Here is a 71,911-nt window from a genome sequence, read left to right on the forward strand (position 1 = left end):
TAAGAGCTCGAAATCCGCCTGGATGACGTCAGCTATTTTCAAGCAATGGTTTCATGAGTCATTTGTTCCACAGGTGAGTATTCCTTTTAAGTTTTGTCCGATATTTAAGGTTAACTTTTTGGTTTTAAGGTTGCATGGTTTTTAAAGGAGAAAGCTTTACCAATTAAAGCTCTCCTCCTAATCGACAACGCTCCTTCTCACCCAAATAAAGCTGAACTGACAACGGAGAATGAGCAAATTTCGGCAATGTTTATGCCACCAAACGTTACTCCCCTCATTCAACCGATGGATCAGAATGCAATAAAAATCCCTAAGTGGCATTACAGAAAGCTTCAATAGCAGTGACAAAGTCTGATTTGCTCGAATCGTGAAAAAAATTAACTTAAAAACAGTTATAAATCTTTTGGTTTCGGCTTGGTTTCGTGTTGGTGAAGCAACATTAGCTAAGTGCTGGAACAGTATTTTAAATTTTGCGGTAAACAATGGTGATCCCGAAGATAATGTTCCGTTGGCGGTTTTAAAATGAGGTGAACTTCCCACCTCGATGAGCAACACCATCCATCTTCTTAGTAGTTTCAATCCTGAGGTTCGTTCGTGTTCGCAGATATGCTCAAAAATATGTATGTGGCTTATTGAAAAACCTTTTTTTTATGAAAAATTTCAGATTGAATCCATGTTACCAGCCATTCATGAATGGAACGAAGATATCGAGGATGGCAATGCAGATGATGATCATCAACAAGAGGACGAATCCGATGATGACAGCGTATCAGAACAACTGGAGAAAATTAAGCCGACTGAAGCAGTTGAAATTTTCAACAAGGCGTTAATATGGGCTGGTCATGAAGACGTCGATCAAAATGATATGAGTGTGCTAAGACGGTTAAGGGAGAAAGCTGTGCTTCAAGTTTTAGAGAAACAGAAGATACAAAAAAAGATGACTGATTTCTTTAAATAAACCATCGTATGACTTAATTTTCAATTAAAATTGGGCATTCCTAAACGTGAACACTTTTGTTAACGTGAACTGCCTTGGTTTGAATTAGTTCATGTTATCGAGCGTACGCTTTATACATATATTTTTTTTGTTTTTTGTTTTTCGTAAGTACATTAGTTTTCATTATTCATTTTGTAAAATTTAAAAGATTTTTATTTAATTTAAAGCTCGATCATTTTAATATTTTTTAGCCTATAATGCACATTTTTATTACCAGTTTCGTAATTTTAATATTTTTTCATATTTTCGGAAGTATTTTCATTTGAATTCTTAATTTTTTAAATGTTAATAAATATTTTTTAATTTGAGGCTTGCTAATTTTATTGTTTTTTACTCCTTAATACACATTTTTATTATCATAGTTACTTAGTATTAATATTTTTTATATTATATTTCCATATTTTTTGTAAGAATATTTTTATTAATTATTAATTTTGTTGAGCTTGAAACAAAAGTTTCATTTTGAATCTTGGTAATTTTAATATTTTTTATTCTTTAGTTCAGAGTTTCATAATTTTAATATTTTTTATTACAACAACACAGTTTTTTTTTTAATTTTAAGTTTCATAATTTTAATATTTTTTATTCCTTCACGCACAATGTTGAATCATATATTTAGACATTTTAATATTTTTTTATTTTCTTGCAGTGTATCTGTTTTAACTATTACTTTTTTGCAATTAATGCAATTTTTAATAATAAATTTGTTATTTTTTAATATTGTTTTATTCATTCATGCACATTTTTTGCTATAATTTTTTTACTACTATTATGTATTTCTTTAATGTATTTTCACCTCCAGCACAAATTTGAATTGGATTTTATTAATTTTATATGAATAATTTTTTTTAATTCCTTGATTTCTATAGACATAATGAACCCCAGAGTTATACACTAATATTTCTTAACACTTATTTATTGCATTATTAAGCTTCGTTTTACCATTTATCTAAAAAATCATATATTTTTTGTGAGCTATTTATCAGTTTTGCAAATCTGTAACTTATTATATTAGTATATATATTATTTAAAAACCTATCCCATCCGTTAAATTAACACCGATCGCATTTTTCGCCCGCTTTATATATGAAGTTTTTCTCCAGGAAATCGCAGGCGCTTCGCGTGCATGTACAGTCAAATAAGCATCCAAAATATTACACAATTACTAGCTATTAACTACTTTGTTGTAATTTCATAAAGCTATGTCAATTATATTAAAAAATAAACACTTCTATCATGCAATTTGTAATTCATCATTTCATTCCCTACATCTTCGGGCTGTCGCTCGCTGTCAGATATTAAATGAATTTTGCATTTTTCATTCACTTCTATGTTGTTGTTTCTTAAATACAATTATTTGAAAATTTTTATAATTTTTTAGTTCCAGTTTGCTTGGAAAGTCCATAGCTGCATATATGGAACACCTTTTATTTGCATACTCCCGTACATCTGTCTAGTCTTAATCATATTAACTTTGCATTAAGCTGACACCGCGTGCGAGTTTGATTTTATTTCTACTCACACTGGTAAGCGTAAAGCTAAGGCTATAAAATAGCAATAGCGTGCAAAGAAGCTTCAAATAAAACAAATTTACTTTGTTTATAAAAATAAAATTTCCTATTTCTAAATCCTATTTCGCATATTTTTTCAAAGTTAGTAGTTCTACGTCATCGCAAACCCAGGTCAGGATGAGGGCTTTCGCTTTAAACCTGACCTCTTTAACGGAGAAGATACCAAAGCGGAGTTTTTGATATGGAAATTTGTATTTCCGTAAAAGTTTCGTGTAAGAAACTCAAGTTTGAAAAGTATTTCTCTAAATGTTTATCGGTTTTGAAGCCAGACACAAACGACTAAAGGCAATCTGCAAATGGTCTTGCCATTGCGAGGTAAAAAGTAAAACAGGTGCGTTTTACGAGTATGCAATAAACAATAATGGTTTCACTGGAGCCAACTTAGATTATAAGCACAGAACTCTATTCACTGTTTATCAATTATGGATACAAATTTCTTCTGGTCACCTTTTTTGATGCGGTTGCTTCCATCGGGAAATGCCAAATGTATTCTTATTGTCACAGCTTCTTCAAGCATCCCCGTACCAGATTCGGTCCAGTGCTTCTCTATGTTAAGCTATTGAAAATTGAAAACACATAGCACAAAAATATAAGATATTTTTATATAAGAGCCATATGCGTTATATGTATATTGAGGTTATAATATTGCGTATTTATGTCTGTTCGATTAGCTTCATCAAAAACTATATCGATGAGTTGATCAGAAAAAAAAAATGTTTCAAAAACTTCAGTGGTGTTTAAAATTATTTCACTTGCTTCGAAACACCATTTTCTTCACGTATTTTCTGATGAACCTTTGAGTCATAGAATATTTGAGATTTCATTCGACCTCAAGAGGCATACAGGCTTCAGCCAGTAAGTGCACCTACCGTTGATCTTACCTTTGAGTCTGTGGCGTCCGCTGTTGGCCAAATTTCGCTGTCGATAGTTTGAAAACTATTCTGGTTGCTGATGCAGATACAATTAAATATGAAAATACAGCAATTGCTTGTGATGTCGAAGTGGTTTAAGCCATTTTTATCGGCTGTAGTTGCTGATTCAATTGCCGGTACTTGTTTTGATGACAACGAAAGCATTGAGTGCATCAATTTCTGCAAACTTTTCCAAGACCAGGACTGCTTTCTCTTGCAGCTTCTGCAAACTCAAGTTACGTTCAATTAAGTCAGATATTTTCAAAAAAACGATTTTTTTTCGATATTTCGAAAGTATAGTATCTTAAGATTACGAGGAGTGTCCAAATGTATCGTGAATTTTTGTGTTTTTTTTTCAAAAATTATTTATTTATTCATTAATATCTATTTTGTCCTCTTCAAAGTTATCCTCACGAGATATTGTGCACTTGTGCTAACGTTTTTTCTAATCTTCGAAGCACTTCAAAAAATCATTTTTTTTTATCTTGTTCAGCTCCTTCTTCGATGTCGTCTTTATCTCGTCCATCGTAGTGTAGCGTCGTCCTTTCATGGGCCTCTTCAGCTTCAGCAACAAGAAAAAGTCACAGGGGGCCAGATCTGGGGAATACGGTGGCTGGGGCATTATTAGTTGTTTGGCCAAAAAGTCGCGCACAAGCAACGATGTGTGAGCAGGGGCGTTATCGTGAGGAAAGAGCCAATTTTAGGTCTTCCACAAATCCGGGCGTTTCGGGCGGATTGCTTCACGCAAATTACGCACAACTTGCAGGTCATATTCCTTATTGACCGTTTGACCCTGTGACAAGAACGCATGATGCACAACGCCCCTGCAATCGAAGAAAACGGTATGCAAAACTTTTACATACGACCGAACTTGGCGCGCTTTTTTCGGTATTCGTTCGTGCGGCAGCTTCCATTAAAATGATTGAGCTTTGGTTTTCACGTCATAGCCATAAACCCACGATTCGTCACCAGTTATGACCATCTGGAGCAAATTTGGGTCATCGCGGACAGAGTCCAACATCTCATTAGCAATGTTCATGCGATGCTGCTTTTGGTCGAAATTGAGTATTCTTGTTATGAATTTTGCGGCAACCCGTCTCATGTCCAAATCATTGAAAAAAATCTAATGGCATGAGTCAATCGATATGTGTAGGTCCTCAGCAACTTCTCTAACGGTGATTCGACGATTGGCCAATACCATTTTCTTCACTTCATCAATTTTTTCGTCTGTTGTTGAAGTGCTCGGGCGTCCGGCACGCTTTTCGTCGTTCACATCTTCTCGGCCTTCTGAAAACATTTTGTACCACCGATAAACGTTGCTTTGGTCCAAAGTTGCTTCTCCGTACGACACCGTCAGCATTCGCAATGCAGCCGCGCCCTTTATTTCGTTTTTCACACAAAATTTGATACAGGTTCTTTGATTCATCTTTTTGAATCGAAGACGAAAGAGGTGCAAGCAAAGCAGCTGTCAACAATTAACTGAACATTAAAAATGGTCGAACTCGTCGGCTTGAGTGAGAGACATGAGTACCAACATATCGCCACAAAAAAATCGAAATTCGAATATACGTAACCTGCGAAAATTCAAAATTCGCGATACTTTTTGAACACACCTCGTATACTGTGAACTTTTCATGCCGAAATTCTCAATATTATAGCTTCTACAGCCAATTAACTAGGTAGAAAGTGGTCCGCTCGTTTTTCCCGAAACTACTTTTTCCGGCACAGTCTGCATGATAACTCATACAGTTTTTAATATTTTTTGATGTGTTTTTTTGTTTAATATTCGAAAGTGGTTTCTCTATAGATTTTATTTTTGATACTTTTAGTAAAAAATTTTATAAACATAATTAAAGTGAAACATTTATGACGTAAAAACATATTTTTTTTAAATGCCGTAAATTGCAAAAGTTTTCGAAATTCATAAATCCGGCTCGACAGACTATACGAGTAACTACAACTTTATTTTAGAAGAATTGTTTTACTTTTTACAGATCCATCAACATTTCAAGGAGAAATGATGCAGGCCATTGAGTAACTTTTTTTCTATTGTACTTTAGGTCACGTAATTTTTTTATATACTAATTTTTATAAAGAAAAATTAAAATAAATTTTATTGTAAAGTTTAAATACTAATAGCTAGTGTATACATTTTTTTATATTTATTTTTATTGTTATCCCTTCTAGAAACAGTTTTTCTTTCAGCGTATTTTTGAGAGAGAGGTAGAAGTATCGCGGCGCCAGATCCGGTTAATAACAAGTGTGGTTCTGGAAATCTGTACTTGGCTATAAACCTCTTGGCAGACATTACAGACTTAGCCGGCACATTGTCTTGGTGGCAAAACCGTGGATAATTTTGACGTTTAATACTATTGGTTAATAAAAATTTCATTAACCTTTTCAAGGTTAAAGTATGATATAAAAGTATACTGAAATTTCTAGACAAAGTCATCAATATGTGGACCTTTATTGGCATTTTTGCTGTGCTTTATTTTAATATATTTTATGTATTTACTGATATTTGTTTTTGTTGATTTGATTTTTTTATTTGGATATATTTTCCTTAATAGTTTGCTTATGTTGAAAGTATATTTTGCTCTGTTTATCAATGATATTTGATCTTGCCTCTTATCAGCAAGATTCCTGATTGATGCGGACGACGTTAAAATTTATTCATCGATTACTAGTTCTCTCGATTCTGAATTGATGCAAATTGATTTAGATAATTTCAGTAACAGGTGTATCCTTAATCGTCTACCGCTGAACTCAAATAAGTGTTTCCAAATTACCTTTTCTAAGCATGTCACTGGTATTGACACCCCTTATCACATATCTAGCACGCCCCTCTCAGGTGTAAGTGAAATTAAAGACTTGGGTGTAATATTTGACTCGAAGCTCACTTTTGGTAGTCATATAAATGGTATTATTACCAAAACTTACGCCATGCTTACTTTTGTTAGGCGTTATAGCTCCAGTTTATCCGTCCCTTAATTGAACGAATACAGAAAGTATTCTTGCATTTCGCGTTGTGTATTTTACGCTTTTCGGATCCTCTCCCTACCTACAAAGAGCGATTCGTAGTTCGGAGTTCCTCCATGTTATTCTCGCAACATCTTTTTATGCTCGAAATACTCCTATTACTGGGGCCTTAATTGAGTTTATTAAAATCTCTAAATTTGTTGAGATAGATTTTTCATTCTCAAAAGATCGCCTGTTGAATTTTTTGATTATTTAATCTAAATGGTTTAACTATATTGTACCTCCTTTTTTAATGCCCATTAACTTTAAAATATGTTAATTTAGAAGAATCTATGAATCTTGGTTTAATGAATAAATAAATAAATATTACAATAAGCAACAGCCACTTTTTACAATAACAACCATGAAGTCTGTCCAAGTCACAGTGTGAATTTGCAGAATCGGAGTAGAAACTAAAACGGAGCCCAATATCATATATGAATAGAACAAACAAATGGTGTCCAAGACTGCTTCCTTGAGGAACACCAAACGAAGCAAAAAAGGCTGTGAAGTAGTGTTACCAACAACAACATGACATAGCCTATTAGGTAAATATGATTTAGGCCAGGAAAGAAATATCGCCCAGTAATAGAAGGTGTGATACTCGAATGAATGAATGAATGAGATTTGCACTTCGACCTAATGGCCTTTTATGCCCTCTATTCATCACAATACCCCATCCAAGCCCAGCTCCCTTATTAAACTCAGGCTAGAGCAGGGTTATATTGAGCGTATGTGCCTTTCCTCTGACTGCAGTTAGCCAAGATGTCTCAACCTTCTCCTTCTTCATTACAGCGTTGCATTCCAGGAGAAGACGCCCTAGAGTCTCCTGGGATTGGGCGCAGAAACGGCACGAGTTAGATGACTACGCAGTTTGCAGTGGCCTGTGAGGATGCCCATGAGCATTCTCAGATTATCCTTGGGGAGAGTTATGAGTTATTTAACCCCTTGCCGTGCTTTAACGAAAATTTGAAAATTTTGGTCCAAACATGAATATGACGAGCCATGCTCGTGAATAGATCCTCGGGCCAAACGTAAACATCACGAGCCTGGGTCGTGATTGAATGTTAGTTTCTATCTGTGCGCCACCAGAGTTAGTCGCGAGTCTCATAATTGCTATTACAACATAGTTTATATTATTCTAATTTGTTTACCATGCGTTAACGCGTAATACTTGGGTCCGAGTTTCGTCGAGCTAAATGGCACGGCAAGGGGTTAAACCGCTTTTGGTTGTACCCTCCCAGTAAGGATTTCAGGAAAACTAGCCATCGGCACAGATCGTTAGATTTTGAGGCCGTAAATTCCGGCGCCTATGCCTTCTGGGGTCTTCGAACCATCAGCTTACCAGTGCAGTGCACAGTACTGGAGATTCTTTTCAAATGCAGGTCTACTCAACTTATTGTGCAGTTCAATTCTGAACTTCTTTCGAATTTGATCTCCTTAGTGATATCACTAACCAGAGGTGAGTGGGAGCTTCAGCTTTAGCACTACCATGTTTATAGATGACATCATTTTTGACACATCACAGGTGCGATACTTTGTGTAAGGATCTGCCTAGAATAGAAAAGACCTCTCTGAGTTTTCTGAATCAAAGCGAGGTTTCAGAGATGGTAGGTCTCTGTCTTGTGGCTTCTTTAACCTGGTGCTGGAAAAGATTATGCGAACTGTAGAAATTAATCGCTGAGACACCATTTATTGCAAGAACGACATCAACGGACGTAAAAACCGCACTACTAGTTCTCCCTTTTCTAAGCTGGATAAAGAAGCGAGTGGGTCTGGTGATGAACGAAGACAAGACGTAGTGCCTCCTGTAATCAAAAAAAACAGTCACTGAACTCGCGTATCGACGCCCACGTCATTGTTGAAAGCTATAATTCTACTTCAAAACTCCTACTTCAAATCTTCGTTTATTTGGAACCATCATAAACACCGATAATAAAGTCAGCTTTCAAATCCAACGGAAAAATTTGTTTGTAACAAGTGCTACTTTGGTCTAACTAGGCAATTGAGTAGTAAAGTAATCTCTTGACGAAAAAAACTAACTCTTCAGAAACCTCTCATCATACGTGTCCTATTCTAGGGCGAGAAGCAAGGAGAATGTGAATACCTGATGGGATGTGCCTTGCAGTGTTCGAGAGGAAGATTCTAGAAGCGAAGATTATATTATATATGCCTTACGGTAACACGGGCATAATGCAGCTCATAAAGATCTAGGTCATATCGCCTGAATTGTGACAAACGCTCCTGCTCTGAAAGTATTCGTTGCCGGACGAGCTGGTGGTAGCAGAGGAAGAGGAGGCCCTCATTTGCGTTAGAAAGATCAGTTAGAGAAGGATTTGACTTTACTTCGGGTGTCCAACTGTCGCCGGTTAACACGAGAAATAAAAGACAGGGGCGCTTTGTTAAACGCGGCCAAAATCGCCTAAGCGGCTATCGCGTCAATCAAGAGGAAGAAGGAAATTTGTTTACGAAAATTTGATTTTTGTTTATACTGATCTTATTTTAAATGAAGTATGCATATTTTTGTATGAAATTATACTATTTTTGAATATATCAATAAAATATGAATGCACTGAATAGTTGACGTTCTTTATACGTTACGTCCGTGAAATAAATGCAACTTTTCTCTATTAATTAGCAATTGCCCCTATATGCAGTTAGTAAAATTTAGTTGCGTTTAAAGAGATTCAACTGTATCAGCATTTAGTATAATTTATTTAACTACGGCTACACCCATTGTCGTGCATGTGAATAATTTACAATTCACACATCACGCACACCCTCACGCTCACCTTCAGAGTACTCACGCCTCAATTATCTCACATCTCATTCTCCTCATTTTGTAATCAGCTTCGCTTGTGAACGCATTAAAATCACATCAAGTTCATGGTCATGCGACGCGATTTAAAGTAAATAATATAATTCTAACATTCAAAAATAATTTAATTTAAAATATTTGGGGTAAAATAAATGCTTTATTACTTTTGTTTACTTCAATTAACCAATTAACGACTTTGGTGTTCTCTATCAATCTCTCTGTTGTTATTTATTCACGCTCTTCTGCTCTCTTTTAATCTACATAGCACCCAGCGCCAAGAATGATAGAAACAAGATTGCGCCCTTCAGAGCGTACGTGACGTCACGTTTGCTGAGTTGTGCAGTATTGCCAACCATTTGCTCTTCGCAATAAATTTAGTGCTTTTTTATACCGAAAATGCGAAAATTTTGAAGTTTCGTGTTTGTTTCTTTTTGCGTTTAATTTAAAGCTACCGAAACTGTAAGTTAAAAAAAACTGTATTATTAAAGAAAGAATGTTATAAAAGGTCACTCTGAGAAGGTTTTAGTGCTAATGAAAATTAGTTGATTCTTATAAAATTTAGTATTTTGAAAAAATGGTGGGGAAAATCTTAAATATTTTGCAAATCATATTAAATTGTTCAACCAAGTCGTGGATCTGCACATTTTATAGTGTCTAATATTGTTGCACAGCCGCTGATAAGATTAAACAATGTGTGAATGTGGATTTTAATAGTGCTGATGGAGTTGCGCCAGGAGAAGTGCCTTGAACGGATGGTGCCACTGGATGGATGGCGGAGGCAGTGTACTCAGTCCGTGGATCTGTGCTCAGTTACTATTCCTATAGATATTTTAAAACATTTAACTTTAATTTAATGAAATATTATAAACATATGTATGTATGCTTTATTGAGGTTCTTACTAGCACAATTTTTCACTGCACATTTCATGTTTTCTTATTTTTCACTTATACGAGTACACTTTCACGAATTATCTTATTTTTGCGTAAATATTCACTAAAACGTTTGTTACCGTTTCTTCTTATTAACGCACATTTCAAAGAAGAAACGAATATTCATAAACATCAACAATAACCGCAATCATGGGCAATGTGACCAGATCTCTGAGAAGACTTTAGTGCTAATGAAAATTTGTTTACTCTTATAAAATTTGATAATTTGAAAATGCAAATTTAATTTTTGGCTCCATTTAAGGTTATGCAAAAATATTAAATGCCCCTCTCTCAACTCTTCTTAAGATTGAAAGCCTTTTTACACATTTTAAAAAGCCTTTGAATATTTATTGAATGTGAATTAAAACCATAGAGGTGTAATCGTTTCTTCCGGTCATCAATCCTTAGTGAGACATAGGGCATTAAGAGTTATATTCATTGTAAAAATAAACAACAAAATACCAGAAAATACTAAAGAAACCATACTGACATTTTTACAAAGAGAGTACTTTATCTAGTTACATAACTTCAAATATAGCAAAAAAGTCGTTCCCTTAACAACAGAGTCTCGCTTAAAAAAAACCTCATAAATTAAATTGTACATAAGCTTGACACATTTATTTAAAAAATCGCACATTTTAAAGACAATTTGTCTCGCATACAAAGTTCTTTAAGTGATTCAATAAAAATTTGTTGGTTTATTTTCTTTGAATAGGCATTTTAATGCGTTTTTATATCCAAAGCTAGGCAACACTGCAGTAGCGAGAGAGAGATTTGACTGCCGAAAGCAGAAGAACACCAACAACACCTGCACTCGCGGGCAATGCCACCAGATGTTAAAAAAAAGTAAAGCTAAATAAAACTGTGTGAATTGTTTAAATAATTATTAAAAAATGTATATTTTACAAAATTATAAACATGACATTTTAATTAGAACAACTAGAAAAATGTCATGAAGAAAGAACTAAAACTCCGAGACACAAAATAATAAAAATAACAAAAAAAAATGACAAATCGAGTTACGAAAATGGTAATCTGGCCATACTGGAGCTAAAATCACGTAACTAGTTGTCAAATTCGCTGAGCGCAAAGTAACGGGACCACGATGGGCGCCATCTCATTATTCTTTGCATCATGACCCAGCGCAATATGTACCCGCTCTCAATGATTTTGCTAAGATCCACTACACATGTAATCCATTTAAGTGTATGCTCATGCGCTTATAAAAATACGTACGGATGGATGTACATACGAACACACATATACGATATATGATACTTATCTCAGAGAAGAAATACAATAAATTTATTCTTGTTACTTCAATGTTTTGTTTTTTGTCATTCCTTCAATAACAGCAGTAATTGGTGAATACAGAAGAAAAACGCGTAAATATGATGATAAAATAAAATATAATTCAAGGTAAATATCTTGCTATTCTAAATTAGGTCATTGCATTAGACAGACTTATTGCTTCAAATCCAAGAAAAACTATCAGATGAAAAAATTCAACTTATTCTCCAATTAACTCCGATCACCATGAGAAAGTATGTAAAAGCGCTAATCGTTTTAAATGCTAAATATAATCTTTTAGAAAAAACTTTAAATAATTTTATCAAAGTTGGCAAAGTGAATTTTACAAAACTTAATAAATATATTAGTGGTACCTATTTAAGAACGCAAACGTATGGTATTTGTTGCAAAATGAGCAAACTGGCAACGCCACAAACTATCTGTCAGTTTTTAAATGAAATTTGTTTTGAAACAAAATTGCAATTATGCTCAAGATGATTTTTCGATAGAATCCCGGATCATTTTCATGCATTTCAACGACCGAATCAGCAAAGACACGACGTTGTTGATGATCGGCCGGCTTGAATTGTAGTGTTAACGGGACTTTATAAGCCTAAAGACCCAAATCTTTATGGAAAATACGGTGTAATGACGTTTGTGGAATACCTAATTCCAAAGAACGACGAAGAATGAGCAAACCTGGGTTTTCTTCAACACTTTCGGCTATAATAGCAATATTTTCGGCTGTTCTTGAGGTACGTGCACGGGTTTTATTCTTCACATCCCAGCAGCTTGAATTTTTTCACCAATTTCTGTATTGCGGTCCGACAAGGTGCTTCACGATGACCCAAAAATGTTCGTGTTTTATGAACCGTCTCTGCCAAATTTTCAACATTTTTATAGTGAATTTTAATCATTTCAATGCGTTGTTTAAGCGTGTATCGTTCCATTTTTATTAATGGCGTAGTTTCTACTTGCCAAATATCGAAAAATTACAGCTTCAAAAGTCGCATCTATCAAAATAGCGTGGTATTCAAAATAACACCTGTTATTGGAAAACCCTTTATAATTTGAGGTATGATGCATGCAAAGGCCAATATTTTAAAGAATATCACTGTAAAATTTTAAGTTAATATAATATCTTGATTACTTTTTGAATTATATTCGACAACGCAGAAAAAAACGTATTTCGAGAAAAATGCGATAAAATTTTTCGTTCTAACTCATCTTTCGCTCGACGCTCATCACTTCACTGACTTAATAAAGACTTTTTAGATTTTTTATTAAGCTTAAAACACTGAAAAGATATTCCTTAGGTTATAAATGAATTTTTAGAACAAAAAAGAAATGGAAATTTTCAAAGTGCTGGAGGAGGTACCCATCTTAAAGGTTGGTGAACTAAATACTTGATGAATTTAATTGCTAAGTTTTACAAAAATTGTTTACAGCTCCCAATTAAGTTAAAACAAATATGTGACTTTACTTGTCTTTTTGTTGTTGGATATGCTTCGAAAAAAATGTAAATAAATAAATATAACATTATTACTACTATATTATATTTTTTTTTTGTCATTTTTCTTCATTCTTGCAAAAACAATAAAGCTATTATTAGCACTCTAAATTAAAAAAAAAATTACCATAATATAATCCTGTTCAGTTTATTAAAAAGTTAATCTGATTTAGTCATCCAGAAAACAAAAATTATGTAAATATTACATTTGTATTACAAGAAGATAATCTGCCCTATCGCACAATCCATCGTAGCAAATCTCCGAATGTAAATGTCCGCTCCGAATCGGAGCAATTTTTTATCATGCAACCCATGTGAATTCGAAAAAGATGTTGCCATACGCATATTTTAAATTTTGACATTTCGAAATCAAATGTTTTGCAATAAATTAAAATTTCAATAAAGACAAGCGTAAATAAATTTAATTAATTAGACTGCAATATATATTGGAAAAACAAAGCTTTTAAGTGTTATGGATTCTTCGTTGATATTTTCTATAATGTTGGTGGAGGCGGAAGGTGAAAGAAGTAGAGCGAATATGAAAATTCAACGAAAAATATTAAGGGACGCAAGCAATCCGCTCGATGTCGAGGACACAATGTAAGTATAGGAATAACTTCATAACTTCATAGGTTAACTTTATTTTATGAAACAGGTTTACTAAAAATTACCGCTTGAATAAGGCAGCGTTTTTGTACGTCTTAAGTGTCCTAGATGGAAATGCACGCTCAATGAGGTCGTGCTCCATCTCTTCGCTCCAGCGTTTGTCTTCCGTATTACGTTTTTTTGCAGAGGGTGGGTACCAGCATGGAGTGGGAAAGGACTTTGACATTCCCATGGCTCAATCCACATTTTGTGGCGTATTAAAAGACGTGTTACACACTCTTCAATGTCACCTATGTCCTCAGTGGGTGAATCTGGATTTAAGCAACGAAGAAAAAAGACAAGCAAAGATGGACTTTTATCAAAAATATGGATTTCCTGGTGCGATTTTATGTGTAGACGGAACACACATTAAAATTGTTGCGCCAGCTAAGGACAAATTCCTGTATTTTAATCGTAAAGGGTACTATAGCATCAATGCTATGATTGTAAGTCTTGAAAAAACTGATATTTCAAATATCTTTCTAATTTTTTATTTATTGCAGATATGCGATAATAAAATGAGAATTCGCTACGTGAATGCGCAGTATCCTGGCAGCAACCACGATGCTCATATTTGGAACGTAAGCAGCGCGCGAAATTTTTTTGAAAATAAATACCTAAACGGCGAACGAAACACTTGGCTTTTGGGTATGTGCATACACATATAGACCGTTTGAATAATTTTTTGCTAAAATGATTTTATTTATTCCACAGGAGACGCTGGATATGCTCTAGAGCCATGGTTAATGACACCTTTTCGTTCACCTACAACAGGAAGTGCCGAAGGAAACTACAATAAAATACATGCAAAAGCCAGAAATACTATAGAAAGGACCATAGGTGTATTTAAGAACCGATTCAGATGCCTTCTGGGTGCTCGTGAGCTTTATTATGAACCCTTGAAGGTTTGCCAAATAGTGAACGTTGCCGCAGCATTGCACAATATTTGTATGCATTATCGCGTGGTTGATGATTTTTCAGAAAATGTTGAAGAAAACCATTTTAATCAAACATGTGAACCTTCTCCTTCAACATATACTGATGCAGCTATTCGGATAAGGGAATCTATATCTTCAACATTAACACGACTATAGTATTCAATTAAAAAATAGCAAGACTTACATATATGTATTATGTATTATATATATGACTGTTCTTTTTTGTTTTCCGCTAGCTTCCTTTTAATATAAGCCTTCCAGTCTAGCCATACCTAGTAAATACGATATATATGCATATATACATACAAGTAAGGCACAGTAAACATTTATAGTTTTCAATAAAAAATGTGAATTATTATTTTTTTTTTGACAACGCTTCGAGGCTCTTATTCTCGACTTCTAACATTTGTTGTTTTATTTCATTTTTGGCCGCATTCAAGCACTCCATATTTCTATGGTGCCTACGCGTTTCTTCCAGGTCGGCGGCTTTCAGGTCGCACATTTTTTCCAGTGCCGAACACATTCTCTGCATAGTCGAAGCGAGATTGTCTAGCTTCATATCTTGCTGTTCAAAATGCTGCAGACTCTTTGCTTGGAAGTCCTTTTGAAGCGCTAGCTGCTCTTTTAGAAGATCTGCAGTACTTGTACCGACTCGCTTTTGGGCAGTTGGTGCACGTCTCGTGAAAGAAGGACTGCAGTTATCCGACAGCATGGATACGTCCGGATCGGGTCCACTATTCTCTGCCTCGACAGTAGCAGGTAGTCCCACACTTACTGTGCCTGGGATACCGTGTGTGCTGGTCTCTAAAGCGGTCAGTCTGATTACTTCTTCTTCCATCTCATTAAAGTGGTGCTGCTTATAGCGGCCACCGCCAGTTGTTGTTTGCTCCCTCTTGTTTTCTGACAATTTTCGCTTTATATAAGCCTTCCAATCTAACCACACCTGAAATAAAAATATGTTGTGCAAACGGTTAATGTACTTATATACAGCCCTTTATTACCTTTTTCCAGCTTGATACATCTTTGGTAGGTGGGCCTATACTATTAAGCTGCTTCGCAACATTTTGCCAAAACTCGGCTACCTCTTCCTTCGAGCATTTGGAGAACCCCTGAGCAATTTCTGGCTTCTCCTTTATTAGTTCCAACAAACTAGCATACTGCTGACGTGTTGTTACAACTTTGTACCTGTAAAAATCAAATAAAAGTTCATATACTTAAAAAATTCCTTTTTGTTTATAGTTCAGTTAATATAGGACTTACATTTTACAGCTTTCGTATTTTTCTCCTTTTAAATTTTCTTTTTATTACTACTTCTAATTTTTGTCCGTTAGTCTAACGTTGTCGTAGAAAAATTGTACGAAACGGTAAGATTTGACGTTACGAGTGTATTCAGTGAATGCTACTCTACGAATTTCGAATGTGCGTTCGGAGCTATTCGAATTGTATGATTAAAATTTCTTAGTTTCTACGAAAAACTGTCTACGACGGATTCTATGATAGGGCTGAATAATTTTCCTTTTTTTTAATGCAAATTAAATAACCAATATACTTAGTTTTTCTTTTATTTTTTATTACAGTACTAATTAGCTACTCTGAGTACTCTTTTAATATCATCAGGCAAGAAGGAGAAAACTTTTTCCCCTCTTTCTCAATCCTTCGTAAATGCAACTCTTATCAAAATTCCCTTGTCATTATTTACCTAACCATCTATAATTTAGTCATATCTTGAGTTCAAGTAAAGTGTCACTTTTTCTTTAACAAAAAAAATGTGGGCGCCAAATTTGTCCCACAACTGTGTTTGATAAACTTTATACGACTATTGTAGGAGGGAATTAACATACTTGTAGACATTGGACACAAGATTCCTCATGAGCAAAGTAAGTTGCTTCCAGCTGAAGACCAAAAATTTGTCATAAATGTTTTGCGATTTTTTCATTAGAAAACAAAGTCTTCTTAAAAAAGGGGTCTGTAGCATTTTTGCCTTATCCAGTATTGTTATTGTTTCGTTTACATTTGTCATCATATTTTTGCTACATTGAACTATTCACTATTTTATGTATTCAAACGTTTGCCTTAGAATAGTCTACTACAATTTCGAAATGTACTTCATTATTACCCTTTACATGGCATCTTGAAAAAAAGGTAAATATAAGTAAAGTAAATATATATGCATACTATAAAAAATAAATAACTGACTGGCGCATATAAGTATGTTAGGTATTTGACCTAGCCACTTTACCTTCTGCTCAAATATGAACGAGACGTTATCAATAAAACGGTCCGCGGATGACATATGGCAAACATAAATTTTTTGTTTTTCGGTAGGACTGTTATAAGTTTACATGGCAAATTTCAGCGTGATATGTCACATAGTTTGTTTTCTGTGCTACTGTAAACAAGTCAAGCTCGAGTGTGTTCTTCGAATTTAACGATGGAAATTCAAGTTGAACAAAGAATTTGTTTGAAATTTTTTATAAAGGGTTTTCCAATAACAGGTGTTATTTTGAATAGCTGTAATTTTTTGATATTTGATATTTTTTGAAATTTCTACTACTTTTTTTCGCACACTAGAAGTGCAGATGACGTTTAAATAATAACGTACTTCTGCCAATAAGTTAAACTAAGTTTCCTACCTCAGCAAGTCTTCTTACATACAATCTCTTTCGGTTCTATCTCGGATCAATGGTGTCCATACTGTTTAATTGATAGTTTCATAAAGATTTCAAATTTCAAAAAAAAAACTTCATCAACACAGGCAGACCTTTGAATACAAATTCGATGAGAGCAAAGTAGCGGTACCACGATAGGTGCCACCCAAGGATGATAGATTTATGTATTCGGTTTGGCCAATAACTATGGCGAAAAACAAAATTGTGAGGGGTACTTAATCTGCCACGTCATGGGCTGATTCGCCAGCCGAACTCTGCACGATCGTTCTCACACGCACTCGTCCAATCAATCGTTGTTCAGGCGGCAATTAAGTGAGATGGTGTTAATTTTTTTCGTACATATATCACTAACACATTTTTAGTTTTTTTCGTAAACAAACCGATTCATTGCCCCTGTTACGTCAGCCCATCAACTGATTTTGTCTAATAACGCTGAGAGCCGGCTAACGGTCTGATATTGGCCACACCTTATTATCCTCTCCATTGTACTTCGGCGTAGTATGCTTTTACTTTCCTTCTTCTGCCACTTCTTCTAATTCTTTTACGCGCAGTATTCTCAGATTATATTTAAGTGTTTTTTATCACATTTTTTTACATGACATGTACCGTATTTCCTGAAATCGTCTTCAGTTCTGTCCGCGAATTTTGTTTTATCTATATATTCTATTGACTGGAAACGCGAATAATGAGTGCCTCTAATTGGTGATTTGAACTGTGAAGAGAGAAACGGTGGTTGTGAAATAAGAATACAGTCTGCGCTGCTCTGCCGTTAAGGCAAAGTATGGAAAAATGATTAGCGAGCAACACAATAACAAAACAGCAGATATAGAATTTAGAGTGCATACGCTTTTCATTGCTGCTTTACCTGATAATTCCCGTTTATCCAGCTTATTGGAGTTTTGCACACAGCCAACATATACACAAACAACAATTTTTTGGAAAAATGCTCATTTTATTCTCAAAAATTTAATAGTAATAGCAAATAAATGATGAATTCGATTAATGCAAAGTGATAGTAAACGTTTCAAAGTAAATATATGTATAGCAAATAAAAAGTGCTCCAATCGGTTGAGTCATTTTAGTTTTTTTGCAGTTTGAAAATTAATTTTTGAATTTTTCAACACATTTTGGCTTTATAACGCCTTTGAAAAACACCTTTCAAGAGAGATAAGCTTTAAAATACAAAAAGTTCTGTACAAGTGGAGCATTGTGCGCATTGTTATTGTATCTGTATAAAAAGAAATATACGCGTACATACAAGCATACGAGTATATTTGAGTACACAAATGTTATCTATGACACAAATAACCCAAGAATGATATAAAAGAAGATTGCCCCCATCAGAGAGTGCGTGACGTCACGTTTTTCCGAGTTGTGCAGTATTGCCAACCATTTGCTCTTCGCAATAAATTTAGTGCTTTTTTATACCGAAAATGCGAAAATTTTGAAGTTTCGTGTTTGCTTCTTTTTTTTTTAAATTTAAAGTTACCGAAACTTTAAATTAAAAAAAAACTGTATTATTATACAAAAGAAGATTAAATAAGGCCGCTCTGAGAAGATTTTAGTGCTAATGAAAATTAATTGGATCTTATAAAATTTGATATTTTGAAAGTGTGAATTTAATTTTGTGCTCCTTTTAAGGTTATGCAAGAATATTAAATGTCCCTCTCTCAACTCTTCTTAAGATTGAAAACCTTTTTACACATTTTAAAAGGCATTTGAATTTACAGAATGTGGATTAAAACCATAGAGGTGTAATCGTTTCTTTCGGCCATCAATCCTTAGTGGGACATAGGGCATTAAGAGGTGTATTCATTGTAAAAATAAGCCACAAAATACCAGAAAATACTAAAGAAACCATACTGACATTTTTACAAAAAGAGTACCTTATCTAGTTACATAACCTCAAATATAGCAAATAAGTCCTTCCCTTAACAAAAGGGTGTCGCTTAACAAAAAAAACTCATAAATTAAATTGTACATAAGCATAACACATTTATTAAAAAAAAACTAACATTCTAAAGACAATTTGTCACGCATACAAAGTTCTTTAAGTGATTCAATAAAAATTTGGTGTTAGATTTTCTTTAAATGGGCATTTTAGTGCGTTTTTATATCCAAAGCGAGAGAGATATTTGACTGCCGAAGTAAAACCACAACACTGCATTCGTGGGCAATGCCACCAGATGTTAAAAAAAGTAAAGCTAAATAAAACTGAGTGAATTATTTAACTAATTATTAAAAAATGTATATTTTACAAAATTATAAACAATACATTTTAATTAGAACAGGCTAGAAAAATGTCCTGAAGAAAGAAACTAAAACTCCGAGACTAAATAACAAAAAAAGTGCTAAATCAAGTTACGAAAATGGTAATCTGGCTATACTGGAGCTAAAATCACGTAACTCGTTGTCAAATTCGCTGAGAGCAAAGTAACGGGACCACGATAGGTGCCATCTCACTATTCTTTCCATCATGCAAATAACCATTATATTCTCTATTACCTTATTTTTATAATTGAACCCAGTTTTGAACTCCTCTCTTTAACAAATAATCTCAAATAATGCTTCGGTATTTGCAATGCGGTTTAATTGAGCAAGTTGGGATTTCTGGTACACACCATATTACTATATATTATACTCTCCCATACATACTCGTACATTGTGACAACAACTAAATACAATCAGAGTTACTCGTAATTAATGGCCAAAATCCACTGTTAAATGACAGCTTTGTGATAAAACTGAATTAGTGGTCGAATGACATGTTTTTGTATATCTCATAGCTTACTAACTACGTCGGTATTTGTGTGTATGTACATACACGCTAGTACACAAATGAATACGTATGGATCTATTGGATTACTTTGGCATGCTTAGTCGAGCAATTTGTTGCCCAGATTAACAACAATTTTTGTAATTTATTCGACTTTATTTTATTATCGGAATTTTATTTGCTGAGCTCTATTTTTGTGTGTTTTCTTTGTTTATTAGTCTTCTTCTTTTCAAATGGAAATGGCTCACTTTTGTGACACGAAATTGCGTTGATTTTCATTGATGACAATTTTTTTGTATGAACATAAAATACAAATAGCCAATGTAGCATAAAATTAATTATATACGGTCGACCGGCGTTGAGAGTAGTTGAATGGGGAGGGCGCATAAAAAGTTCATACTGACGCTACCACTAAACTTAATTAAAACAAATGAATTTGCTATTTTGTAACGTATTTGTGGAAATTGATGGATTTGTATGTCGATATGCATGTGTCTCAGAAGCTGCACGCCTCAATCGCCCTATTAGAAGTGCAGCATTAAACGTTAAGCGAAATCAATAGTAAGTATATTAATTAACATTCGAAGTAAAAAAATATATTCCTCCTGTTAGCATCACAAACTAGTAGCATAAAACTTAGTAAAAAACTAGGCCAAGTAATCAAATTCGGGCTATGCGGCTATATGATAAAGAGGGTCCTTCAAAAAGTACCAAGGCCTGAAACAGAATTTGAGCGGATAGCGAGTAACGGGTTAACGGGTTGTCGGGAGGTGAACAGTTTATGCATTTCTGCACGAAAATTTGATCGGTTAAACACTATTGCGACGGGACGGTTTTCATGATTTTTGGGGCATTTTGTGGTTCCAAAAAAATCAATTTTGTTATGAAATCTTTTCGTTTGCTATATTTATGGAGCAAAAAAACAACAAATTCTTGATATTATTTGCTTTTTATTTGTCTGCTGTTTCTTGTAAGCAAACAAATTGTCATCAACTGATCAGAAAAGCAACCCCGAGGCTTCAACCCGGTGGAGAAAATAGAAATTAATCGAAATATTTTCTCGCCGTAAAAATAACCGACAGCGAGAATTCTCAAAGCATGAAAGTAACTTACAAGTTCCAAAAGGGGCATGTTCTCACACCAAAACAGCAACAAGTCAGACTTGAGAGAGCGAAGAAGTTGCTTCGCTTGGTCGAAACGATCAATTTCCGAACATTGTGCTTTCTGACGAGAAAATTTTTCAAATTGAGCAATTTATAGACTCTCAAAACTATAGGTTTTATTTTACTGATCATTCATACGAGAATATGAGTAATCGATAGGCCACCAGGAGGCAGCACCCGCCACAGAAAATAATTTGGGCCGCTATAGCCGCAGATGGGCGTTCTCCAATCGTTTTCATCGAGCCTGGCGTCAAGGCAAATGCGAAATATTATCCTACAAGTATTCTGGAGGTTGCTTTGAAGTCAAGGGCAGACAAACATTTCGATGGCAGACCATGGACGTTTCAACAGAACTCAGCACCATCTCACAAAGCTCGAGTGCACCAAGTATGGTTAAAAAACAACGTTCCGAACTTCATAACGTCCACACAATTGCACTCAAATTCATCAGACCCGAGTCCGATAAATTATTCTTTTTGGCCCATTTTGGAGAGCAAGGTCCGAACTAAAAGATTCACCAGTCTCGAGCCGCTAAAAAAAGCCATTATCCGCGTCAGGGCAAAATACCTTCAAGTCACATTCTGCCAGCTTGCAATTCGTTCCTGGACCGTCTGAAGGCAAGGCATAGTCAAGGCAAAAATTGGTCATATCGAGCAAAAGTAAATTGATTCTTAATTTTGTATTACATATTTACAACATTTTTTTAATTTGAATTGAATAAAAGTAATTTTCTAAACTAAATGTATGGCCCTTTTAATTGGTTACACTTCGAGCGCCGGACCCTATATGCTATTAAATGTGTTCTAATTTTGACAGCGGGTACCCGTCAACCCGTTAACCCGTTTCCCGCTGTCCTTAGCAATTCTGTTAAGAGGTGAAGGAAATAAGTTCATAGGCGCTGACTGCATAGAGGTGTGTCGTGGACTTAATATAAATACCACAAAGACCGCAGATATAGTATCATCTTTTTTCTTATCTTCAAGTTTCCGTTTCTAAATGGCCAGTCTCTTAGGAGATTAAATACGTTCGCGAGGATAAAGAGCTCTCTCTACATTTGCAAGAAAATTTTCGGCAAGCAAATGTGCTTTACGACTGAAGCTTATGGCTCGGCTGTGCTTCTAATGGTTCGCTACAATTCTGGTGGAACTTCGTTCAAACGATCAAGTTAAAAAAAAATAAATAAATACTTGGCGCTTACACTTCTGTTGGATGTTTGGCCGAGCTTCTCCTCCTATTTGTGGCATGCGTGTTGATGCTGTTCCACAAATGGAGGGACTTACAGTTTTAAACCGACTCCGAATGGTTTTTCATGAGAGGATTGTCATTGCCTGGCAATGAGTGACCTCTGATCAAGTTTTATCTCGTCAACAATCAGCAGGCTTTAACGATCGGTCTATGTTGTCATCATTCTGGTTACACCGTGTGACAAAATTCAACTTTTTTTGTTATCCACGTAAGGATATAGATAATTTTTTTTTTTTAATTTTCTCATCAATTTAATTTTTTAAAGTACTTTAAAGTCTATTGTGTGTAATTTAGTTCAAAGAGAGACAGTTAAAAAATGTTTGTTAAGTTCTTTATTTTTATTTATTTTATTTTTTTAATAAGAAATATCAAGAAAATTTAAGGATAAGATATTAAATTTATCCTATCGAAAAATAACTAAAAAAGAGTGCATCTGAAATTTTTCCAGCTCATATCCAGTTGAGGTTTTAAATGTTAAATGATCTAGCACATGACACCATTAGATCTGTCTATCAAAGATATATGCTCCTCAGACTGCCCTGAGGCTAAGCGTACTGAGATTTTAAAAAGAAGGACCTGAAGAAATTCGCAGTAAATCCGATTACAACTGTTCAACGATCTTTCTCGTCAAGAACTTTAAAACTTTGTTTGCCACTGAGTCTCGGTTAGAATTCACGCGTTCGATTTTGTAAGGTAGTACAGAATTTTCTGCGATTTTTGTGATTAAAATCGTTTTCCAGTTCTATAGTTTTGACTTTAAGAGATTCCGTCTTTTTCTTCCTGCAGACTTTACTTCCAAACCGCTTTTTCATTTTGTATGTTTCCCGGTTGGACCTAGTGCTACCGGACATAGTGGGCCGTCTCGTTGTCGCCTCTGCTGACCGATAATTTCAATTGACGCGGTCAGTATTGAATTTTTTATAAAAGCCCATTGCTACGCTACGCAGGCGTTTGTATGATATTTGTGGAAATAGGAAATGTGTGCTAAGACCGGATGACACCTTTCATTGGAACTTCTTGACTATTTGTGGGCTCGATAAAAACTGAACAGTGTTGCAAAACACAACAAAGTTACTCTTATTTGGATGCCTGGACATTGTGATATTACAGGGAACGAGTTAGCTAATAAACTGGCTAATGAAGGCTCTGCAAGTATGCCACTAGGCCCTGAACCCTTTCTAGGTGTCAATTCCGCATCGATTCAACTATGGATTTACGACTTCATGAGGTCTGCCCATAGAAGACGTTGGTCTGGGTTGAACTCGTGCAGAGAAGTCAAGTGCTTTGTGAATTGCTGTCCCACTTCCGTTCTCACCTGATCTGGCTCCCTGATACTTTTTCTAGTTCCCTAACATGAAGAAATGGCTACTGGGAATAAAATTCAGTTCAAACGAGGAAGTCATCGCCGAGAGAGAGACGTATTTTGGACAATTCGACAAATTCTATTTTTGTAGAGGTTAAAAAATGGGCGGAGCGTTGGGAGAAGTGTATCTTTCTCAAAGGGGACTACGTTGAAAACTAAAAAAAAATTTTTGGAAAAAATGGTGCCTTCATTTCTAACACATATTTTGTAATTTTTTGTTTTCTTTTTTGTTAATAGTTTTTATGTGCTTTTAACTTTCTCGTAATTTTTTGTGAATTTTTTAGTAACTATTTTCTTAATCATATATACAACAAGAAGCAACACCAATAGCGGCCCACCAAATAGCACAACAATCGTGTCCAAATTATGATACTCGATCAAACTCAATTCTTGCGCTGCTACACGCATATGTGGTGCTCCCTTATAACGCAGTACATACTCCGTCCAATAGATTGCCGTCTGCAGCGGTTTCATCGGTTGATCGTGATACAAACGTGATAACTCTTCGACGCGCCGTGTATACTTTGAATTGCTCAACACCTCAAGTATGACACTTTTAAGTTGGTCGGCAGTGAAACTCCTGAAATCGACACCCAAACCGATGCCCTTGGCCTGTGCACGCGCCACATTCAGATGTTGATCGTAGTATATGGCCATACCCACCACCGGTTTCGCATAATGGATCGCCTCAATGGTGCTCAGCAGTCCACCGTGTGTTATGAATAATTTTACATTTGGGTGCGCCAGCAGATCGGATTGTGGAAACCATTTACTGATATAGACATTCTTGGGCTTTTCAGGTAATTCTGAGACTTCAAACTTCCAGAGTATGTTGTAGGGTAGCGAAGCAAACACCTCCATTAGAATGGCGCGTTTTTTTTCGGACAAATTTTTACTACGTATATTTGAGCCCAGTGAGAAGTAGATGGCGCCCTTTGGAGAAGCATTAATAAATGCTTCCATATCGAAAGGCAACTTACTGGGTTTGTGATCAATATGCCAGCCGGCCACTTCGATGGCATTCGGCACGTATGGGCGTGATATGCTCACTGAGAAATGTTGATTCAGCAACAGCAGTGAGAAATTTTTGCGTACGTCTATAAACGGTGCTGGTGGGTTGACTCGAACATATTTCTTATACAACTCATATTGTAAGGGTATAAGCACAAAACGATTATGTAGCCACTCTACAATGTGCACGTATAAGTTTTCTAGGCGCTGACGAAAATTCATGCGATCTGTAAAATGGCTTGTGACTGAGGGTATGTAAGAGATTGGCGAAGTATTTCCAACTAATTCGTCGATACGAAAATCAGTTCCGAAGGTAGAGACGCCAATGAGTAGCGCTTTGAAGTGATATGCCAAAGCATAGAGAGCTTCCTGTTGCAGTGCTTCGACGATGAGCAGATCGAAAGTCACACCATTTTGAAGCCATTTCTGCACCTCTGTATGCTCCAGCACTTTGCGTGTGGGTGTGCTTAGAAAATCGATACTCCAGTTAAGTTCTTGCCATTTGCTGATTGTCGGCTCTGGTGCGTCTGCAATTAGATCTGGAAAATAAGTGAAACCATTAATTGCATTTAAGAAGAACTTATCGTAAAAATGTGGCTGCAATGTTTTGTTTCTTTTTTCTAATTGGCACTGAGGAAAAAGTGTGTACATTTTAGTGAACACAGTCTGAACTCAACTATTATCTTTCGTATAAAGTAAAACTTTCCCTGTAAGGGCATATACTCGTATGTATGTATATACTCCTGCGTATAAAACAATAGCATCGCGACGAATTCCCAGATTTTAATTTTTTTTCTGTGGTGTTATATGGTGTAATATTTTTTTTTTATGTTTTTATAAAAGTATAGCACACTCTACAATAAAAATCGCCTTGATTTTTGATAATTATTTTTGCATACGATGCCAACAACATTTTTCCATATAAAGGGCATATTCGGAATTCTTTTATATGGAAGAAAATGCTCAACACTTCAGCGAATAAAAATAGTAAAATATATTTTTAGAAAAATGTTCGACAAAAGTATTTTGTTTGGAGCCTTGAGTTACACAATGCAACATATGGTACTTTTATAAATGAAAAAAAAAAAATAATAAAAATTAATATAAAAAAATTGTTAAAACTCTGATGCGCTGCTCTTCTTTTATACCCATGAACATAACGGTAAATAAATTTTTGAAATCGCAGATGTTTTTTCTGAAGTACCGGCGAAAAAATCAACATTTTCATGCATGAGCGATTCCATGTCAAGTGGTCTAAGGATTTTAGACTTGATTGTTAATGTTTTCTGAAAATTATTTAATTAGTTTATTTGTAGGCTTAATAATAAGAAGTTAACTGAAAAAATAAATGCTCAAAATTTTGGTATAGAGTTCTTTAAAGTGAAATATCTTCGATTACTTTTAACATTTTTATAATTATTTTTTATTTTTTTAAATTAAAATTTATATACAGTCGAACTTCTCTACAGTGAACTTCCATACAATGAAGCTCTCCTTATAATGAACTGGCTTCGAAGACACTGCTTTTTCGTTCTACTTTCGGTGTATTTTTGTCTCCTGAGAATGAATTTCTATATAGTGAAGTTTTCTATATAATGAACAAATTTTACAGCTGGAAATTCAAGCGTCCTAAGTTTTTGTCTCCATATAGTGGATTTTTTCAAAAGTTTTCTGTTGCAAAAAATTACAGTTAGATGTGGACAAACTGTAATGAGGGGAATCCCAAAATTAAAACAGAAAGAGCTGAGCTATTACAGTTTTATTCAGTGATTGAAGTTAAAATGACGCATCGAAGCAGCATTTCGCTTGAAAAAAAGTTATTAATGATTAACAAAGTTAATGAAGGAAAGAAAAAAAAAAAAGATATTGCCAATGAATTCGGAGTTCTTCCCAGCACTTTATCAAATATTTTAAAAAATAAGGAAGTGATTTTAAAAAATGCGGAGGATTTGGCAGTAAATACCAAACGCAAAAGACTTCGACCTTGTCATTTTGAGGATATTGACGAAGCAATGCTGAAATGGTTACTCGTTGCACGTGGTAAGAATCTCCCTTTATCTGGACCATTATTGAAGCAAAAGGACAAAGATTTTGCGGAAGCACTAGGACACCACGAATTTGAGGCAAGCACAGGTTGGTTAGACAAGTTCAAAAGTCGGCATGGCGTTATTCAAAAGACATTATGTGGTGAAAGTGCTGACGCCAACATAGAAAACCATGATGAATGGGTAACGAACGTCTTACCGAAATTAATTGAAAATTACAACATTAACGACATTTTAATGCCGACGAGACTGCTTTGTTTTTCAAATGCTTGCCAACTAAAACACTGGCATTCAAAAATGAAAAATGCTTTGGTGGGAAGCAAAGCAAGGAGAGAATAACTGTCCTGGTGGGAAGCAATATGACTGGATCAGAAAAGCTAAAATTGCTGGTAATCGGAAAGGCCAAAAATCCGAGGTGCTTCAGGGGAATAAAATCTTTAGGTGTCGATTATGAGTTTAACAAAAAAGCATGGATTGTAAAACTCGACAAAAAATTTTGTGATCAAAACAGAAAGGTGTTGTTTTTTGTTGATAACTGCACTGCCCACCCTAAAGATGTAAGAGACAAGTTGAGAAACATTCATCTCGCTTATTTTCCTCCCAACATGCCTTCACAACATTACAGAAAACGAATTTTAACGAATATATTGACTCAAGTGGATGAGGGAAATTCTGTTATGGCCATAGACTTGCTGCAAGCAGTTCGAAATCTTAGCAATGTATGGAATGTCTATGTTAAACCAGAAACAATTGCCAACTGTTTTAAAAAGGCTGGATTTTCAAAAGATGCTATGCAGATTCCATTTGAGCATTGGGATGAAGAGGACCTTCTTTCAATATCAGATTTGGCTGCTTTACAGTCTTCATTTAAAAAAGTAGCAAATATTGAAGCATTGTTTGATGACTACGAAAATGTTGATAATGGTGTGCAGACTTGGGACAACCCATCCGAAGAAGATATTCTCAACAGCATTTTTGAAAGTCGCGGAGTTCCAGCTGAACCTGGTAAGCATTTATCTTTTTATAGTCAAACAAAAATTTAATATGTAAATATTATTTCAGACAACGATGAACACGATTTGACCGTTGAAGAATTGGCAGAAACTGAGGAGGCATTACCTACGTTGATACAAGCTGCTTCATCCATTAGCGTAATTAGAACCTTTGTGGAAATGAGGAGTGACGTGCCGATTAATGTTTTCAACTCTCTATATGATTTGGAAGCTTTTATTGAAAATGAAAAATGGAATACTGTAATTCAAACCAAACTCACTGATTATTTTAAATAAAATTACATAAAAAATCAATGTTTCTTTATAATGAAGTTTCTATATAGTGAAGTGATTTTCAGGTCCCGTGCGAATTCACTATATGGAAGTTCGACTGTACAAAAATAAATTTAAGTATATTTTTTTGTTCATATTTTTGTGAAATTTTTTTATTTTCTCAACAAGAAACAACCCTGTCAGATTTTATCTTGCATTTTTTCCTAATAAAAGCTCAGACTAAACTCAGTAAACTCTGCAAATTTCATAACTTTTCGCGTTATATTCAAATACGAACATGAAATCAATCAAAAATATTACTACAGCGAGTTATTTACATTAATAATGACTTAACCCAAAAAACAAAAGAAATATAGATAAATACGCAGAAATTACCACAAACTCCTCTTTTGTACAGGGATTGTGATATATACTAATAATACATCATTAGATGAAAGTATGGCTTAATTTTTTCGTAGGGAGGCATAGTAAGTTGAAAAGTTTGAAACCGTCTCAATATTTTGGTTTTTTTTGGATTAGGACACTCTTGCAGTAGATGCAGTGTGTCCTCATTTTTCTCCGTATAATGAATGCAAGAAATTAGCTTGAGCGGAAAATATTATCAAAAATCCATACGAATTTTGAGCCACTTCAAACTTGAATTTTATTAGACCAAATTTAAATAAGCTGTAAAACTGCATATCAAAGTTTTTCTAAATGTTCTGACTAAAAAGTGTAATACTTTTAGGAAAATTTTCAGAATTTCAACAATTTTTTACATAGTTTGAAACTTTCCGCTCTACGGTTTTTTTGTTGTACTTTTACAAAAAATAAAAAGAAAATATAGTCAAGCCTTGTCAACATCTGATGCGCACTTTCCTTTGACGCTGATATTATTGTATATATACCTACATCGCAATTTTTCTTATTAAATTTACCTTTATCAACTAATGAAATATTCTTCCAAATTCTCCACATTTTCTACTTACCTTCAAATATATGTTTTTCAAAATGAATGGTAACATCAGTAAAATTCTGTAAAGGCTGCTTTTGTGGAAATGCAGAAATTACAGTGACTTCGTGCCCTCTCTTTGCTAAAGCTTTCAGATAATTTTCAACGCAAATGTATTGCGATCGACCGTCGAAGGGGAACATAGCTAAAATTTTTGCACTATTCAAGCTCTCAATGTGACTCGCAATTATGGCCAATACCAATAACACCGATAATGGCATTAATGACATTTTATCAATTTGAATTTTTATTTAAAAAATTTAACTATTTTCCCATTAACAAATAAAATTACTAATTATTTTGTAACAATGCGAAAAGAAATTTCCTTCGGCTCTTCTACTCTCACTATTGCCCAGCGACTAACCTTTGACTCTGTGAAATGCATGGTCATAGTGAATAGAGTGTAATCGTAAATTCAAATTGAATTTTCTCACTCATTTTCCCACTCTAATTTTTCTCACTCTCTCTCTCTCTCTCTCTCTCTCACTCTCTCTCTCTCTCACTCTATCTCATCCTCTCTCAAACGATATCTCATCACTAATAAAAATTACTTAACTCTTTTGTGAATAAAAATTAGTTCTATCTATAGTTTATAGATTTGTGTCGCTCGATTTATTGCAATATAAATGGGTGCCCATTTGGCTCATCACTCTTTAACACAAATTACCCACTTTAAACTTTTGCATTGAAAATGCACGTATCATCTTATTGCTTTTACACATTTGGCTTACTGGCTTTCTAACTAATTATTCTACAGTTATACTTTTTTTTGCTTTGTTTATTTTGAGTAATACTTTTTCTGTACCCTTATCTACCATTTTTTTGTTTTATAGCAGGTGGCCCACCTGGAAGATCACCACTTCATAACATATCATGCAGGAAGCAGGCGCCACAGGATATGCAAAACCTCATCTAATGAAAGGTAAAGTTAGTACTGCATTTTGATTGATAATTGTTAGGATCCGATTGGAGTTTATCTGAAGAAAAATTAGATGAATTTATTGCAATTCTATATGCTCGAACTGCATATGGGGACAATAATTCGAAAATTTCTTTTTTGTGGAAAAACATATAGAGGCCTATTTTTTTCCTGAAACAATGAACAGAAATAATTTTACCGGAATTCTTAGATATATTCGTTTTGATAAAAAAAAATTCAGCGGAGCAAATGTTTGAAAACAGACAAATTCCGACTGAAGTAAAATGTAGATTTACGCAATACATGCCTAAAAGTCGGATAAGTTTAGAATCAAATTTTGGTTAGCATCGGTCTTCGATATTAAATACGTCGTAAATGCACTGCCATATCTAGATGAAAATAGGCCCTCTTCAATACAACTCACTAAATATGTTGTCCACAAACTCATGGGGTTATTTACGGGTTGTGGAAGAACTGTGACCACAAACACCTTTTCATAAGCGAATCCCTAGCAACACAGCTCCTAGCAAAAAAATATGTTAGTTGGAACTATTCGATCAAATAAAAAGGAATTAGTAGCAATTAGTAGCAAATTGCGAAGCACAATAAAGATGACATGAAACGATTTTCATCGAAAATTTTTACACTTGCAATCTATAAAAAAAAAAAAAAATAAATAATTGGCGCGTACACTTCTGTTAGGTGTTTGGCCGAGCTCCTCCTCCTATTTGTGGTGTGCGTGTGCGTCTTCATGTTGTTCCACAAATGGAGGGACCTACAGTTTCAAGCCGACTCCGAACGGCAGATATTTTTATGAGGAGCTTTTTCATGGCAGAAATACACTCGGAGGTTTGCCATTGCCTGCCGAGGGGCGACCGCTATTAGAAAAATGTTTTTATTAATTTTGCTTTCACCGAGATTCGAACTAACGACCTCTCTGTGAATTCCGAATGGTAATCACGCACCAACCCATTCGGCTACGGCGGCCGCCAATCTATAAAAGTAAGCCAAAAAAAGGCCAACAGATTTTATTAGTTCTAAACATAAATAAATAAGCGTTTACCTGATACTGGTGACGAAATTTATTACAAAATCTAAGTCTTGCGGATGGCCTCTCCAAGTTTTTTTTTAATATCGTTCGTTATTTTAATAAAAATTAAGATTTTTCTAAGTTTAATTTGTAAATTATATCGTTCATTTAGCTGGCATAAATGCCTGGATTTTGTACACGCAAACGACAGGAGAAAAAATCTCAAGACCAGATATTTTACTCAAGCTAGCTGCAGAACTTGGCGCCGATCTTCGAGAAGCCCCTGAACAATCTAAAGAAAGAACGAATACGAAAGGATCGTTGCCTAAGTCTACTACGGATGCTTGTCAACGTAAGAGGTGCCAAATAGGATAAATAGGACAAAATTTGCTCTTAATGTAAAAAAATATGTGTGCGGAAAATGTACAATAGGCACGCTTATATGTAAAAAGTGTGATGAGCAATGAATTAAAAATTCTTATTTTTGCCAAAGTAAGTAACCGTCCAAGCCAAGAGTGTTTGTAGGTATGTAGCATAGCGACCGATATTGTTGGCCTCAAAGGCTGTCAGAAAATATCAAGCTGAAACATCAAAATTATAAAAGAATAAATATTTATCATGCAGTTGTGAATAGTTTCCCGAAATGAGAAATCTGAGAAGCAGAGGCGAGCTCATACAAGTTATTAGCGAGAGAAACAAAAATGTTGATCACATCGTAGGTCCAAAACGTAAGCACTTCATAGTTTCCTATGCCGATTTGCCATAAAAATGTGCAATAAGTTGAAAACTTTCACACCAACCCAAAAACAAATTCAGACGTACACTTTGAAGTCGCCCTCTCTATCCTAATCCATTCTCACAATCGTCGAATATGTTTTACTTCAGTAGCCAATACAAAAAATTCTTCATTGTTGGCAAAAGTAAGAAATAAATTCTAAAAAGTTGTACGATAAAACTTAGCTATTATAAACTCACTATGAAGCTTACTATAGCTAAAGCTATAAATGAAAACCAAAAATTCCGAAAGGCGGTGTTTTTAAAAATAAGAAAAAATATTTTCACTTAAATAAATAAAATGATTTTCCAAAATCAAATATTAAAATGTACATTTTGTCCTAAAAAATTACAAAACAATTGCAAAAATGTTAAAAAAACCGAACATATTTAATTTTAAAAACTTTCCCAAAAATTTGTAATATTGAATACATCGCAAAATTACAAGGACGGGTGCCTTCAAAGAGGACAGAAAAACATTTCCCCAAAATTTTTTACAAAAAAGTAAAATATTTTTCTAAACAAAACTTTATTCAACCTTCAAACAAAAAAAATGTTGTAAAAATATTGCAAATGGGATCCCTACAAAATGCTGTATATCAAAATTCTTTTCGTACGAAATACTGTAAATTAACGTAACAAAATTCTGCAGTGACAAAATTCTGTATTTACAGAATTCTGTATTTACAAAATTCTGTAAAAACAAAATACTGTACTGTCTTAAAAAAATTCTGTATTGACGAAATTCTGTATCGACGAAATTTTGTATTAACAAAATTCTGTATTGAAAAAATTTTGTCTTGACAAAAGTCAACGAAAAAAGGAGCTCTACGCAAAAATACGGTAGATTGCGTAGCCGGAGTCGGACTGATGAGGGTTATTTTTTTGAAGCGCGGCCGAAGGCCGCCCACGCGAAAAGGAGTTCTACGCAAAAATACGGTGGATTGCATAGCCGGAGTCGGACTGATGAGGGTTATTTTTTTGAAGATATTTCACTTTTAAAATTCCTTACCAAAATTTTCAACTTTAAATAAATCCCAAAGTTACTAAGAAGGGTGTTTCTAAAACTGGCAAAAAAATGTGCCATAAAATTTTTTAGAAAAAAATAAAATGTTTTTTCAAAAACTAAAATTAAATGTTTTTTAAAAAAAATTTTTTTCAAAGATTATTATGTATTAAGATATCAAAACAAAATTTTGTAAAAATATTAAAAAGAATCGAAGATATTTCACTTGCAAACACTTCATACCAAAATGTCTAACATTAAATAAAATCAATATCATTAAATTTCTCTCAATTTTTTCTGTTCGTTTTTGTTATACTCAAGCCTACAAATAAACCAATTTTTAAAAGAATTGACGATACTTAGATCACTAGATATGAGATCACGAGTGTTAGATAAGTACATATATACTCGTATATTGTGGTGTATATAACGCTCTGAACAACCTTATCTTATCTTATAAAAGAGAAATCATTAGCAACTGGAGAAACTAACTAACACTGGTAACAGACTAGTACCGGAGACAGCCTCACTGATTTAGGCAGAGAGTGCCTACGAACTCACATTGGATGTTATACACTGATGCGGCTGTAGTGTTGCCTCCACTATAAATTCAGCGATAAATCTCTATTTATTTATTAACATAACACTTACTCTAAGGCCCAGAATGGGAAGGGAAATCGAAAGGAAAGTCACCCAGCCTTCAGTTACTGGGTTAATAGAATATTTCAAATATATAATTAGAGCTCTTTAAGGTAGTTAACATTGAAAGCGAGTAGATAATTATCGATTGAGATGCACAATTCACAAACTATTTACGGAATTACCTTACAGCAGATACAGTTAGGTGCTTTGTTTCGTGCTGCTTGCTCTACAAAGTGCACACTTTGCAAATAAATTTGCTATATTTTCCAAATTTGTTCAAGCGTAAAATAGAGATAACATATAGTATGAGACACTTTAGCTTTATTGCGTCCACTACTATTAACAGTAGATTATCCAGACAAAGGTATGTAAAGAAATCCTATATGGTACTGAACAGATGGTAGATTCTGCTCTTCCGATCATACCAGATGGATGCCTTGTATCGCATTCGAGAAGTTTCTGTGATGCTGTCTTTGGAGGCGACTCGCAGAATTGGCAAAAGTCGTTAAAACATATTTCTAGCCTGTGCAGAGAGCTTCGTAAACTGTAGGGACAAGGAAGGTTATGAGTTGCTTTAAAATGTACACTCTCAGTTAAAAATTAGCTTAGCATAGTTCCACGCTGGAGTGGCAGTTTAAGTCCATCGCCTTTGTTCTCCTCTATTGAGCTCTTCCTTAATCGTTTGTTATCCAACTGTAAAGCGTTTAATTTCGTTTTGTGGTAGAAATACGAATTCAAGTACACTAACTGTCAGTCAAAATTGTACGGGAATTGAATATAAAACATATTTTTGGAATACCCTGTACATAGTGCACATACTATATAATTTAATTAATGCATCTGTTCAGCAATTATTTAAGGCGCGCCCATAATAATGAAAGCTCAAACAATGCCGTTTACAGAAACGACTCCGCAATTTGTATTGAGAGAAGTCAAGAGATTAATATGATAATTGGTTGTTTTTTTTGTTTTGCTCTTGAATCTTTTGAATTTGATCTCTCAATATACTCTGGTTCTCTCTCATTGTAATATGTAAATGATCGTTGGAGGCAAGTTCAAATGGTCTAACTGAATACATGCACTGGAGAATGTTTGGTGGTGGCTTTGAGGTATCAGGAGCCAAAAGTAAACTGAAGCACAGCTGAAAGCCGTAGCAGGCCAGGGGCTATGGGAGCTTTGCCCCCCCACGCGTTGGCATTGAAAAAAAATGTGTACTAGATAAAAAGGAAGAAAAATTAAAGAACAGTCGAAAACAAAAGTAAATAAAAACAACTCTTTGAATAGTTTATACTGCGTTTACAGTATTTTTTCAACAATAACATTTATTATATTAATTTTTTTTAAATAATTGCACTTTGTGATTTTTTTGTTCATTGAATCGTAAAAGAACCGTTTCCAGGTCTAAAGAAACAAGCCGCTTGTGTTAGTATGCAAGAAACGATAAATTATTTAATCTATCAGTCGACATGCTAATACGTTGAGGCCGCCTGATTCGGGTCAAGACCGAAAATGATGATTCGCATACTGCCGTTCCAGATGGGAAAGTTTCGATTGAAGCAAAAAGATTGTACACTTTTTCCATTCCTTGGCGTACTTTATATAGCTCTATCAGTACCACAGTCTTAATTTTTTTATCTTCTGGTCTTTTCAAGCTGTTCAATTTCTCATTATTTGACAGAATTTCGTCTATGTACTCTTTGGCAATTAGCTCAATTTCATTTGGCAATTCGATGCCGGTAGGATCATCTGATACAACTTTAGCATCAGCACTAACATCTATAAAAATATGAATTTTCTTTTAATCCCACTAAGAACTATCAAGAAAAGCATTTATTCCTCATTTACCTGCTACTTCCGTACCAGTAGTAGCCTTCAATACTACATTTACATTCAATGTAGTTGAATCGATTGTTTCACCACCCGCAGTGGATGAATGTGGTTTGGATAAAATTGAACTAGATTCGGTTTGAACTGAAACAAGAAAAATTGTTTTTGCATTCCTTTTTCCTATTCTAGAGTTCAAATTCACATTCAAAAACACATTCATTAATATCTTGCGATTTCTCCTTATACCTGATGATGTTTCATTTGATTTATTTGTAATAAACGCAGTTAGCTTAGGCTGTTTCGAGGTTTTAAATGTATTGTTTGCTATTCTTCTATTCATTTTTACTGTTTTAGTTGTTCATTTTTCACGCACAGAAAATATTTTTTAAATTAATTTATAAATAATAAAGAAATATATTTATTACACAAAACAAGAGAAACTAAACTAATCTGCTTCGTCATTTGTCAATTGTGAAATTCGCATTTCGTTTGTGTAGCATACGAACACACATGCATTTACTGTTCTCCTATATTTGTGTAGTTTTCGATAGAGTTTACACTCTTTCAACTAACCTTAATACGAATACACTGTCAAGTATTTAAGCATCGTACACAGTGCAAAGTGGCAAAATTTTGGAAAATATACGTTAAATTTAATAATACTTATTTTTCCCCACGCAAACGGGCATAGCTACGGCTCTGGCACCGCTCGAATGAATTCGATCATGAAAATCATGCAAAGTGTATAAATTTATATTGTAGAAGCACAATCACTACAAAAAGTTGATAAATCACTTGAAACTATATCAGCATGATTTATTAAGTTTATGGAAAATATTTTATATTTTCACAACAACTAGCTTAATGAGATAGTAAAGCGGAAAGGGCATTGAATCAATATAGAGGAAATCCAGTTGCAGTTGTGACGCCCGCTAATCATCAAAGTACAGTTGAAGCGCAGTAAAATAAACTTTCAGTTTAATGATTCAACAAAAATGGCTAATCTGGCTTTCGGACACTAATGAATTTTAGTTAGTTTAAGGGTTTAGGCTCTCAAAAATAAACATTCGGAAGCTGATACCGTGCAAATTAGTATTTTTTAGGGCCTTCTGAATTCGAAGAAGAACGTCTCAAATCACTTTTCAAGGAGAACGGTCGCCAAACCAGTCGCGAATTGGCGGAAAAAAATGAACTGCGATCATAAAACGATTCTCAATTACCTTTATTCAATGTTGAGAAATAGTGTCAATATGAAGCAAAGAAAGAAGTGATTGGCTCCAAGAGATACGCCAAAGCCGAGAGTTAAGCCGGATCTTCATCCAAAGAAGATCGTGATATATGTTTGGTGGGACTGGGAAAACATGGTGCACTTTGTAATGCTCAAAAAGAATGTCACGGTCAACAAGGAGCTCTACATCTCCCAGCTACATCGCGTGAATGAGGCTGTTCGACTAAAAAGGCCTGATCGACCAATCATACTCCTCCCCCACAACGCCAGGCCCCATGTTACATAAGTCGTCACAGCCGTACTCCAGGAGCTCCAATAGGAGGTCCTCCAGCATCCGTCGTTCTCTCCGGACCTTGCACCGACCGATTATCATCCTTTCCGCTGCCAGTCAAACCATATGATAGCAAAGAGGTTACCTTCGACAACAAAGGGGTCCTTAATAATTGGTTCAGCAACTTCTTTGACACGAGACCAGGCAATTTTTGGCGGAACGACATCAACAAATTGGTCGCAAGGTGGGAAGAGGTTGTAAACAGCAACGGCGAATATAAAGGGTGATTTTTTAAGAGCTATAGGAAAGTTTTTCACAAAAATATAGGTAAAATTCAGAAAAATGCATGAAATTTTTATTTAAATCGACAGTACAGTCCATATAATTTAATGTTTGAACATTATTTCATGCAAATATTGACCGCGACTGCGTTTCAAATGGTCCATTCGCTTAGTCCAATGTTTCGGCCGGTATCTCACATATTATATAAATGCTTTAATGTTGTCTTCCAATGCGTTAATTGAAGCATGCTTGTCTGAATAGACATGAGCTTTAACATAGCGCCACAAAAAATAATCTAAAGGCGTTATATCGCGCGATCTGGGTGGCCAATTGACAGGTCCCGAACGTGAAATAAAATGTTCACCGAACTCGCCTCTCAACAAGTCCATTGTTACGCGTGCTGTGTGGCATGTAGCACCGTCTTGCTGAAACCACATGTCATGCAAGTTAAGCTCTTCCATTTTGAACAAACAAAAGTTGGATATCATTTCAGGGTAGCGCTCACCATTCACAGTTACGTTACGGTTCGCAGCATCTTTGAAGAAGTACGGTCCAATGATACCTCCAGCCCATAAACCGCCCCAAACTGTGACATTTTCTGGATACATTGGTAGCTCTTGCAATTCTTCTGGCTGATCTTCACTCTAAAATCGACAATTCTGCTTATTTACGTACCCATTGATCCAAAAATGAACTTCGTCGCTGAACACAATTTTTCGATAAAAAAGTGGATCTTAAACTTTCTTAACAGAATACGCATTTTTATAATGAAATTCAATGATTTGCAAGCGTTGTTCGTTTGTAAGACGATTCATGGTTAAATTATAGACCAAACTGAAGATGTTTGACAGTGAAACAATACACGAAACGTGCGTCAGCTGTTTAAACCAACTGTTTAAAAAGATAATAGCTAAAAAATCACTAACTTAACTTATTGATATAATTATTTTTTTTTGTTTAAATAAAAGTCTTCGGTATAAACGCTACGAACTTATTCCTCAGCCCAATACATATGAAAAATGCAAACATAAGGCTTTTATTTTCAAACTTTTTTATACACTCGATTTACCAGCTTTTTGAATATTTCTACCAAAACCAGTCAAACTTACTGGTCTTTAAAAGAAGTTTTTAGCGAAGTGTCTTTTATTTGCCTTTACTTACCTTTAAAAGTGCCAAAATAAGTTGAACAATATTCATTGTAATACATAAATTGATTTGTGGACATATTAATAATTACATAATTAATAAGTGTACATTTCATAAGTATGCAAATTCAATTTTCCAAATACGCAGAAGGTTCCATTAATTTCATTCATTTTGCCATTTTCAGTTGTTTCAATTCTTGAGCTGCCCCAATGCATTCTCATCCCTTAGAAACTTGCAGCAGTCATTTGGACTGGTACTGGTATAAGTATCAATAACAAAAAATATATTTGTTACGAAAATATATAAAATAATATACAGTTCATAAAACTGTTTCTTTACATGTAGCTATAAAAGTCATGATATCATTGATTACAGTTGAAGTGTTGCACACTGAATTACTTGAAAGACGTATTATTTAAAATATACATACATATATGTACAAGTACATATATATATGTATGTATGTATGGTATATGCACAAGTAAATGAAAGATTGCAATATTTCAAGCAGCATTTTATTGATTAAGCTGATTAATTCCAGTCAACTGAAGCCTTTTTATTGTATTTACAGTCGCAGTTTGTTTTTATTGAACTTAAACAAAACAAAACTATGATTCCTACAATGTACATAATAAACTAATATATTACAACAACAGACAACAATATTTTGTATGCAGTATACGCTTCACGCGATAAGACCGAAGGCGTCTACATACATACATACATACATATTTCTATAACACCGTGCTACAAGTCACACTACACCTGAGGAAATCGATATACAATCGCGCGATACCATAGCTCAAGTATAATAAATTTGCATTTTTATTTGTTTCACAGAACGTCAGTAAAAATTTTTTTAAAGATATTTAAAGCGATTAACAGCGATATTTCCTTGGGTTTCTGTGGTCACCTAGAAGACCTCAACTATACGGATGACATCTGCCTGCTATCACACATTCATATACTCGCATTTATCAACAAACCTACAAGCGATAAGCGACGCTGCAGCTCAAACTGGATTTAAAATCAACATTGCAAAAACGCAAGTTCTTCAAATTGCTGGCACACCATTGGAAGACGTGGATGAATTTTGTTACCTTGAGTGCAATACTTCAAAAACTGACCGGTTAGCAGCAGACATACACAACCGAGTATATAAGGGACGCGTCGTATTTAGAATGGTTGACAAGCTATGGAGAGCGACTTACATTTCCAGGCATACGAAGCTGAAAATATTTGACGCTAACGTAGTCTTGTACAGGTGTGAGAAAGGAACTTGACAGCGTGCACACTACAAACTTTGCAATCTTTTCTGAATCGCTGCCTGCGTAGCGAATTATGCGAATATTCTGGCCCAACGTTACACGTGATGCTGACCTTTAGGATGTGACCACGCAAGTACCAGTCTAGCGTCGTAAGTGGAGATGAATAGGGCATACATTGCGTACACCCCAAGATGACATCACAAGAACTGCTAGAACTAGACTGGAACCCCCAAGGGAGTCGCAGCAGCGGAAGACCAGCAGAGTCAAATTAAATTCCTAGCACTAAATAAATCAAATTATGATTTGTTTGTTGCGGTCCTATGTTCCATCTAGGAAATATGGGAAAATATGTATACAAAGCTTCAATAAACATATTGGTTCATGATAGTCGTATAGATGTTGAATCGTACATGTTATGAAAATATGGGTATCAAATGAGAGAAGAATTGAGCGCACAATCCTGAGAATTTTTTTTTTATATTAGGTGCGCAACTAAGTTATGACAACTTTATTATAAAAAAATGGTTACAAGTGAATCATTGAAAGTATTGCCCAACGCTGGCTACTATTTTTCCCCATATTTCTGGTAGATCTCGTATACCGTCGCGGTAAAACTGTTCATCTTTTGAGGTCTTCATATGAGTGGAGCTGCTGGTCAGCTAGACCAAGTGTCATTGATCGGAACAGGTGATAATCGGACGCCACAATATCTGAAGAATGTGGCGGGTGGGGTAGGATTTCCCACTTCAGTGTTTCTAGGTAGGTTTTAACGGGTTTGGCAACGTGAGGCCGGGCGTTGTCATGCTGCAGAACCACTTTCTCACGCCTCTCCGCATATTGCGGTCGTTTCTCGCGCAGTGCTCGGATCTATCGCATCAATTGAAGTCGAGACCGATTCCCAGTGATGGTTTCGCTTGGTTTTAACAGTTCATAATAAATAACACCAACTTGGTCCCACGAAATACATAGCATAGGCTTCGCAGCGTGAATAGTCGGCCGAGGCGACGACGTAGAAGCATGACTTGGCAGTCCCCATGAGTTTCTTTTCTGTAATGAATCCATTTTTCATCACCCGTCACGATGCGATAAAGAAAACCCTTCCTGTTTTGCCGCTGGAGCATTTGTTCACAGGCGAAAAAACGGCGTTCAACATCCCTTGGATTTAACTCATTTGTCCTTAGATATCCTTGGCGAATTTCATTCAAATCCTTTAAGAAAAATGTACTTGGTTACCTGTTATATGCACCATCACCTACCCAATCCCATATACGGTATATAGGGGTTAAGGATCTCCAAGTGTCAGCGAGCTTTATATACTTTTTTTGTTCCTTGTCATTCATTAAGTCAAATATTGCAAACATTCGCCTTTTGATTTTTAATAAAGGGTTACAGAGTACCATAAACAACCGAAATTTGGGTATCAAATGAAACAACGATTATTTCCGTAGTGATTCTATGGTAGAACATCCCCAACAATTTTTCGAGAAAATTCATTTACATTAATACTCCTGACAATGTTCACTCAAAATCCTTAACAATTGAATTATTATACGCACTAACACCAACCCAGTACTGTCCTTTTTCACACACATATCTTCATGCCTTGTATATTTTCGATATATTGGTTTATTACTACCCTTCCTGAAACTTTAAGACCCTTAAAAAACAAACAGTTCAGATGTTCTGTGAAGAAACTAAAAACGAAAATTTATTATATCTACGTAAAGCCCAAATTGGCACGAATATCGACTTCCTTGTATTTGAGCAAAATAGTTAAATTTTGTAGCACAATGTAATCAACCACAATTCAGTGCTCTGAGTCCTATGACTTTTCTTACATTTGATAATTCCAATATGATAATTTGAATAAGTCACAGATCTCGCCCCAAAGATATCTTCCGTTTGCTTACGACTTTTTAGGCTTTTCTACCTTCACGCTTCCTTTATTAGTTAATAATGACCTAAGCAACTTACAAGTACCAAAAATCATTAAAATCACTACCAGCAGTGGAACGCCGAACAACACAGCCATCGTATCCAGACTGTGTCTTTGGAAGAAGTTCAAATGACGCGCTGCCACACGCATTTGCGGCGCTCCTTTATGACGCAACACATATTCTGTCCAATAGATCGCCGTATCGAGCGGTGTCATTGGTCGATCGTGAAATCTCGCCGAGGCCTCCTCCGCCTTCTTCGCATACATTGGATTGTTCAGTACCTCAAGAACAGCATTGCACAAGTCCTCGCTGGTAAAATTTCTGAAGTTAAGCATCACACCTAATCCCTTTGCTTGAGCCTGTGCAACATTTAAATACTGATCATAGAATATAGGCATACCCACAATAGGCTTGCCATGATGCACCACCTCTATCATACTATGCATGCCACCGTGTGTGATGAAGAGTTTTACATTGGGATGTGCAAGTATATCCGATTGTGGAAACCATTTGTTGATGTAGACATTTTTTGGCTTGCCAGGTAAGTCAGTTTTCTCAAATTTCCACAACACATTCACAGGCAGTTTGGCAAATGCATTCATAAGGGCAACCAACACATTTTTAGGCAGAAGCACGCTCTTCACATTTGAGCCGAGCGAGAAGTAAATTGCGCCCTTCGGAGAGGCTTTAATGAAGGCTCCCATGTCGGCTGGTAGTTTATTCCGCGTATTATTGATATGCATACCAGCCACTTCGATAGCGTTCGGCACTAATGGGCGTGGCCAACTAAAGGAGTAGTGTTGATTCAACAGCAAAAGTGCGAAATTTCTGCGTGCTTCTCTTAGATTCAATGTGGCATTTGGAAAATATTTTTCATATAATTGCTGTTGCTCCGGAATCATAACTAAATGATTGTACATCAGCTCCATTGTGTAACTATACAAATTATCCAATCGTTGCCAGAAATTCATACGATCCAAATTGGCTCCACTGGGCGCTGGTACGTACGCTACCGGTGAAATATTGTCCACCAACTGATCGATTACAACATCGGTGCCAAATGTGGAAATACCAATCATAGGCGCCTTAAAGTGATGGCCCAGAGCGTAGAGAGCATCCTGGAAGAATACTTCGATGATGATGAGATCGAAATGTTCATTGGAGTGCAGTAGTTGCTGGAAATCTTCATTTTTCAGCGCTGACAAAGTACCCATCACTACATATTCGTTCAAGCAACGCAGATCTGTCAATTTACTCTGAGACATTTTCTTAACCACATTACTAACAGCCTCTGAAGTTGAAGAAGATAAGACAGTTAAAACAAAACATGTTTTTCTAGGTAATTTAAACTCACTAACCGTCGTGATCGGCATTTTCAATTATTACAGTAATATCGCGAAAATTTTTCACCGGCGTCTTTTGCGGAAACGCCGATACAGAAATGACTTCATGTCCACGCGCCGCCAATGTTTTCAAATACGGCTGCACACAAATATATTGGGAAGGACCCTTAAATGGAAAGATCGAAAGTATTTTGGCACATTCTAAGGTATCTATTACAAATGCCAAAAGCAACAAGCCGAGCCATGCAAATCTAGACAAATGCATTTTACGAACTAATGAATATTTTGTAGTCGACTGATGTCCGACGTTTAGATGATACTGGCTTTTAAGCAGCTTTGTGAAAACTAAAACAACGAGTACACATTTTTCCAACTATGCTTGTAAATATTTTTATTTGTGCACGAAATAAATATATATTTACACTATTAACTACAGTTTCAATCAGTTCTACAGGGTGGCTGATGAAAGCCGCTACCAAAAAAAAATTGAATAACTTTTTTTCTTTTTAAGTTATCTGTTCCATTTTTGTTTTAATTTGCAGATTGATCTTTAAAATTTATTAAAATGGATAACTGGGGCACGCAAACAAGAATTTGGATAGTCCGCCGCTATCACGCACTGGAGTCCGTAGTTTTGGTACAGAGAGAGTACAGGCGGATGTTTGGCGGCGATCCCCCGAGCAGATGGACCATAATGAGACTGGTGAATAATTTTGCTGAGCAAGGAACAGTCGGAAGAAGGCCTTATCATCGAAACCCACCAGTTCGGACGGAGGAAACGATCGCTGCTGTAGCTGCAGCTATACAAAGCAATCCAAGGGTTTCAACAAGAAGCTTATCTGCTCAACTTGGTGTCAGCCGACAGTCTTTGCAAACAATAATGCACAAAGATTTAGACTTATTTCCCTACAAAATTCAAATGGTTAACAAACTGAATGCAGCAGACTTGCCGATTCGCTTGGAATTTTGCCAGAAGATCCTGCAAATGGTGGAAGAAGACCAAAACATGTTAAACTGCCTTTTCATGTCTGATGAGGCCCATTTCGATTTAAACGGCAATGTGAACAAACAAAATTGTCGAATATGGAGTACTTCTACCCCACAGATACTCCACGAGACGGAATTGCATCCTCTTCGCGTGACAGTGTGGTGTGCGGTTTCTTCACGCTGTATTGTCGGGCCTTATTGACGTGATAACGTCTTATAATTCGATTTAACAGGCTGCACGCACGAAAAAATGTGTCGTTACCTTGCTCATATGTAGTTACCTTGCTCATTAGTGTTACCTTGCTCATATGTAGTTACCTTGCTCATTAGTGTTACCTTGCTCATATTAGTGTTACTTTGCTCATTAGTGTTACCTTGCTCATATTAGTGTTACCTTGCTCATTGCCGTTACCTTGCTCATTGCATTGAATGAACTGCAAGCGAAAGGGCGGAACGAACGACAAAGCAAACGAACGGCAACGTTCGACATCTTGCTCTCTCCTACTTAAGTGAGCGTATATATGTATGTATGTATATGCGCAAATGTACATATATAAATTCACGTATTTGTATTTGCGTATGCCTTCTTATTGATTATTATTAATTTGATTCACTTGAAGAATTTAAAATAAAACCAAGTTTGTTAATAATACCTGTTGTTTTAATGTTAAAATTATTAATTTTTTTATTATATATGAAGGAAAAAATGTATGGTATATTAATATTTACCATATACCTTATAAGATATGTTGTCTATACTAATACAGTGCACTCGCGTTAACTCGAATAGCCGCTAAGTCGAACGACGTGCTAACTCGAACACATTTTTTCCCCTATTGACTTCTTTGTAACTCGAACAATAAAAAAGCGCTATAACTCGAACAAAAAAACAAATTTATTTGTACACACATTCTTTTCAAACATGTACAATTTGGACATAGATACATATGTAATAGTATATGTATATAAATTATATGTATGCTAGTGTATTGTCCATATGAATATTTCGGCGTTAATATCCCGTTAGTTTTCTGGGAACAACATCTTGCATTGACCAAATTGCTTTAAATTTGTCATTTGTAGTATATCAGTGCACGTGAGTAATGGATCGTAAAAGGTTGAAGTGTTTAACATTAAAAGAGAGGGCTGAAGTCCTTAACAAAATTAAACGTGGACGTAGTGTTACTTCTCTAGCGAAGGAATATGGGGTAGCCAAGTCCACCATAAGTCTTATAAAAAAGAAAGATAAGGCAATTTATGGCTTGCACTAACGCTACCGGCAACCATAAGCTTAAACGTCTCGTTATTGACAAAGCAAGAAATCCTCGTGTTTTCAAAAATTTTAACTGTCCGGTGGAGTACAAAAATTCCAAATCAGCCTGGATGACTTCGGCGATTTTCAAAGACTGGTTTCATAATTCGTTCGTGCCGCAGGTAAATTCCAGATTCATTAAAACAATTTTTTTAACCAAGTTAAATGACTTTAATATTTAGGTAAGAAAATATTTGAAAGATGGGGGACTACCTGAGAAGGCTCTTCTTCTAATTGATAATGCCCCATCACATCCCAACGAAATCGAATTAAAGTCCGAGGATGGTTTAATTTTAACTATGTTTATGCCGCCGAATGTGACACCATTGATCCAGCCAATGGACCAAAATGTAATTCGTATAACGAAACTATACTACAGAAATTTTCTACTGGCTTCCATTTTCAACAATCGATCGAAAAATCGATATCGATGACTGTTTTTTTAACATAGCACACTCAATTGATAAGTCGAACAAATTCGATAAATCGAACAGCGCCTGTTTTAATTAGTTCGAGTTATCGCGAGTGCACTGTATTATAAAGAGGAAAACTTTGTTTGTTTGTAATGAATAGGCTCAAAACTACTGGACCGATTTTAAAAATTCTTTCACCATTCGAAAGCTACATCATCCACGAGTAACATGGATTATATTTTATTTTGGAAATAGGGCTCGAGATATAGGTCAAAACGTGGCCCCGGGTAACCTTCGGATGTGTATGTACAATATGGGTATCAAATGGAAGCTGTTGGTGAATGCTTTAGTCCAGAGTATTTTTCATGCTGCTCCGTGACTAGGGTCTCGAGATAGAGACCAAAACGTGGACCCTAGAATGTGTTTGTACAATATGGATATCAAATTGAAGCTGTTGGTGAATGCTTTAGTACAGAGTATTTTTCATGCCGCTCCGTGACTGGGGTCTCGAGATATAGGTCAAAACGTGGACCCGGGTAACCTTTGGTTGTGTATGTACAATATGGGTATCAAATGAAAGCTGTTGATAAGTGCTTTAATACGGGGTAATTTGTTATGTTATGTTATGTTATGTAATGTAATGTTATGTTATGTTATGTTATGTTATGTTATGTTATGTTATGTTATGTTATGTTATGTTATGTTATGTTATGTTATGTTATGTTATGTTATGTTATGTTATGTTATGTTATGTTATGTTATGTTATGTTATGTTATGTTATGTTATGTTATGTTATGTTATGTTATGTTATGTTATGTTATGTTATGTTATGTTATGTTATGTTATGTTATGTTATGTTATGTTATGTTATGTTATGTTATGTTATGTTATGTTATGTTATGTTATGTTATGTTATGTTATGTTATGTTATGTTATGTTATGTTATGTTATGTTATGTTATGTTATGTTATGTTATGTTATGTTATGTTATGTTATGTTATGTTATGTTATGTTATGTTATGTTATGTTATGTTTTGTTATGTTATGTTATGTTATGTTATGTTATGTTATGTTATGTTATGTTATGTTATGTTATGTTGTGTTATGTTATGTTATGTTATGTTGTGTTGTGTTGTGTTGTGTTGTGTTGTGTTGTGTTGTGTTATGTTATGTTATGTTATGTTATGTTATGTTATGTTATGTTATGTTAAAGTAATATATATTATGTTATGTTAATGTTAACTCATTCTCTATATCCATACAAAATATCTATCAAACAAATAAAATTAAAATTTTCTTTTGAAAGTGCAACCATTCAATCAGTATTTTCTTATGACGTTATCACGTTAAACTATCGTCAGTAAACCGACTTTACAGACAACCTCTTTTTTTTTTTTGAAGAAAATGGTCACACCGTTACGGTTACTGTAGACCGTTATTTGAAAATGCTGAAAGAATTTTTCTATCCAGAACTACGCCGAAAGAGAGTTCCTTTCAACTCTGTGTGGTTTCAACAAGATGGGGCAACGTCTCACATAGCCCAGACTGTTATGACAGAGTTGCGACGAAAATTTCCCAATAAACTGATTTCAAGAAACTCCGAATTTCGTTGGCCCCCCAGGTCGCCTGACCTTACTGCACCTGACTTTTTCTTGTGGGGTTTATGTAAACAAGAAGTTTATAAAACAAAGCCAACAAATTTGGATGAACTAAAACAATCCATTCGGGCAACAATTGCGGCTATTCCAGTCCCAACTCTCAAAGCAGCAATGAACAACTTTTTACTAAGATGCCGCACTTGTGTCAACGAGCATGGGGGGCATTTAAATTCAATTATTTTTAGAACTAGTTAAGCTACATTTAATAAAATTTAATGACCTTCAACTTGAAAAAAAGCCACCCTGTATTTGTGTTTGGCACTTCGGCTATTAATCGTACAGACCCCACTAAGCACATAAATATTATATTAAAATGATATAAAAGCTTGTTTATTTTTCCACTAACGACAACGACAAATCAGAGAATTAATTTCTTTCATAAAATGAAACTTCTCTTACAAATCGGCAATTACACAGTGCAGCAAAATGAAACAAAAAAAATACCATAATATACCAAGGGGGTATGAAAAATAAGATGACACATATTTTACCAAAAATTTCAATCACAGTGCAACAAAAAAAAAATGTATCCCTGAGGCCTCATAGTATTTTTGTGATAAGTTTTTGAAAATAAAAAGACACGTATTTTACCAAATATTTGTGTCAGAAATTGTTTTTGTCAGCTCAAAATTTGAAATTCTCATTTTATATGAAATTCTAAGAAATTATTATAAAAAAATATCCAAACCTATTTTAATTACCTTCTAAATCTTATTTTGAAATGTTGCTTATCTCTATACCTTTACTTTGAGCTATACAAGTTCCTATGGTTCCACAAGGGCACAAAGGGACATAATAAGATTGATCCGTTCGCTTCTGTCGGACGCCAACCACTTTAGTTCGTTCCAACTTTGGTTTCTCCTTGTTATTTTTGTTTCGAAGATTCTTCACCAGGTCAGTGATGGTCTGCCTCTGCGTCGACTACCTCGGGGGTTCCAATTAAGGGGTTGTATACTTGTGTTGGACTAAAAAATCGAAATTTTTTTATGGTATATTCTCAAAGTAGATCATTGATGAAAAACTACAATATTTGACCGATTTGCATAAACATTTTTTTTAATTATTCGAAGTAACAACCTCGTGAATCTGAACGGTTCACTTTTTATAAATGTTTGCATAGTTTGCTGGAATTAATTTTTTTTTAATTTTTCACACCCTCAAAAATCGTTTTTTTAGTGCAAAGCGGTTTTCATATCGAGAAAACTTATTTTTAGGTAAACAAACCGTTCAGATTCACTAAAAAACATATTTCTACAATAATCATTTAATTTTTTTTGATTTCAGTTGAGCTGCTCATACGCTACCGTGATCACCGCAAGCCTCTTCTAAAAAACGGCGATTCGGGTTAGAGGCGATATCAACAATAAATAATAACATTTTTTAAAATAAAAACACCAAAATGTATTCTTCGAGAGTTACCCTTCAGTATAATATTATATATGCCTCATTTGAATAAAAGTTCTAAAACATATTTAACAAAAATTATGACAATCTCCATTTTTTCGGGCTCACAAGTCATATAACCCCTTAATCGCATTACGGGTAGGGTGGACTTGACCTTAGATATGAATATTTCAATTTTGGTGTTACGAGGGATCACAAGGGATTTCCAGACACCTTTATGAGAGCCAAAAGCCTGTTCCGCTTTCTTCTTTTGAGCCTCCGCTTGACGATATAATGATTCCTAAGTAGCAAAAGGAGCTAACTTCTTGAAGCTCAGTAACGTCGAATTTAAATTTGTGTGTGCAGATCGAGTTTAAACGGATTACCTTGATTTTACCGATATTTATTTCGAGGCCTACTTTCGCTGCTGTTTCTTTTACTAGCATTAGTCCTTTTTCTTTCCTTTTTTTTTTGAGCTATAGAACTTGAAAATTTCTCATAAAATCAGAATTTAGTATAAAATGTGTACTGCCAACTTTGAGGTGACGTATCATTAAAAAAATAACTGACACAAATACAGGGTTTGATTGAAAAGTAATGAGCCTTCCCGCGCGGAGTGTCTGCCAAGCGATCAACCGAATCGGCTGGTGGGGAAAAAGGATCGTTGGACCTTCCCCATCCAATAGAAACCGGTGCCAGTTCGCCGGCAACAGCGGTGCAGTCAACATCGCTCCGCGCGTGAAAGTTGTTTTAAAAGTGTGTTAGGATTTTGCAGTGGCGAAAATGCAGCGATCGTTGGACCAACGTTACTCGATCGATTTTGCGTAAAGCTAAACAAAACGAGTACCGAAACCATTGGACTACTCAAGGAGTTTGTACCTCCAGGAAGCACTCTAAACGCGGCATTTTACAAAGAAGTGCTCCTTCGGCTGAAAAACCGCGTCGCCCGGGTTCGGCCCGACCTCATAAACCCTTCATCACGACAATGCGCCGGCGCACACCGCCTTCCCCTGCACCTCTGCATTGGCCAAGATGGGGGTTCCGATGCTTCCCCACCCTCCCTACAGCCCAGACCTGTCCCCTCCGGGCTTCTTCTTGTTTCCGCGCCTGAAAACAAAGCTGAAGGGGAGGCGTTTCGACTCCATCGAGGCGATCCAAAAAACTATGACAGCCGAATTGAACGCGATTCTGGCGGATGAGTTTAAAAAATGTTTCCTGCAGTGGAAGGACCGCTACCAGCGGTGTATTGACGCTCAAGGGTCCTATTTTGAAGAATATTACTTGTATAAGTCAAAAGATATAGTAAAACTGCTTAAAAAAAATAAGGCTCACTACTTTTCAATCAAACCCTGTATTTGGTAAAACACGTATCTTCTTATTTTCCATAATCTATCACAAAAATACTACGAGGAGTCAGGGATAACATTTTTCTTTTCATTTTGTTGCACTGTGTAATTGTATTAAGAGATATTTTGTGAGAAGGGTACTTTCAGCGTCGGGTACTTGTTAACAAATGCAGTTATGTAAAATAAGTACACAACCAACTATAAGTAGTTCTGAACTGCCTTACTACAGGGTGTGTCAAGTAAAGCCTACCAATTGTAAACGCATTAACTTGTTTAACAATCGTTTACTTTAAGTAAAAGTATTTTCACAGCGAAATGGGAAAATTGGGTTCCCTTAACTACCTTTAATCAGCTCTTGAAAAAAAGGGCTTAGCGTGAACTCAGTGAGCGTCGTTTAAGTTGTACATCAAATTCGATTTTAATGATTATTTTAACAACATATTTTATTGTGCGCTTATACCTAAGTCCAAAACCAAGTGAGTTATGCGCACGTAGACGGTCTCCCGACCTCAAAAAGCTATATTTTCAACCATTTTCGATTGTTGAAATTATGTCAGGTACAGGTGCAATTTGGAGTCGATGTTTTGTTATGTTAGGCTACCTGCTTGGTATATTCAATTACATTTTTTTAGAATATTATACCCCTTGAGAAAAGACGTACTAGTTTTTAAAATAATTTTCAAAATAGCAGCCATACAATTTTTTTTATGAGTTAAAGTAGGAAAAAACCAAGATTCTGTTTAAACAATCTTTAAAATCGAATACCTCGCAAACGGTTAATATAACATAACCATATTCATCAAAAAATTCCTAAATACGAGTAATAATGTCCTTATGTACCCAAAATGACTTTCTCGGTAACCCTGTATAATGATGACTATTATTTTTTCAATCTCTACAAAAATCACTTTATAAAGAGAAATAACATGCAATTTCAATACATAGTGGTTGGTCAACAAAGTCCACTTGAGCCAGCTTTTCGCTCTGAAAGCTCGCAAATTCTACAAAGGGCGTAGGCAGGAATTTGCTTAGAGGGGCTTGAACATAAATAGTCCGGTTGAACTTAATAGCTCTCACTTTTTAAAGAAGTTGATTTGGGCCCATTTTAATTTGGCACTGCCAGTAGCTTGCGTTCTCGAAAATTGAACAATCAGTGTCTTGATAAGCAAATTGGGTTGACAGGATACGCTAATGGAAAAGTTAGCCGTAAGAATGAAAATAAATAACAAATAATGGAAAATCCATTACACTACTCAACAACTTTCCACCTTTTGATTTTTTCTGCGGTTGTACGATGAGACCTCTTCTATTCGTCACTTCTCTGCTCGCCATCTCTCTGCTCGGCTCACTTATCGAATAATTTGAAATAAGCATGTGAAAGCAACAACAAAAGTTATCAGTAGACTATTATATGATTATAAATAAACCATCAGAAAATTTATGAACGTTGTTATTTCTGTTCATCTTATATTATTTTCGAAACGAAAATTGTAGTAGCCCTTGAGGTGAATTTTTTGTAATAAAGGGTGGTTAAGTTTCAAGGGCCGGTGTTGATTTTGAACCTCCATCCGATGGTCCAAATTTTCGATGACGCTGAGGCATAATTGAGGTTCTAATTCTTCGAATTATTTCCTTCATCCTTTAGCTCTTGAATTGTTGCTGGCTTATCGACGTACACCTTTTCCTCTTTTAAACAACCCCAAAGAAAGAAGTCCAACGGTGTCAAATCACATGATCTTGGCGGCCTATTGACATCGCCGCGACGTGAGATTATTCAGCCATCAAAGGGGTCATTGTTTCGTTAGCTGTGTGACAAGTGGCACCGTCTTGTTGAAACCACATATCGTCCACATCCATATCTTCCAATTCGGGCCATAAAAAGTTCGTTATCATCTCACGATAGCGAACACAATTCACAGTAACTGCCTGACGGGCCTCATTTTAGAAAAAATACTGCCCAATGAGACTGCCGGCCCATAAACCGCACCAAACAGTCACTCTTTGTGGGTGCATTGGTTTTTCGGCAATCACTCTTGGATTATCATTCGCCCAAATGCGGCAATTCCACTAAGGTGAAAATATGCCTCATCACTGAAGATGAAGAGCGCGATATGCATTTTGATTGGAACACCCGTTTTCATAATAAGCCTGAATAACTTTAACGCGTTGCTCGATTGTGTATCTTTCCAAGGTTCAAATTGAGTTAGTCTGAAATTGAAAAATGTGAAATGAAATGCAGAAAAAAACTTGACGTTTAGGTGTCATTCACATTCAACATCGTCCCTAGAAATTTAACAACCCTTTATAATAAATAAAATTTTTGCAGAACTTTCTTTTCGGAAAAATATGTGGGGATTTTATAACCAATACAAATAAAAATATTTCGCTTATCAAATTTGTTAGCTTTTTATAAGAATTCCCGTCAATTATGCCCTAGCGTTGGACGTCGATTGCCGCTTTATTTATATTACTTTTTTATTTATTATTTTATTATTATATTATTTATTAATCAAACGTACAATTATAAGTTCTTTACAGCGGAGGTGTTTTAGGGAAGCAGGTTTGATAATGGAAAATAGTAAGCTTGAAAAAAGTGGAAGTGGGAGGAGAAGAAAAACGGAGCATTAGAAGAGCATATACGAATATGTGTACATGTATTAGCAACTTAGGGGAAAAATAATGTAGAAGTTAATTTACAAAGCGTTCCAAAGACGAAGTGACGTTTAGATACAACGCAACGGTATTTCATACTAGGCATTTTAAAGGGGTCCCGGTGGTCTATAATTTAAAAAAAATCGATTCTTTCATATTTCGAAAGTATAGCATTTCAAAAATGAGCAGCTTTTTCATGGCAGAAATGCACTCGGAGGTTTGTCATTGCCTGCCAAGGGGCGACCGCTATTAGAAAAAACTTTTTCTTCATTTGTGGTCTTTCACCGCGTCGGTCGCATTTAAATGGGCAAAAACTTAAACTCAATTATCTCAAAACTACTTTTTTCGGCCTGGTGTTATCAAAAAAAAAACACACTGTTCAACCGAGTCGTCTGAAATTTTAACACGTTGTTCAAAACATCAATGGCTATCGCCCATACTAGAATCATATTATTATTTCAATTATTTCGTTTTTTTTTTATTAAAAAACTGTAAAAACCCCGAATCGTTGAGTGTTAAATTCAAAACCGCGTCATTTTCTCAATTTTTTTTTCTTATTCGTTAACTCGTCCACCAACGCCGTTTGCAGGTGATCCCGTGCCACCTCGTTAAACGCGCGTTTGGCTGGTCGTCAAAGCAGTGTGTGACGTCTTATGCTTTTTCGCAGTTTTACTGCCCCCTTCTGGTTGGTCTGCAACGCCAGGTACTCATCGACCACCTTTTGGTACCTTGCTTATCGGCCACATCTTTGGGATGAGTTTTACCTTCGCCCTCATTTTTGCTTATTCTGTCGAGAATAGCGAGAGACCTCTGGTAAAGCTTTTGCCCCTTGGCATCAGCGGATGTAGTAGGTTGATTTATAGTTGATGGCTGATGTGTCCCACAGCTTTGTCATCAAATGTCTCTTGACTAGAAGCCATAAGCTCCGAACTTCCTCAGCTCGATTGTGTCCGCCCATTTGTCTGTCCGTTTTGTCATTGGGTTCCTCCGCTTGCCCATTCGTTTTGTCTTTGTGTCAGTCCGTTTGTCCATCTGCTTGTCTGGCCGTTTGGTAGTGTTATCCGAATATTTTGTGTTTTGTTGTTTGTTCATTTATCTGTTTCTTACGGTCACCTGCCCTTCCAGAGGGCTGCCCATGTCGCCATGTGCGGTGACCAATGAGGATATAGGAGAATTAAACGGTCCGCCATGGCAGCGCCCCATACCATGGTAAGGCCACCATTACAACCTGAGGCGGCCTGATATCAGGAGGGCTCCGTTAAGAAACATCCTAATTTTATCCCCCCCGCCTGCCAAATCCACCCAATAGGCACGGGTCGCGTTACACCTTGAGTTGAGGCAGATTTTTTAACGAAGTTTACGTCCTCGACCTGTGGGGTTCGCCGGAAACCTACGCTCCTACTGTTCCCCTATCCACCACCTGGGGACGCGCCCCATAGGCATAGCAGGTTCCCCCAAGGATAGTTACAGTCATACTGATTAATAATTTTTTTGGTTTTTGTGTTTCAGATAAATAGAAGAGCCAATATGAACAACGTCGTCCAGGTCCAATTTTTCGGGCAGGTCAACTACAGCGCCATTTTTTAATACTTTAAAATGCACAACAAAAAAATCATTTTTGTATATAAAAGAAGTTAAATAAAAAGCCAAAAAAATTTAAATATCGCTTTTAATTTTTTATTGCAAACAAAATTCCTGAAAATACCCTAAATTTTCTATCTCTAGACCGGAACACTTTACTGATGGGTCCGATGTAGTGAAATAAATTCGTTCTACAAAGGTATTTGGGCTCACCACATTTAATGACCTTGTGAAGCAGCATTAGGATTTTTCTTTTAATAAATCATCAAATTTAATCAAAATATGTTTAAGACAAAAACCAATATGTGATCACGACATTTTCCACAATTTCCGTATCTGGGGCTAATATTTTAGAGGGCATTAGGTGTACTACGACACAGACAATAACAATCTGCATGCACACATTCATACAATCCACATCCATACAATAAGGTTGGTAAAAAAAGCATACCATAGACCAGGCACTGTAAAAGTGGCTATTCCACAATAGAGTTCTATAGAAAATTATTGTAGATTTCTGGCAGAGTAAACAGTGTCAGCTTTGAAATTTCTTTCTTTTTCTCTACAAATGTTTAGTTCCAAAGTTGGCCAATTCATCGGCAATTTCATTCACTTCAAATATCAGTTAGTTTTAGCTGACTTACCTTTATTTTACTGAGTTACCAAATACCGAATTGCAATGTGACCGAGTCAGGTCTGAATACCCCTGAATACTCTGCTACAATTGTATTTAAATGTTCTCAAATGTATGTTACTGCATGCTGATTTTAACTCTTTTTTTTTTTTTAAAGCAAATAAGTAAAAACAAGCCCTTGAACATGTTTTCTCATGCTTTTAGCCTTTTAAAATGATTACATCTTATCTGATACCGAAATTAAATTTAGAAACTGTATTTTATTGTCTGATTATTTGTTATCAGTGTTTTAATATTTTTGCAAGTCATTCACCAACAAACGGCCTTCTTCTCTACCAAAAATATTATGCAGACAGTCATTTCGTATGTTCCCCGGCATCGCACATTTGCACTAAGTTTTCTTCGACTGCTTGGCCACAGTCATTCCGCTCACAATCACTGATCTTCTCAACGTCAAGTCATTTTTCAGACTTTACATACATATCTTGAAATTTACTGAATTATGTGGAGCACTGTTATAAAGAGCAGTTCTTCTGTACGTACCTCACCAAAAATGCGACTATTCTTTCAATCGAGACAAAAAATTGTATATATTTTAGTGAAGACTTAATCATGAACTGGACATTTCACTAGAATTCGACCAGAAAATTATTTTCCAGTAAATGGCTTTATGTTATGGAAAAGTATAAACTTAAAAAATCTGCATCGAAGACATTAGAATTTTAATTTTTTTGAACTGGTTGGCATATCTCTTAAAAACTTTGACATAGATTTCTTAACCCCACCAACAGCATGACCTTGATGATCTATTCAAAAGATCATTCTAGGGAAATAATGGAAACATGAGATTTCTATCGCAAATTTGAATTGATTTTGTCTTGCATGGCATATAGCACCATTTCGAGAGCGCAATTCATGAGCTCGCAGGCAAACATCGTTCCTGGGCGAATTTATCTTATCTCGCTGTTTTTCACGGAAATTTTTACTGTCCGCGAAGATGTGAGCCGTCACCTCCTAATAAAGCTCTCAAAAATGAAATTATTATTTATCCACTCATCACGACAATGTACAACAATTCATCATTCAAAGCACAGAAAATTCTGACGCTATAATTGTAAGTAGAAGAACCAGATTCTGCATATCGGCATGAGATTAGTTAAACACTTCTAAACCTGTCTGTAAAGCGTAACTACCTTGATTCAGACAAAAAAGGTACCGACTTAAAACAATTTATCAATAATTAACTGAAATAAAATCATATAGTACATACAAAGTACTCGTACCTAGTAACAGCACAGCAGTGGCTAAGTTCGGATACGTATACCGGGTGCATAACTCAATAATAAAAGGTTTTGTAAAGCTTGGCAACTGATTTCGGGTGCTCCTTACCCCATTGATTCAATTTCACTTTCTAAAAAAGTTAGCAACAAATTGAGAAAAGGTAAATAAAAAATAATTTTATGTTAATGCATCCACAACGAGTCACTGTTTGGTGCGGTTTTTGGACTGGCGGCATCATCGGGCCATTTTTTTTCGAAAATGAGCGAGGAACCGCGATTACAGTAAATGGCTAGCTTTACCGTCACATGCTCAACGAGTTGTTTCCAAAAATTAAACAGAATGACATGGACGACATTTGGTTTCAACAGGACGACGCACCTTGTCACACTGCCATAGTTGCACTCGAACTTTTGGCTACCGTTTCTTTGAGCGTATACACAACCATTTTCGTTCAGCGGAAGAATAAAACTAATTTTCTGTCAAATCAGAAGACAGCTAAGTGTTACCATTCTTCAAATAATACCTAGTTCAAATCCGTAAAGATCGATGGCGGGCCCTGTATAATAAAGTCCAATTTCGAAGCGCCCTCAAATTTTCTTTGATTAGCGATAATTCTTCCCACAAATTTACGACAGTTTTTCATAAAGAGATAGTGCACAAAACAGTCAAGGAAAAATCGGAAAAGGTCAATTTAGAATTGTGATCAACATTTTGTGGGATTTTTCTAATTTTTGTACAAAGTTTCAAATTTGGATTTATATGGTAATGAAGGTTCAAAATGAAAGAAAAATATTCAAAACTGGTCAGAATATTGAGGTGTTTTTTCGCGGGTTGTACAGGGTGGGCCATATAGCGTTTGCTTTTTGAACAACCTATTTTTTTGAGAATGGTAACTCAAATGACATGTCAGATGTGTTCATAATTTACTTAGAAGTTTGAACAAAGTTGGGAAATATTGAAAACCTATTTCCAAAGTAGTGAGTCTTCTTCTTCTTCCGCGGTTACAGTAAATGGCGAGCGTTACCGTGACATGCTCAACGAGTTTTTGTTTCCAAAAATTGAAGAGGATGACATGGACGACATTTGGTTTCAACAGGACGGTGCAACTTGTCACACTGCCAAAGTTACACTCGAATTGTTGGATACCGTTTTTGAAAACCGAATAATCAGCCGAAATTCCGAGATCAATTAGGCGCCTCGGAGCTGTGATTTAAGCCCATTGGACTATTTTTTGTGGGGAGCCGTTAAGGACAAATGCTATGCGAACCATCCAGAGACGATTGATGCTTTAAAACACGAAATCGAAGTTGCCATTCATGAAATTGGAGCCCAAACAATCAAAAATGTGTTTAAAAATTGGGTTGATCGAATGGCCTACTGTAAAGCCAGTCGTGGCAGTCATTTGAACGATATTATTTTTCATTCATAAATGACAATGTTCAATCTTCAAAATAAAAAAAAAAGGTTTGAAAAAATATTGATTAGTTTCTTTTTTTATAGCCGATTCAAAAAGCAAATTTTACATGGCCCACCCTATAGTATTAAATGGTATTTTGGTTTGCAAAGCTTTAGATTAGTAACGCTTCCAAAATTTGGTTTTATTTTTTTTCAGGTTTTAAAATATTGATTAAAAAGAATTATGATAACCTAACCCATACAGAAATAAAATACAACTTAACTTAGTAATTCAACTTAATTTTTTTTTTAACAATTTCTGCAACTTTCGGTACGTTTTATAAAAAGCTATGACATCCAATATCTTAAAATATTCCGACAAAAAATTTTTTTTTCTATTCTCAGAAGAAATGTCAATCCATGTACGAATTTTGGATATTGCCTGTGCCTGAAGACCCGTATCGCGCCGTTTTTTTATGTTAGTTCCAATTTTTTTTTAATCGGCCTTCGAAGTTCGAAATCGGAGCAAAATTGTTTATATGGTTTTTTGGCTATAACTCGTCGACTAATTGATATTTTTTCAATCTGTAAAAGCCAAATTATTGCTAGAGACCTGTGCAACAATTACAATTTTTGAAAAATTTGATTTCGAAAATTTTTGTGGTACTTATGAAACAATATACCGAAAATCGGCTCCGATTTCGAACTTCGAAGGCCGATTAAAAAAAAATTCGAACTAACATAAAAAAACGGCGCGATACGGGTCTTCTAATTTCGCCTCTATTTTCACCCGCCACTCTCAGAATGGACCTAATTTTTGCTAACCTGAATTTGTTCCACAGTGTTATTCGAACACCGACCGCCTCCCGTAAACGATCGAATTTAAACAAAGATGTATGTCAGTATAGTAAATTTTAAAACATATGAACAACGAATATCTAGGACGAATTTCAATAGAACTCAACTCCACCAAAAAAATGTTATGGCGGAGTATATGGCTAACAACCCTAGCTTGGCAAAAAATAAACTCCAAAGTAGAGGCACGAAAAAGAAACAAATTACTCCTTGCATCTAAGCGAATCTTCTGGCGCAAGCCATATTAACTGCGGGCATAACATCATTTCCATTTCTTTAAGGACGTGGGATGTCAACTTTGAAACTGTGCTCTGGCCCATACCGATCAAATAGTCGCTGCTATTACTGTGATGGTACCCCCCGCTAGCCAAAAGATAAAGTGTGGCTGAAAATTTTGTGGCCGCTTTAGAGTCAGATTTCGTTAAGTTTATTTCCTGTAGAACGAATTCAAAGGCCTCTTGGGTTGGGAGGAGCCGTTTCAGGAATCTATAAGAAAGAGTTTGTAAATAAGCTACCACTTACATATTCACGCTGTGTTTGGTAGTGCCAAAGGATTGTTCCTTTCTCTTAGCTGCCTCCGTGCTACTATTTCATCGCCATCACTTTCACTAGAACTCATATATATAAACAAAGTGGGATTCATGGATATATTTTATTTGTATTTATTAAATTGTTCAATAACTTTAACAGTTGCACGTCTATTCTGACTTAAAAATACAATCCAAAGCAACGTGGAACTTTAAAACTATTGTGAATAGAAAATAAGTGACTGGCAAAGACTTGGTTGCTAACCGATTTCATTGATTTTCAAACTCTAGATACTTTTCAATTAAAAACTTATTTACTTAATCTGATTATTTCCCTTAACTTTATGAGATTATTCCACGAATACTCCACCAAGCACACGAAAGAACCTAAGTATACCGCGTTGCGAAACACCTGCCGCTAGCTCTTTTTCATATGTACGTAGAGGAGCTCTTCCTCTTCCTCTGCTACCACCAGCTGGTACCGCATCGAATACTTTCAGAGCCGGAGCGTGTGCATTCGGACGGCATGACTCAGTCAACGAAGCCGCTGTATCTTTATTCGCTGCACTATGTCTATGTCGTCATAAAGCTCATACAACTCATTGTTCCATAGTCTGAGATACACGCCTCTCAAACACTCCAAGCGTCGCCTCTTCGGGTGTTGTCATCGTCCATGCTGCGGCGCCATACGCTAGCACGGGCATGATGACAGCCATATAGAGGGTTAGTTTTGTTCGTCGAGAGAGAACTTTACTACTCAATTGTCTACTTAGTCCAAAGTAGCATTTGTTGGTAAGAGAAAGTCTTAGTTGGATTTCAAGGCTGGTATTATTGTCGCTATTAATGCTGGTTCCTAAATAAAAGAAGTCTCTATTACAACCTCGAAGTCATAACTGTCAACAGTGATGTGGGTGCCGATACGCGATTGCGCCGACTGTTTGTTTTATGACAGGAGGCACTTCATTTTGTCCTCGTCCACCACCAGACCCATTCGCTTTGCTTCTTTATACAGTTTTGAAAGGGCAGAACTAACAGCGCGGTTGTTAAGGCCGATGATGGGAATATCATCGGAATGGAGGATGGTTCCATATGTAGAAGTGGGGAAATTTACATATGGTTCAAGCAGTTCACAACTTCCGGGATTCAAGTATCCTCTGGGTAGCTTACGAGCACCTATTCGAGAGCGAGCCAACGTGAAAAAGCGAAGCATCCCAGGATAGCTGGTTGTGTGTAGGGTTTTGGGCCCGCCAACGAACTCGAAAATGGACTCAGCTACCTTTTCTACCACTTTCATTTACACGATCATCTATCGCTTCATGTGACAAATATTTTAGATCATTATATTATTTCTTCTCCTTTCACTTTTTTACCTATTTTATTCATCGTCACTCATTCATTTTAGCATCGTCACTCACAAATAATCAACTTAAAGTAATTTTCACACCGAAATTCATGGTTTTTTTTCATATGTGATTATGTTATCGCCAAATTAAATAACAAATATAATAAAGAATGGCAGATGCGCCGAAAATAAATTACCGTAATACGAGTTCATATGAACATTACGAGTACAAACTTTGCTAGACGTACAAATTAGCGGAATAATATTTTACCTATAGGATGGGCCATGTAAAATTTTCTTTTTGAATCGGCTATAAAAAAAACTAATCAATATTTTTTCAAACTTTTTTTTTTATTTTGAAGATTGAACATTGTCATTTATGAATGAAAAATGATATCGTTAAAATGACTGCCACGACTGGCTTTACAGTAGGCCATTCGAGCAACCCAATTTGTAAGCACATTTTCGATTGCTTGGACTCCAATATCATGAATGGCAACTTCGATTTCGTGTTTTAAAGCATCAATCGTCTCTGGATGGTTCGCATAGCATTTGTCCTTAACGGCTCTCCACAAAAAATAGTCCAACGGGCTTAAATCACAGCTCCGAGGCGGGCAATTGATATCGAAATTCAAAAACGGTAGCCAAAAGTTCGAGTGTAACTATGGCAGTGTGACAAGGTCCCCCGTCCTGTTGAAACCAAATGTTGTCCATGTCATCCTCTTCAATTTTTGGAAACAAAAACTCGTTGAGCATGTCACGGTAACGCTCGCCATTTACTGTAACCGCGGAAGAAGAAGAAGACTCACTACTTTGGAAATAGGTTTTCAATATTTCTCAATTTTGTTCAAGCGTATAGCTTCCCATTTCGTAAATGACAAAACTTTAGGTAAATTATGAACACATTTGACATGCCATTTGTGTTACCATTCTCAAAAAATAGGTGGTTCAAAAAGCAAACGCTATATGGCCCATCCTGTATTTTAAGATTTTATGGCCCGCCGTAATAAACAAAATTCTTCGGTACATAAAAGAAGTTTGCTGAGATGACTAAGCATACTTATCATAATATGGGTTATCAACAACAAATTTTCATAAGGATGCTTTTTTAAGAGTCAGAAAATCTTTCAACATATGATTAAATAAAAATGTTGGAAAAACAAAGGTGATGGAGAAAAAATAGTTTTAGCTATCGGTAAATAATGTTTAATTAAATACATTAATGTCACATTCACGAAATCGGAACATTACTACCCTATAGGCATCTTAAGAAGATCATTCTGAAGCGCCAATGTTGGCAGACACTTGAGGAGACTTCATAGAACTTCACCAAAGGTAGTCCAAATTAGTCAAATCATCCAATCTTAGAGACGAATCAATTTCTGGCGCTAATCAGTAAGAGCCAATTGTGCCCACTCATTCGGCTCACTTGTTGATGTGCTTCGTTAGCTGATAAGCCACCTGTTAATTGATGTTATAACTTTTGCTTATAGACTTGGAAGAAACTAAGCCAGAAATAAATTTCATTACTGATTACGCAAATTGCGCAAGTACTCTGCACACATTTTTCACTGAATACTTCAGAAATAAATTTACACTAGTTGCTTTTAAGAATTTTTTGATGGTACGCCTTGCCTTATCAAATTTCAATAAATATTCAATCTCAATATTCAGAAAAAATAATAATGATAATGAATAAATGAAAAAAGCGGCAGACTAATCACCTACCCTGTCAGAAATCAAAATAGATTAACGAAACCAACACAAGGCTGAGTATTTTCGAGGCCCTATGCTCCCGAGAGAAGTGAACAAGGAAAATAATAAAATAAAACTATTAGATTTAACGACAACACAATGCATTAAATACAAATCTGCTAAACGCCGACTCTTTTGCACTATGAAAGCCCAGAGCAGATTTCAATGTCATTTTCTCTACTTTGTGGAGGGTAGCCACATTTTAGGTATACATTGGCCACATATTGAAATTAAAAATAAATATTTAGAAGTAAATATTTAAAAGAAAATATTAATTCAAATGAAATTACAAAAACTACAATACTTAACACATACATACGTCCTTTCTCTGTTTGATTGGCGCGATTGCCTTTTAAGCGATTTTGGCCGAGTTCAACAATGCGCGCTAGTCCTCCTTCTCTCGTGCTAACTGACAAACTAACTGGACTAACTAAGTGTAGTCAATAATCGTTCCAAAGCAAAGGAGGCCTTTCTATTCCTCTCCAACGAATACTTTTAGAACTAGAACGCTTGTACGAGTATTGTATAATTCGGCCGACATAACCCAGTCAACGAAGCCACTGGACCTATACTCGCTGCCGCAAGTCTATGTCGCCGTAAAGCACCTACAGCTAATGACAATGGAACAAGTCTACGATATTCGCCGTCGTCAACGAGTCAAGGTCCAAAGATCTTCCGCAGAATCTGCAGAAGAATCAGAATCTCCAAGGGACGACTCATCGGATGTTATCATCGCCTAAGCTTCTGCGCTATATAAAAGCCTGGGCCGATCCACTCTCTCAAGCTTTATTCGTCTCTGATATGTTGTGACAGACCCATATAATCCGCGTTTCGCTTAGATTGAGATTAAGTAAAGTGAAACTCTACTTTGACGTTATCCAAACATGGCGCTCGCATATGATTACTTTTTCGTAACCGAATATCTTCGCGCACCTGAAATCACTGAATTCTCACAAGTACACATATAGATATGTAAATGAAAAGCAAATATAAAACCATTAGGTTTACTCTCATATTAAAGTACATACTTTGTTGTAGTGGTAACAGAATGGCGCATGTGATTGGCGGGTATAGGCCTGGTTTTTACTCAAGTTTGTATATTCATATTCGTTCACTTCATGTTATAATTTTCATTAAGGGATAAATCATCTTAAACTAAAAAGCAATGTATTTTTTAGTAAATATCCTATAATATTTAAAAATAATAAACCGAATCAGTAAAAAAAATTATACAGAATTAAATCGAAAAATAACAAAAATTAAAATTTTAAAATCATTTACTATAAAAAAATTAAACTGTAAATAATAAAAATAAAAGAATATAAATATGAAATAAAAACAGATCTTTGAAGTGAATTAGTACAAAATTACAACAACAAAAAATTTATAGAAAAATAATAAAACTAAAATATGTAAGCAAAAATGTATAACAAATTAAGTAAAGAAAGAAAAGCACATAAAATATAATTAAAATACAAAATAATTGTTAAAAAATACTATAAAATTTACTTAAAAAATAACAACAAATAAAAATTATAAACTATAAAAAAATTAAACTGTAAAATAATAAGAAAAAATCTATACTATAAAAGTGAATGTCTGTACGTTGTCCGCGCATCACTACGAAACGACACGTAAAAATTTTTATGCATTCATATTTTCACCCAATGAAGGTTGTAGGCATGTGTTTATGATGGAACTCCCTTCCCACAGCCCCCAGGCCGCGCCACCACTCTCATTCGTCACTAATATTCGAATATTGGCTTAAATTTAATATAAAAAATCTTAGTTTTTCCTATTTCCCACCATTTATAGCACACTCTAGACTTCATAATCCGCATAAGCTGTTCAACTATGACCCAAATGCCAAGTTCAAACACAGTTTGAGATAGAAAATCAATAAAAATAATTTTGCTTGAAGTTTTTCTGATTGGTTGTTTTGATTTTATTCAACGAGGCATAGCAACGGATGCCGGATATTGTAATATTATGGTTATTAATAAAAAATTATTTTCTATGAAATTATTGTTTGTAATTCTTTTATATACATATCCTAAATACCTCAAAACTACTCCTGCGCGAGCGGGGCCTAGGGTTAAAGCTAGTTTAAAATAAAATCAGATGTATTAAATTGAATTAGTAAAAAATTAGATCAAAATTAAATAGGAAAACAAATGAAAATTAAATATGTAAAAATAAATAACATAAAAAATATGATATGAAGTCAGCTTAAACTGTATACAAAATTAAGTGAAGAAAAATGCATATAAAATATAATTAAATTAATTAAAATATAATTAAAATTAAAAGAAATGTTAAAAATTATAAAAAAATTGTATGCAAAAATAACAAATGAAATGTATAAAATATGACAAAATATAAAAAAATTAATAAAATAAAAAATATGAAACCGAAAAATAATAAAAAATAGAAAAAAAATAGAAAAAATGAAAATAGAAATTAGAAAAAAAGGAATTTGTAAAAAATTAAAAATAAATGATATTGAAGAGAGCAAGAATAAAACCACGAAAATGAATTAATAAGAAATTGTAAAAAACTAAGTTAGAAACTAATAAAAATAAATAAGATAAAAAACGTTAAATGGAATTACTAAAACATTACTTAAAATTAAATAAAGAATTGTAAGAACAAAAAAATAAAAAGTATTTTCATATATAGTGCATTAAATATGTTATGTCAAATTTATCAATTACAATTATTAAAACTTTATAAAACTAAATTATAAAACAATTACAACAATTATAAAAACAAAACAAATTTAAATTAGAAGTAATAAAACGAAAGAAAATTCTAATAAAAAAATCTAAATAAAAAATAATAAAACAAAAAAAAATATGATAAAGCAAACTTAAGTGAGTTGGGAAAGAATTATAAAAAATGACACTGAAAAATGGGAATTACAAGCAAATGATAGCTGCAGATTTTTCAATGAGCTAGAAGAAAGGGAGACTCTTGAACGCCTTCTATGTTCTTGCCCTAGATTAGCTAGAACCCGAATGAACTGTTTAGGAGCTCTACAATATGAGAGGTTAGAATGTCTCTCGGGGTTAGAGTTTCAGAGCTTACTTAGATTCGCAAAAGACGCAGGCTTATTAAAAGAAGCCTCCTACAAGGCAACGTAAGGGTCAAGCTCCATCTGGTACAACTAAGGACCAATAGGTCTACGTGATGGCTCTCAACCAACTAGGTCAACCTAAAATAAAAAATAAAAAAATTAAACAATAACCCCAAAATGGAATTATTAGAGGAAGATTAGAAATTAAGTTACAAAATTCAAAATATATATAAATTAAGTAAAATAAATTGCATGAAACAAGACTACTAAAAATATAAAAAATAGGAAACTGCTTAAAATTCAAAATATATTAAAAAAGCATATAAAATTAAAAAATTAAAATATAATAATATTATTGGAAATAAACAAAAGGAACCACACCTTCTTCAAGTAAGAAAAAATTGTAAAAAAATATACTGAAAAATGCAAAAAATAGAAAAATATGAAATATAAATAACGCCTCCGCCTGCCAAAAAGCGGCAGGGAGCTCCTAATTTTCCTTTTATATTTCATTACCCAAATAGAGTCAGAACCAAACACTTCACTTTGTATTCAAAATGCCACGTACAAACACACAGTCAAGGTACCCGCTTTGCCACAACCTCACATACACGTAACTAATTTAAATTGAGGTAAGTATTTGTTGTTGTGCCGGTCCGTATGTGTCTACTAAATTTATCAAATACAATTATTTAATATAAAACTACTCGCACATTTGTTATTCGCAAAATCGCATAAAAGCCAAATTTCTCTGAGCATTTAACAGTAGTTGTCTCTAAGCTATTGTCGTGAAGGTATGAGCTTCAATACATAAAATGAGGCAATTCAAATTTGTTACATTAGCGTTGGCGATTTTCGCATTAGCATTTGACTCTTTGGAATGCGCGAAAATACTCGCGGTTTTCCCCTTTACGGGCCCTTCCGAGTATTTGGGCGTGCAACCGTTTTTGAAGGCTTTGGCGGCCCGCGGCCATGAAATCACTGCAGTATCAGCATTCCCACAAAAGACGCCAGTTAAAAATTTTCGCGATTTAACATTAAAAGTTGAACACTCCAATCATGACGGTTAGTGAGTTTTAATTAATGACTTTATGTAAATATTTTTTGAAAAGTGTTTTATCTCCTGCAACTTTAGAGTTTGTCACCAGTTCAATTGATCAGAAGTCTGGGAGCAAATTGACTGAACTGAGCTCTATGAAAGAATACGTAGTGGCGGGGACTTTGGCTGCATTGGAAAGTGAAGATTTCCAGCAACTACTACGCTCCAATCAACATTTCGATCTCATCATTATCGAAGTACTTTTTGAAGATTCACTCTATGCTTTGGGTCATCACTTTAAGGCGCCCATGATTGGTGTTGGCACATTTGGCACAGATGTTGTAATCGATGAATTGGTGGACAATATTTCACCGGTAGCGTACGTACCAGCGCCCAGTGGAAAAAATTTAGATCGTATGAATTTCTGGCAACGATTGGATAATTTATATAGTTTTACAATGGAGCTGATGTACACTCATTTAGTTATGATTCCGGAGCAACAACAATTATATGAAAAATATTTTCCTAATGCCACATTGGATCTAAGAGAAGCACGCAGAGATTTCTCACTTTTGCTGTTGAATGAACACTACTCCTACGGTTGCCCGCGTCCTTTTGTGCCGAACGCTATCGAAGTGGCTGGTATGCATATCAATAATGCGCGGAATAAACTACCAGCTGACATGGAAGCCTTCATCAAAGCCTCTCCGAATGGCGCAATATACTTCTCGCTGGGCTCAAATGTGAAGAGCTCATTTCTGCCCAAAGAAAAATTGGCTGCCCTTATGAATGCATTTGCCAAACTGCCTGTGAATGTGTTGTGGAAATTTGAGAAAACTGACTTGCCTGGCAAGCCAGAGAATGTCTACATCAACAAATGGTTTCCACAATCGGATATACTCGCACATCCCAATGTAAAACTCTTTGTCACACACGGTGGCATGCATAGTCTGATAGAGGTGGTGCATCATGGCAAGCCCTTTGTGGGTATGCCCGTCTTCTATGATCAGCACTTGAATATTGCACGTGCTGAAGCAAAAGGTTTGGGTGTGAAACTTAACTTCAGGGATTTCACTAGCGAGGAGTTACGCAATGCCATTCTTGAGGTGTTGAACAATCCAAAATATGCCGAGAAGGCAAAACAGATCTCAGCGAGTTTTCACGATCGTCCGATGACACCGCTCGATACGGCAATCTATTGGACAGAATATGTGTTGCGTCATAAAGGAGCGCCGCAAATGCGTGTGGCAGCGCGTCATTTGAACTTCTTCCAAAGACACAGTCTGGATACGATGGCTGTGTTGTTCGGCGTTCCATTGCTTGCAGTGATATTAATTGCTTTGGGGATTCTTAAAGTGCTAAGTGCGATATTAAATATTAATAGTGGCGCGCTGGGTAAGAAGCCGAAGAAAGAATAGTTTAATTTGTGAACGGGAGTTTGGAACTTTTCGGAAAATTTTAAATTAAATAACTGGAAGAGACGTTATGTTTATACCTAAGTATCAAATACTTTTAAGTTGAAGTAGAATTATGATGTGTATAAGAAAGTCGTACAAAATCAAACAGAAAAGATCAAATTAAAGATATTTTGTGTGTCAGAAAACTGTCCACTTATTTCAAAAGTATTTTTATGCTATTCCAACCAGTCGTTGTTCAGACGGCAACAAAGTAGCGTGAGCGGTGGATGCGTGGATTTTTTTTTATATCATCATCAGTTTTGTCGTAAACAAACCCACGTCACTTGTGACGTCAGCAAACCAGCTCTCTCCTTCAAAATCACTGAGAGCCTGATGTGAGCCACACCATCTGAATTCTCTTCAATATGCGTGTAACAACTAACTCCTTCTTCACAAATTGTATACCAGCTGGAGCACAACAGATCTGCAAGTCTTTAAGGCATGCGTAACCTACCTTAACAAAAAGAAAGAAGGTACATACACCATAAGGTAAATTTGTACTTTTGAACTTTTTACTAAAATGAGTAGCGAAAACATCAAAAGTACTGATAAAGAAAAACTAAATAAATATGTGAAACTAAATGTCTAGGCCATATTTCAATAGCAGATAAGATGTAATTACTTACCAGATCTGGTTGCTTTGTTGATGTGATTAGAATTAAAATAAGCAACAAATAGAATGCAATGTTGTTAGTGTTTATTATTATTGTGATATGCGATTATGGGTATACAGATAATATTTGTTTTTATGCACGCGAGTAAAACAATTTGCACCTACATATACAAATCTGTACAAGGAGTACCTGCGTATGTATGTATGTATTATAAAGCAGCCAATAAATTTTTTAAAAAGTAAGTAATTGGTAGTAGAGGAAATAGTAGAGGCACTTAAGTTTCATGCGGTATTCTTATTATTATTTCGTGCTGATAATGGAACCATTAATAAATTTAATTAATAATAGTAATTTTACGAGCTCCGAGTCTACTGATGTTTTTATTGAAAATTTGAAATACAAGAATAGTCTAAATTGGTATAAGTTGTTAATAGGACAAGGAGAGAAATCCAAATGCATGTCCTTCTATTTTAATCCCACCAACATTTTTTTACCCCTTCTATGACAACAGTGGAAAACTAAAAGTGTAAGATCAATGAGCACAGAATAAAAGGGTGAAAAATAAGAGTACCATATAAAGGATCCGCCATATAACTTTACGGAATTAAAAATGCTATAAAAAAGAAACTACTCAATATTTTTCCAAACTGTTTTTATTATTTTGAAGTACAATCCTTCCGGTTAATTATGGAACACAACTTCATTCATATGGCTGCATCATTCATATATCCGCACCAAACAGTGACTCGTTGTGAATGGCTTTTTTTCGAGTGCGTGCGGGTTTTCTGAGCCCCAAATGCGGCAATTTTGCTTGTTAACATACCCGCCGAGATGGAAATGAGCTTCATCCGAAACATTCTGCAACATTACCATGATTTTCAAAGTAATGTCGCAATATTTCCCAGCGTTCTTTGAGCGTATACACAACCATTTTCGTTCAGCGGAAGAATAAAACTAATTTTCTGTCAAATCAGATGACAGCTAAGTGTTACCATTCTTTAAATAATACCTAGTTCAAATCCGTAACGATAGATGGCGGGCCCTGTATATGTAGAATATAAGTATTATATGTTGGGCAATGCTATGCTGCGCACATACAGGACCACTGCATTTCGAGCACCTCTGATATCTTTTACCAGGAACCACGTACAGCTTTCAAGAGCCTTTTACTGCAATAGGGCTGGATGACGACGATGTTGAGGCAAGAAATGTTTTCATAAATAACAAACCGCCCATCATTTTGGTGATTGTAGTTTTAGTAATTGCTTGAGCCATAATATTTTTATTGTTTGGTTGAAGTGGGGACTCATCCAGAATCCAACTAGCGCTTCCGCACTATTTTGTTGCCGCATCCTCGTTATCATCTGTTATTTACAGCAAGACTATATAAGCCAGGCAGTTGCACGAGACTCGCGAACAATGATTTGCCCAGGGTTGACAGTTTCTCCTTCCATAAGGCAAGGAATTCACAGAGGAAATGGAATATTGTTTCTTTTCTCTTTGGTTGTTTTCAGCTGTGACAGCGTGTTTTGTGAGGGGTATCCATTTCGGTTGCTTTTTCTCGAGGTTTGCCGATGTAAAGTTGTCTTTCCCATAGAAATGTAATAACCCATCTCAGACCCAAAATACCTTTAGTCCATACTTTGCCGGTTTAAAATTTCTCATTGTATGTCAGCAGCACTCTTCCTGTAATCCTGTTTTGACACTCTAAAAATTATTATTCTATCAATCTGGCTGGTAGCCTTTCGCGTTCTTTTTTTCCGAGAACGTTTTCTGCTGTTTTGTACTCAGAAAAATATTTCAAAGCATTAAAAACCATCGTTTTTGAAACGTTTAAGTGTGTTGAAAGAGCACTGCAGGATAATCCGATTTGCAACTCTAAGATTGCTTTTTGAAGAGCTGGAGTACAATTTTTCCCTTTCGACACTATTAAATCGTTTCAACTAAAGTCAAGTGCTGAAGGAATGTTTGGTTGGTTGGTTTAAGTGGTGATTCTTCCAGAATCCAACTAGCGGTTCCGCACCTTTTTGTTGTCACATCCTTGTTACCAACTTGTTTGTTTTTATTTATTTTATTTTTTTAGGCGTTCCCCTATCCACCACCTGGGGACGCGCCCTATAGGGATAACAGATTCCATCTAGTGGCTGTAGGAATACTTCAGATACTTTCGTTTATACTTACATACCAGTTACAATATGAAACAGAAAACAATTCACTAAATTTTGGACGATTTATTCCTAAGTATTGTATACACATGGTAGAAAAGGTCTGCGTTCACCCACTGTTATAAAGTATTAAAATAATTTAACGTGTTTATCTTAAAACTCTCAGTTATTTCTTTTCACTTATTTCAAAGAAAATTATTCGTAGAGGGTATGAATAAAATTTTTTGGAGTTTGAACTGCGTCGTGTTCAGATAACGGGATTGTAGTACAGTTACTTAAATAGGCTGAGCAGAAAAAGTGTGCGTTCATTTCGAATAGTGACGATTATTTGCATGGCAATTACGTTAAATTTAATTTTAAATCATTCATGTAGTTGACGCGGTTAAGAACAAATCTAAAGAGGGAAAAATTGATATTAGAAATACATTTTTTGTTAATATACTATGGACCAAAGGCGAAAAGAAATAGATATTGGTGAAAGAAAAATCATTGTAAGTTTGTGGCAAAATAGTAAGAGCTACCGGGAAATCGCGAAAATTGTTGGGAGGCAATACTCCTCGGTCCAAAGAGTGATAAACAACTTCAAGCAAACGAATTGTTTGGAGTCTAAGCCTCGTTCTGGGCGTCCAAAAAAACTGACGGAAAGAGAAGAACGCAACATAACTATTTTTGTGAAGTCTAATCCACGACTAACAGCAAGCCAAATTTCAAAAGACATAGAAGTGAAATACCAAAAGAAAGTACATCCAGATACAGTAAGAAAAATTCTAAAAAGAATCGGATTTCGCGGCAGAGTGGCCCGAAAAAAACCCTTCATATCGCGAGTAAATCGACTTAAGCGGATGGCTTTCGCCAAGGAATACGTAAACAAGCCACCTAAGTTTTGGAATAGTGTGATTTTTTCAGATGAGAGCAAGTTTTGCATTTTCGGGATAAAAGGTCGTAAAATTATTTGGAGGAAAAACGGAACGGCACTTGGAAAGCAAAATCTGGTACCTACGGTAAAGCATGGGGGAGGAGGTGCCATGATATGGGGGTGTATGGCTAGTTTGGGCGTTGGAAATATACAGTTTATTGAGTCGATAATGAACAGACATGATTATCTTGATATTTTAAAAACGAATTTGAGAGAAAGTGCAATAAAACTGGGACTCGATGAAAGATTTGTTTTCCAACAGGACAACGACCCGAAACACACAGCAGAGATTGTTAGGTTGTGGTTGTTGTATAATGTTCCAAACCAACTTCGTACACCCCCACAATCACCTGACCTTAACCCCATTGAGCACTTATGGAACGTTCTAGAAAACAAAAATACGAGAGCGTACAATAACTAGCAAGGAAATGCTTAAGAACGCGCTGAAAGAGGAATGGGAAGCCATAAGTCCAGAAATAACAGCCAAACTAGTTGGATCAATGAAAAGATGCCTTCTAGAAGTCATAAAAAGGCATGGATATCCAACTAGCTATTAATTTTAAAACATTTCTATGATCTTAAGCCTTTTATTTTATTATTATTGAAGTGAACGCAAACTTTTTCCGTTTAGTTTGAATGGCCTTTTTAATTTTATGTGATCTCATTTTAAAT

At 35.4% G+C, this 71,911-nt stretch overlaps 6 protein-coding genes and 1 long non-coding RNA gene across 7 annotated transcripts; 3 read left to right on the forward strand and 4 right to left on the reverse strand.

Annotated features, from left to right (window-relative positions):
• The first annotated feature begins 13,499 nt into the window (after positions 1 to 13,499).
• Positions 13,500 to 14,660, forward strand: LOC128861282 (putative nuclease HARBI1). Its single transcript, XM_054099343.1, has 4 exons — positions 13,500 to 14,136; positions 14,194 to 14,338; positions 14,405 to 14,530; positions 14,596 to 14,660. Exons 1-4 carry the CDS (start codon positions 13,777 to 13,779, stop codon positions 14,658 to 14,660), a joined length of 696 nt encoding a protein of 231 aa, XP_053955318.1. The 5' UTR covers positions 13,500 to 13,776.
• A 119-nt stretch (positions 14,661 to 14,779) lies between these two features.
• On the reverse strand, positions 14,780 to 16,127 carry LOC128857509 (uncharacterized). The gene is made up of 3 exons (XM_054093263.1): positions 15,889 to 16,127; positions 15,630 to 15,813; positions 14,780 to 15,571 (listed from the first exon to the last, which is right to left on the reverse strand). Coding segments are annotated over exons 1-3 (774 nt in total). The 5' UTR covers positions 15,891 to 16,127; the 3' UTR covers positions 14,780 to 14,983.
• A 4,133-nt stretch (positions 16,128 to 20,260) lies between these two features.
• On the forward strand, positions 20,261 to 32,188 carry LOC128870509 (uncharacterized). The gene is made up of 3 exons (XR_008455395.1): positions 20,261 to 20,634; positions 30,011 to 30,099; positions 31,299 to 32,188. It is a non-coding gene; the product is annotated as an uncharacterized LOC128870509 (long non-coding RNA).
• LOC128870498 (UDP-glucosyltransferase 2-like) lies at positions 22,812 to 29,519 on the reverse strand. Its single transcript, XM_054113179.1, has 2 exons — positions 29,155 to 29,519; positions 22,812 to 25,394 (listed from the first exon to the last, which is right to left on the reverse strand). Exons 1-2 carry the CDS (start codon positions 29,405 to 29,407, stop codon positions 24,085 to 24,087), a joined length of 1,563 nt encoding a protein of 520 aa, XP_053969154.1. The 5' UTR covers positions 29,408 to 29,519; the 3' UTR covers positions 22,812 to 24,084.
• A 2,714-nt stretch (positions 32,189 to 34,902) lies between the features above and the next one.
• LOC128870502 (uncharacterized) lies at positions 34,903 to 35,787 on the reverse strand. Its single transcript, XM_054113194.1, has 3 exons — positions 35,622 to 35,787; positions 35,394 to 35,519; positions 34,903 to 35,324 (listed from the first exon to the last, which is right to left on the reverse strand). The coding sequence occupies exons 1-3, from the start codon at positions 35,713 to 35,715 to the stop codon at positions 34,972 to 34,974; spliced, it is 573 nt and encodes a 190-aa protein (XP_053969169.1). The 5' UTR covers positions 35,716 to 35,787; the 3' UTR covers positions 34,903 to 34,971.
• Positions 35,788 to 41,249: 5,462 nt separating this feature from the next.
• On the reverse strand, positions 41,250 to 43,203 carry LOC128870492 (UDP-glucosyltransferase 2-like). The gene is made up of 2 exons (XM_054113171.1): positions 42,866 to 43,203; positions 41,250 to 42,798 (listed from the first exon to the last, which is right to left on the reverse strand). The coding sequence occupies exons 1-2, from the start codon at positions 43,113 to 43,115 to the stop codon at positions 41,477 to 41,479; spliced, it is 1,572 nt and encodes a 523-aa protein (XP_053969146.1). The 5' UTR covers positions 43,116 to 43,203; the 3' UTR covers positions 41,250 to 41,476.
• Positions 43,204 to 65,794: 22,591 nt separating this feature from the next.
• LOC128870520 (UDP-glycosyltransferase UGT5-like) lies at positions 65,795 to 68,524 on the forward strand. The gene is made up of 2 exons (XM_054113197.1): positions 65,795 to 66,113; positions 66,184 to 68,524. Exons 1-2 carry the CDS (start codon positions 65,864 to 65,866, stop codon positions 67,503 to 67,505), a joined length of 1,572 nt encoding a protein of 523 aa, XP_053969172.1. The 5' UTR covers positions 65,795 to 65,863; the 3' UTR covers positions 67,506 to 68,524.
• The last annotated feature ends 3,387 nt before the right edge of the window (positions 68,525 to 71,911 follow it).

This window comes from Anastrepha ludens, chromosome 2 (genome assembly GCF_028408465.1).
Source record: "Anastrepha ludens isolate Willacy chromosome 2, idAnaLude1.1, whole genome shotgun sequence".
NCBI lineage: Eukaryota > Metazoa > Arthropoda > Insecta > Diptera > Tephritidae > Anastrepha > Anastrepha ludens.

What these genes read in the sequence shown, in the direction of transcription:
- LOC128870498 (XM_054113179.1), bottom strand. Translation starts at nt 29,407, where the DNA reads ATGTCATTAATGCCATTATCGGTGTTATTGGTATTGGCCATAATTGCG. An exon ending in TGAAAAACATATATTTGAAG is followed by an intron (nt 25,395 to 29,154) that starts GTAAGTAGAAAA and finishes CTTATTTTCCAG; the next exon opens with ATCTAATTGCAGACGCACCA.
- LOC128857509 (XM_054093263.1), bottom strand. An exon ending in ATGTATCAAGCTGGAAAAAG is followed by an intron (nt 15,572 to 15,629) that starts GTAATAAAGGGC and finishes TTTTTATTTCAG; the next exon opens with GTGTGGTTAGATTGGAAGGC.
- LOC128861282 (XM_054099343.1), top strand. Translation starts at nt 13,777, where the DNA reads ATGAGGTCGTGCTCCATCTCTTCGCTCCAGCGTTTGTCTTCCGTATTA. An exon ending in ATAGCATCAATGCTATGATT is followed by an intron (nt 14,137 to 14,193) that starts GTAAGTCTTGAA and finishes TATTTATTGCAG; the next exon opens with ATATGCGATAATAAAATGAG. An exon ending in ACGAAACACTTGGCTTTTGG is followed by an intron (nt 14,339 to 14,404) that starts GTATGTGCATAC and finishes TTTATTCCACAG; the next exon opens with GAGACGCTGGATATGCTCTA.
- LOC128870520 (XM_054113197.1), top strand. Translation starts at nt 65,864, where the DNA reads ATGAGGCAATTCAAATTTGTTACATTAGCGTTGGCGATTTTCGCATTA. An exon ending in TGAACACTCCAATCATGACG is followed by an intron (nt 66,114 to 66,183) that starts GTTAGTGAGTTT and finishes CTGCAACTTTAG; the next exon opens with AGTTTGTCACCAGTTCAATT.
- LOC128870492 (XM_054113171.1), bottom strand. Translation starts at nt 43,115, where the DNA reads ATGCATTTGTCTAGATTTGCATGGCTCGGCTTGTTGCTTTTGGCATTT. An exon ending in TGAAAATGCCGATCACGACG is followed by an intron (nt 42,799 to 42,865) that starts GTTAGTGAGTTT and finishes CTTCAACTTCAG; the next exon opens with AGGCTGTTAGTAATGTGGTT.
- LOC128870502 (XM_054113194.1), bottom strand. Translation starts at nt 35,715, where the DNA reads ATGAATAGAAGAATAGCAAACAATACATTTAAAACCTCGAAACAGCCT. An exon ending in ATCAAATGAAACATCATCAG is followed by an intron (nt 35,520 to 35,621) that starts GTATAAGGAGAA and finishes TTCTTGTTTCAG; the next exon opens with TTCAAACCGAATCTAGTTCA. An exon ending in TACTGGTACGGAAGTAGCAG is followed by an intron (nt 35,325 to 35,393) that starts GTAAATGAGGAA and finishes ATATTTTTATAG; the next exon opens with ATGTTAGTGCTGATGCTAAA.